A 72,089-nucleotide genomic window follows, 5' to 3' on the forward strand; every position below is an offset into this window, starting at 1 on the left:
GTTATGATAACTTCAACAAAGGAAGGCAGCTAATTGGTCTATAGTTATTAACATCTGATATGTCACCAGATTTGTGTAACAGTCACACACGCAATTTTCAAAATGTCAGGATAAATCCCAGCATCCAAACAACAGTTGAATAGCATAGATATAGGAAAGGCAAGTAGGTTAGCATTGTTTTTATATAATCTTGTAGGAGGAGAATGAATACTGGCTTTTTTGTTTTTCAGTTTTTTTATAATGTTTATCACTTCAAAAAAATAGACTGCAAATAGGTATGAAAATTTAAGTTAATATTTTGAGGTAAACTGTATCGCCTATTGTAGAGAAATGAAGATTAAAAGCATTTGCAATTTATCTAGTTGTCATTAATAGTTTCCTCGTTTCGAATCAGTTTTCTGAGTGAGCTACTCTTTTTTTTTTTTTTCTGTCCGGCCTTAGTGACGAGTTGATTAAGTCCCAAGATTTTTTGGGCATCTCTACGGAGTTGGTCAAAAGTACTCTCTCAAAATAGTTTGTCTTTGCCTTGTGCATTAATGTACATAGCAGATTACAATAGTTGTTGTACCGTTGGCTACTATACTCAGTTTCATTCTTCGATACAGATTATGTTTAATATTAATTGATTTAAGAAGTCCTTTGGAAATCCACTTATTCATCAATCTTTTAACTCAAACATATTCTGCTGACCAGTCTCTAAATTGAATTCTTATTTTATATTAATAATAATAATAATAATAATAATAATAATAATAATAATAATAATAATAATAATAATGTTTATTGGACAAAAACATATTTACATACAAAATATTTCCAAAAAAAGACTCGGTCCAAGCCTATGTGGAGCAGAGCTCTTCGGGCAATAAGACAAATAAAATAATATCATCAATTAAAAAAAAATATAAAAAGTAAATATTGATATAGATAAACTAAATGTACACCTACATATACATAAGTATATACATATGCATACATATACACATACATATACATACACATACGTATATACACACATGTACATATACATATACACATAGATACATATAAATGAGATTTTTAGCCTAAAAACAAATAGAAATGTATATTCATATGATAAAGAAGGGCGGAATAATAAACAGTGCAAATTTTGAATTTAAACATTGATATGGTAGAAATGCTAGAATTACAAATGTATACAAGCCATAAACAATATATGAATTAAGAACATTATAATGTGCATTAATGGTTAGGTCATGAAGAAATGTCTACTAATAAAACTTAGTACACCGATAATAACAGATTAGTATATGATTTTTTAAAAGATCGAATGCTAAGCAATGCCTTAAGATAAGCAGACAGAGTATTATTATTATTATTACTTACTAAGCTACAACCCTAGTTGGAAAAGCAGTATGCTATAAGCCCAGGGGCTCCAACAGGGAAAATAGCTCAGTGCGGAAAGGAAAAAAGGAAAATAAAATATTCTAAGAAGAGTAACAACAATAAATATCTCCTATATAAACTATAAAAACTTTAACAAAACAAGAGGAAGGGAAATAAGATAGGAGAGTGTGCTCGAGTGTACCCTCAAGCAAGAGAACTCTAACCCAAGACAGTGAAAGGCCATGGTACAGAGGCTATGGCACTACCCAAGACTAGAGAACAGTGGTTTGATTTTAATTATTCCATTGTTTAACTCCCTGATAGAGATAAAACTGTTCACATTTCTTTACACGTACGAAGGGAAGAGTTAAGTTATAGAGTCTCTTGTTCCATATTGGTGTGCTGATTGTACCTGAATTATTTTTTTGTCTAATGGATGGATATTTATGCAGCGAAAGTGTTTGAAACATCAAATTCATTAGGTTAGGTTAGGTTAGGTTAGGTTAGGTTAGGTTAGGTCATTAAGGAGAGTTTGTAGGTGTCCTCCAACTTCAGAATCGAGAGAGACAGAGGTGATGTATGAGCTAAATAATCACTGAAAGTTATTATTCTCACCAGTTTTTTATTTTTTTTTATTTTTGCATAATGATTAGCGGTTGTAGGACGTTTCTACTGCAACTCCCCCACGCTGTAATGCAGTAATTTGAATAGAAAAACACTAATTTAATAGATCTATACACAAGTTCATGCCTTACAAATGGGATCATCTGTTAGTTTATGCTGCATTTTAATTTAGTTTTGTTATCCTACCCTACCAGTAGAATACGCATTAATTAATATATATTGTCAATTATAGCCCTTTTATTATTGGGTTATTAATTAATGGATAATTATATTCAATGGTGTTTTAATGTAGGCCTATAGAAAGGGTTTTCAGTGAACGTCTAAATCTTTATTATTATTATTATTATTATTATTATTATTATTATTATTATTAGCTAAGCTATAATTCTAGTTGGAAAAGTAATATGCTTTAAACTCAAGGGCTCCAGCAGGGAAAAAATAGCCCAGTGAGGAAAGTAATAACATTAAAACAGATATTTCGTATGTAAACTAATTTTTTAAGAAGACTTATGTCAGCCTGTTCAACATTTAAAGCATATTGATAATAACGTCATATTTACTGCCCATGGTATTCGAAACAAAAAATATATATTTATTTAAATTTTAGACTTAAAATTTATTGGATTAAATAATGAAAAAGAGAAGATTTAAAGTCTAAAATCCTCATGGAGAATTACTGGAACATCATCGTCTTGAAGCAGGGTTGCCAGCTATGGGGATTTATCCCCTAGATTTGGAGACTTATCCCTACATTTGGGAATTTATCCTTAGGTTTGGGGATTTTGGATGACTAGTGACGATATTATCTACATGTATCTATGAAGAAGAAACAGAGATGAGTAAACCTTTATATTGTTGCAATTAGTTTATTTATAATTACATGAAGTATAACGAGTCATTTCTGTATTAGAAGCAAATATATTTCTGGAAATGGGGATTTTTTATCAAGAGTTTTAGGGAATTTTACATTAGCCCACCTTGGCGCCTGCCTGTCAGTCATTTCCCTCTCTGACATTTGTCAGTCACATTATTTGTGTACTAATCTCTATATTCGTGATTATTAAGAAGAATTCGTGTTTATTAAATGGTACAAACATCACCTATAGGCTGGAGGTTAATAAATGACCGGGACAAAAGAAGTAAAAACTAGGACCGGCTTCCAGTTAGAGTTCCAGGACCGGCTTCCAGTTTGATTACCCGGCACTAAGAGTTTTCGTCATCCTGCCAAGTTTAAATGTAAGTATAGACCATCTCCATAAAACCTAAGTGTAACAGAGATAATCTGGCTAATTACCGGTGAAATTTGTATGAAAATAGCGTAAACTTAGGTCCAGAATATGAATCCAAGATGGCTATCAGATGATAGGAAACCGGCAGCCATCAGTCTACTCGATATTTGAATACCCATTTTAAGATTTTAAGTTTATTTCATTTCACTCTGACGGAGTTTTTAAAAGTGTTTTATTAATTATTGTGCAAATATTAAACTTATCTCTTGAGCCACTAGTTCTGTTATCCCCAGTTTCAACGTCAATGCTATTTAACCGGCATTTTTGGGGGGCTTTTGGAAATTATGCCTAAGGTATTGGTAGGCCTTTAATTTTTAGTTTCGTATTCTTTAAAATTGAAATATGTAGGCCTACTCTGCTGTTAAGTAATTGTGTAATACAGAAATGTAAAGTATAGTACCATGTACAGTATGGGGTTACTTGGCCTATGAATGGCCTTTCTAACTTAATATTTGTAAATTTAAGCAGATAGAAAAGTAAACGCTGGATGAACAATTAGTAATTCGATATATTGTCGATATATTGGTTTAGGATTTTTGAAAATTTGTCGAATATACAGTAATAATTGGCTTATAGTATAGCAGACTGGTGTTGATCAGTAGAAAATGGGTTTGAAGGCTGCTCATGAATGCCAGAGGCAAGGGACGGTGACATTGCCCTATCAAGCAGGACAATGCCCTAGAGACTGACCATATATATGTGCCCAAGCCCCATCCCCACCCAAGCTAGGACCAAGGAGGGCCAGGCAATGGCTGCTGATAACTCAGCGGATAGACCTACAGGCTCCGCCAAACCCCTTGTTCTTAGCTCGCAAGGATGATGAGGTTGCATCGACCAAAGAAACTAAGTTTTAGCAGGACTCTTTAACTCCAGTCAGGCATTCACTAGTCATAGACGTTACCACAATGGCCATCACAACCCTTTTGTTCCGTTTTTGGTGTTATTGTAGTGTATTACAGGGTAATGTAACCTAGGGAAAAAAAACTACGTTTTCTTTTTGAAAAAATTGTTCTTCGAAAATGACACTCGTTCCCGTTGCAAATGAATAGTTTCAGAAATATATATATCTATCCTACGATAATGGGGGACCCCCAGTGGGAACTCGGGTTTTGGGTGGGGAAAACATGCTGGGGAAACTATATATAAACTTAAAACAAGCCTTTCTTCTCTATACATTACCTTTTTGGACGTATAGTAAACGGAGGAAAAGACAAAACAGTATAACTGGATAAACTTTGGAGCCGTCGTTGCAAAGGCTCTGTCTTGTGAAAAAATACAGTAACCAGAGCTGCCAACGTGTGGTGTAGATCAAATGTTAGCGTAACATGCTACCGTTAGCAGTGTTTTTCATTTAATTTTTCTCATCCTACTAGTCGCTCCAGTACGTTCGTTTGTACATAGCAGGTTTAGGTTTCGACCTTCTGCGCATAAACCCTGCCTCCCTGTGCAGAGACTTTTCCTCCACCTATAGGATTTCTTCTTCTCTAATCGTGAAATGTAACTTCGTCTCTACCAGCTCTGTTCAAGTCTAATATTTGATTAGTTATGTAATATCCTCGTATACATGTTTCCTTTGACCCCAGTATTACTTGTTTTATAATCCGATACCTTATAAAATCACCTCATTTTATACACCCGTCAAATGTTTTTTTATTATACATAACATTTTATCTTCATATATTACTTTTATACATTTTGTAATAACCTCTGTCATTCCCAGATTTCACATAAATACTTGCTCTGGACAAGTTTCCCATTCTGTTCGTTCATGTTTACTCTCTAGACTCCGTTGTTTTTCAGTTAACCAATCACGAACCCATACGTATGTATAGTTTGCATTAGGGGGTTAATATTTCCCTACCCCCACCTTCCAACAAACCGTTTTCCATGGAAACCTTTGCCCAAGTCACGTCCTTGTTAGTACAAGTGTAGTCTTTTTGCGTATTTTACAATGGAAGGTTTAGAAAAATGTAACGTCTTCAGAAATCCGTACTAGTAAGTATTTTGGTGTATTCCAATGTTGATAATTTTCTGAAATCACGTAATGTAATATACCAACTTTTACAGTGTTCCAAGTGCAGTACTAATCTAAGGCAAAACTGATAAGACACCACAGACTCAGTCACAATACCCCTGTGACCCCTAAGTTACGTCATCACGGTCATAAAAGCAAATCATTAATTTCTTTAATTTTAATGTGTTAGTTTTACTATATTTTGTTAAGAGTGCGAAGCTCAACATTACCGCTTGCCAGTGCATACGAGTTGATGTTTTATTTTCCTGTGGTCGTAAGAGAGGAAGAAGAACCATTATATTTAACGTTGCTAATGTTATCGTAACATTGCTAACGTTAGCGTGTATAGCTAAACATTACCGCTTGCCAGTACATACGAGCTTGTTTTATTTTCATGCGAGCGAAGCGAGCTAATGGCGGAACAAGAACCATTATATATAATGTTTTCATAACAGTGCTAACGTTATCGTAACGTGAGTGAAGTGATAGGCAATGTAACCTAGGGAAAAAACTACTTTTTCTTTAAGATAAAAATGTCGCTCCGAAAATGACACTCGTTCCCGTCGCAAATAAGTAGTTAATGGGGACCCCCAGTGGGAACTCAAGGTTTTGGGTGGGGAAACGATATATAAACGTAAAACAAACCTCTTCTTCTCGATACATTACCTTCTTGCATGTATAATAAACTGAGGAAAAGACAAAACAGTATAACTGGTTAAACTTTGGAGGTGTCGTTGCAAATGCTATGTCATGAAAAAATACGGTAACCAGAGCTGCCAACGTCTGATCTAGATCAAATGGTAACGTAACATGCTAACGTTAGCAGTGTTTTTCATTTAATTTTTCTCATTCTACTTGACGGTTGTAGTCGCTCCTGTTCGTTCATTTGTACATAGCAGGTTTCGACCTTCTGCGCAAAAACCCCGCCTCCCTGCGCAGAGACTGTTCCTCCACCAATAGGTTTTCTTCTCTAATCGTGAAATGTAACCATTTGCCTCTCCATCAGCTCTGTTCAAGTCTATTACTTGATCCAGTTCAACTATACCATTCCTTTTATGTAATACCCTCGTATACATATTACGATTAACCCCAGTATTACACGTTTTATTTTCCGATACCTTATAAAATCACCGTTTTATATACCCATCGAATATTATTTATCATGCATTCCATTTTATCTTCATATATTACTTTTATATATTTTGTTATTACCTTGTCACTCCCAGATTTCACAAATAATTGCTTTGGACAAGTTTCCTATTCTGGTTCATTCATGTTTACTCTCTAGACTCCGTTGCTTTTCCGTTAACCAATCACGAACCCGTTCGTATGTAAAGTTTGCATTAGAGGGTTAATATTTTCTTACCCCCACCTTCCAACAAACCCTTTTCCGTGGAAACCTTTGCCCAAGTCAGGTCTTTGTTAGTTCAAGTGACGTCATTTTGCGTATTTTACGATCCGTAATAACAGCAACCAGTTGGGCTATTTAAAGTTAGTCGAATTGGTTGTTCTGTTGGTTTGTGGTTGAAATGGTCAAATTCGGTCAAGTCAAGTAGCCGAACTGGGTGTTGTTGTTGCGGTTGAAATGAAGGTGAAAACCGGTTAAATCATGAAAACATAAACATCAAGCTCGTATGTACTGGCAAGCGGTAATGTTGAGCTGCGCACGCTGAAAAAATAGTAAAACTAACAACGATAAAATTAAAAAAATTAATGACTTACTTTTATGGCTGGGATGACGAAGCTTGTGGATCATCAGTGTGTTGTGACTGTGATGACTTAACTTCTATGACTTAGACGTGGAAAGTTGTGGGTCATCTGGGTCTTGTGACTGTGACGTCGGGTGTTGCGGGTCTTGGGGGTCCCCCGGCTGTTGCTGTATTGGAGGTAGAGGAGGGTACAGGCTACTGACAGTAAGAAAGATGTGGTGCTCTGGGTAGTAGTGGATGAAGAAGAACCTGGAAAAATATGGCCTGAAAGTCAGTCTTCATTCCAGGGCTATGGACCCACTCCTTCACTTCTCCGCAGAGCCGTTTTATATTTTGGGTATGGATGGTTGGGTCTTTGGGGTCAACGAAATGTTCCGAGTGGTTTACAGTTTAGTGCTGGTAACCTATTTCAGAAAGAGTGTTGTAGGCTGACCACGTATCGCTAATCATTAACGCTACAGGCTATATATATTGTTGGATTAGAAGAATTAGGGTTGCAGCATCATGTTTAGTAGAGGAGGGGGGGATTATAAGGGATTATAAAAAACCACATTTTACAGTCGCAAGAACATCACCTAACCGAATGTTTCCTACCTAACCTAACCTAACTTAGCCAACCTAACCAAAGGTTCTCCACCTAACCTAACCTAGGAGCCGTATCCTTAGACTGGCGTATTCTTATCTTACCAGTCCCAACGTACTGCATTCACCCCTAAGAAATTTCTTACACACGTTCAATACCCCCAAAGATCTTTGTGGCACTTGACGGTCTCCCATGGTTGTATTTTACTTTTCCAGAATGGGATTCGTCTATTTCAACAACTAAACCGTCACCACCAGTCGCCTCTTGATTATCGAAAAAGTATTCCGTAACCTCCGAACAGAAACTTGGCCAATCGACGCTGGTTTTAGAGGATATATCGATACCCTTCATGAGTTTATCATGATCCCAATGTTTATGTAAGGAATGGTTAACAAATGAAACTATCTTCCATGGGGCGAGGTGACTTTTTTTTCTAAAAATGTACCCTTATAGGCAGTAACTGTATATCTACATCTACATCGCCGTTTCTTCTTTCTCTTAGCGATCTTAGTTTCAGTATTGCAGCAATAGACGTGAATATCTTTCCCGCACGATAGCCACGAACGGCGCTTGGGACACCAAACGCTGGGGTTATTACATTATGAGATTTAAGAAAGTTATCAACATTGGATGACGTATCAAAGAATGCTCCATGAAATTTAGGAAATGCTTTTAAGTACGGAATACTGCAGCCGCTACAAGTTTCTATAACTTCCATCGTAGACTACGCAAAAAGACCTCACTTGACCTAACAAAGACCTGACTTGGTCAAAGGTTTCCTCGGAAGAGGATTTGTTGAGAAGGGTATGGAGAGATCACTTGAAGAGATAAGGGAAGGGGGTTGGGAAATATTAACTCCCCTGTGCAAACTTTCCATACGTATGGGTTCGTGATTGGTTAAGGGAAAAACAACCTAGTCTAGAGAGTAAACATGAATGAGCTAGAATTGGAAACTTGTGCAGAGTAAGTATTTATGTGAAATTTGGGCATGACAAGGTAATAACAAAATGTATAAAGGAATAATAGCAAGATGAAATGGAGTGTGTAATGAATATTTAATGGGAATATAAAATGAGGTGATTTTATAAGAGGAAGAATAATAAAACGTGTAATTCTTAGGTCAAATGTAAAATGTATATGTGGGTATTACATAAAAGGAATGGTGTATTTGTACTGGATCAAGTGAAATACTTGAATAAACCGGGTGAGGTAGAATACTTGAATGTGGCAGGTAAAATGACGTAGTGGGAAAATTGGTAGGGGTTATCATCATCATCATCATCATTTCAGCCTTCAAAAGTCCTTTGTTGGATGTAGGCCTTCCCCAGGTTCCTCCACAGACTTCTATCGCAAGCTATTCTGTGCCACTGTAGCTTATGTTGGTCTAAGTCATCTCGCCAGCGGGTTTTTTGTCTTCCTCGGTTTCTTGTGTATCCTCGGGGTGTCCAGAAGGTTGTTCGTGATGTCCATCGGTTGTCTGTCATCCTGGTAATGTGCCCCGCCCAGTTCCATTTGAGCTTGCTAATGGTTTCAAGGATATCAATTACTTTAGTTTTTTGACGTATCCATTTAGCTGTTTTTCTATCCTTCCATGTTAGATTTAGCATAATTCTCTCATGTGCCCTCTGCATTGTTCGTAATTTAAGGGAAAGCTTTTTTGTTAGATTCCAAGTTTCGGCCCCATAGGTGACAGTGGGGAGGATACACTGATCATAGACTTTCCTTTTTAAGATGATAGGAATCTTCTTATTTTTTAACACTGTACTGGCTCTTCCAAATGCTTGCCAACCGAGGGTTATTCTTCTTTTTATTTCGCTCTCTTTACAGGCGTCATGTAGAGAGATTTGTTGTCCTTGGTAGATGTAGTTGTCCACTTCCTCAATTTGTTGGTTTTCAATTTCAAGTATGTCATCTGCATTTTCAGTATATTTATCGTTCATGACTTTGGTCTTTTGGAAGTAATGTGGAGGCCAATTGATTTGCTTGCTTCATTTAGCTCGGTGAGCATATGTTGAAGCTCTTCTTTGGTGTGAGCAATGATAATGATGTCATCAGCAAATCTTAGGTGACTTAGATATTCTCCATCTATTTTTATTCCTTTTTCTTGCCAGTTGAGTTGTTGGAAAGCTCTCTCCAGGCAGGCAGTAAACAGTTTGGGTGAGCTAGTGTCACCTTGTCTGACACCTCTCTTGAGTTGGAATGGTTCAGAGTCCTTGTGGAGACGAATAAATGATGTTGCATGGTCATAGATGTGACAGAGTACATTAATGTAAACTGAGTCAACTCCCTGTTCTTCCAGCGCTGACATGACCACCTCGGTTTCATCCGAGTCAAATGCTTTGGTGTAATCTACAAGTGCTACTACTAGTGGTATCTTATATTCATTTGCTTTCTCAATGATTTGGTTTACTGTTTGTAGATGGTCAATTGTGGAGTAGCCTCTTCTAAAGCCCGCTTGTTCCCTTGGCTGATTTTCATCAAGCTTTCCTACAATTCGGTTGGTGATCACTTTGGTGAAAATTTTATAAATAACATTAAGGAGGCTGATTAGCCGTTGGTTGTTCATGTCCCTGGGGTCGCCTTTTTTGTAGAGTAGAATAAGGATAGCTTTATTCCACTCTTCTGGCGTTTTGCTCTTCTTCAGACATTCATTGAATAGTCGTGCCAGTCTGACCTGGATTGGCTCATCAGCATCTGCTATTAGGTCTAACGTGATGTTATCTGGTCCCGGTGCTTTCCCTTTCTTCATTTGCTTGACAGCTAGTCTCACCTCGCCTGCTTTGATCTCTGGAAAGTGATGAGATGGGTGTTGATTTGCTCTTTCACGAAGATGGTAACGAGGTCTTTCTGAGGAGTAAAGCTTTTGGTAGTACTCTCTTGCTCGCTTAGCTATTCCATCACGGTTGGTTGTAAGGGATTAGTCGTCTTCTAGCACCCCAGTGAATTGCCGCTTCCCTTGGCCGAGTTTTCTTTTTGCTGTTTTAAACCCTCTGCCTTGTTTGATGACATCTTCAATTATTTTTGTCATCCTATTGCTTAGGTCTTCTCGTTGCTTTTCTGTATAGTTTTGTTTAGTTCTGCTGCTTCAATTTTCTCCCTCACTGTTGATGGGGGCCTTGAGATTTCTCCGTTTTTTCATGAGGTTCTTTGTGTCTTCCGAGAATTTGCTGTTGTCAGAGGGTTTTGTGTCCTGAAACTTCTTTGCTACTTCTTTCAGGGGGATAATAATGTTATTATTCAAGTTTTCAAGATCAGTTTCATTACTGTATTGGTCTTCTAAATTTCCAAGAATCTCGTAGTGCTTTTTTAACTATCTGAAATGTAGATTTGAGAGCTTCAGGTACTTTGATATGTTCTGGTCTTAAGAAGAATAGTTTTTGCCTTTCTTGTTTGGTGTTGATTTGGACTTTGCATCTTACCATCCTGTGATCACTGCCTACATTGACTTGGTTCAGGACATCAACATTTTTAACGATATTATGTTTGTCTACCAGTATGTAGTCTATTTCATTACGTGTTTCATGGTTTGGGCTTCGCCATGTCCATCTCTTGTTTTCACTCATTTGAAAGAATGTGTTCATGATCTTGAAGTTATGTGCTACAGCAAAATTTATCAAGTCATCTCCCCTTTCATTTCTCTCCCCATATCCAAATTTGCCAACGCAATCCTCATTCCCTTTTCCAATTTTAGCATTGAAATCCCCCATTATGATGTTGTAATGGGCTTTGTTGTTATTTAGAGTGGTATATAGGTCATCATAAAAGTTATCCAGTTCCTCTTGGGATGACAATGATGTGGGAGCATATACCTGTATGATAGTTAGTCTGTACCGCTTTGAAATTCTAAGAGTGACACTAGCAACTCTGTCTGATGTGGCTGTGAACTTCTCAATGTTGCTGTGTAAGGTTTGCTTATGAGAAATCCAACACCATTTTGCTTGCTTTCCTTGCCACAGTTGTAAAGCAAGTGTCCGCTTTTAAGCATTTGGATTTTCTCACCTGGTCTTCTCATCTCGGAGATTCCGATAATAATCCCAATTGATGTTCATAATCTCTGTTTCCAGGCTACTCAGAGGTGTATCTCTTCAGAGAGGGTTCTTACATTGTACGTAGCAATGTTAAGCACTGTTTTAGGGTTGGATAGTCACTTATACAGCACACAGTCCCTATCCAAATCAGACTGTGTGGTTGGGCCTTGATTTAAATCCGCTGACCCAACAGGAACGGCCGAATTTTTGTCTGTGGTTGTAACTCATTTGGGGAGATTGTGGGCCATACCCTGCCGCGCTGGCCCATGGCAAGTTGGCAGGGGAAGAAATAGCGAGAAGTAAAGTTTGATAAGGGATTGGACAGTAAATATAGAGGGATGAAAGAATTGAGGGGACAGCATGAGAGAAAAGAATTGACTCCGGGGTTATAAGAGAAGAAATAACCGTATTGGTGGAGGCGGAGTCTATGCGTAGAAGATCGAAAACTGCTATGTACAAATGAACGAACGAGACCGACTACACCCGACCCGTAGAATGTCGACAAATAAATGAAAAATATACCGTTAGTATAGGATATAGTGTAGATAATTAGCGTATTTTTTCATCGGTTAATTATACATTCAAGAAGGTAATGCATAGAGAAGAAAAGGCTTGTTTTACGTTTATATACCGTTTCCCCAGTATGTTTTCTCCACCCAAAACCCCCGAGTTCCCGCTAGGGGTCCCCCATTATCGGCGGATATAAATATATATATATTTCTGAAACTATTAATTTCCGACAGGAATGAGTCATTTTCTAGGAGAACATACTTTTTTCTATAGAAAAAAGTAAGTAGTTTTTCCCCTAGGTTACGGTAACCTGTAATCAACTATAATAAAACCAAATTATGAACTGAAATTGGGTAGTGTAGGTGGTTTAGTAACCGAAGATTTGTCAGCTACAATAGGTGGCCGCTTGGCTAACGTGTGGAGTGTGGCGCTTATCATTTGCCAGTACTGTACAGAGAAGCAAGGAGATGGTAGATAGCGAGTGAGGGGAGTGAGGGGAGCCAGGTTTAAAGGTTGCTCATGAATGGCAGAGGCAAGGCAGGGTGGCACTGCCCCAGAGCCTTGCCAGACAGGTTTGAAAAGGTGGCTCGTGAAGGGCCGAGGCAAGGCAGGGTGGCACTGCCCCAGAGCCGTGCCAGACAGGTTTGAAAAGGTGGCTCGTGAAGGGCCGAGGCAAGGCAGGGTGGCACTGCCCCAGAGCCGTGCCAGACAGGTTTGAAAAGGTGGCTCGTGAAGGGCCGAGGCAAGGCAGGGTGGCACTGCCCCAGAGCCGTGCCAGACAGGTTTGAAAAGGTGGCTCGTGAAGGGCCGAGGCAAGGCAGGGTGGCACTGCCCCAGAGCCGTGCCAGACAGGTTTGAAAAGGTGGCTCGTGAAGGGCCGAGGCAAGGCAGGGTGGCACTGCCCCAGAGCCGTGCCAGACAGGTTTGAAAAGGTGGCTCGTGAAGGGCCGAGGCAAGGCAGGGTGGCACTGCCCCAGAGCCGTGCCAGACAGGTTTGAAAAGGTGGCTCGTGAAGGGCCGAGGCAAGGCAGGGTGGCACTGCCCCAGAGCCGTGCCAGACAGGTTTGAAAAGGTGGCTCGTGAAGGGCCGAGGCAAGGCAGGGTGGCACTGCCCCAGAGCCGTGCCAGACAGGTTTGAAAAGGTGGCTCGTGAAGGGCCGAGGCAAGGCAGGGTGGCACTGCCCCAGAGCCGTGCCAGACAGGTTTGAAAAGGTGGCTCGTGAAGGGCCGAGGCAAGGCAGGGTGGCACTGCCCCAGAGCCGTGCCAGACAGGTTTGAAAAGGTGGCTCGTGAAGGGCCGAGGCAAGGCAGGGTGGCACTGCCCCAGAGCCGTGCCAGACAGGTTTGAAAAGGTGGCTCGTGAAGGGCCGAGGCAAGGCAGGGTGGCACTGCCCCAGAGCCGTGCCAGACAGGTTTGAAAAGGTGGCTCGTGAAGGGCCGAGGCAAGGCAGGGTGGCACTGCCCCAGAGCCGTGCCAGACAGGTTTGAAAAGGTGGCTCGTGAAGGGCCGAGGCAAGGCAGGGTGGCACTGCCCCAGAGCCGTGCCAGACAGGTTTGAAAAGGTGGCTCGTGAAGGGCCGAGGCAAGGCAGGGTGGCACTGCCCCAGAGCCGTGCCAGACAGGTTTGAAAAGGTGGCTCGTGAAGGGCCGAGGCAAGGCAGGGTGGCACTGCCCCAGAGCCGTGCCAGACAGGTTTGAAAAGGTGGCTCGTGAAGGGCCGAGGCAAGGCAGGGTGGCACTGCCCCAGAGCCGTGCCAGACAGGTTTGAAAAGGTGGCTCGTGAAGGGCCGAGGCAAGGCAGGGTGGCACTGCCCCAGAGCCGTGCCAGACAGGTTTGAAAAGGTGGCTCGTGAAGGGCCGAGGCAAGGCAGGGTGGCACTGCCCCAGAGCCGTGCCAGACAGGTTTGAAAAGGTGGCTCGTGAAGGGCCGAGGCAAGGCAGGGTGGCACTGCCCCAGAGCCGTGCCAGACAGGTTTGAAAAGGTGGCTCGTGAAGGGCCGAGGCAAGGCAGGGTGGCACTGCCCCAGAGCCGTGCCAGACAGGTTTGAAAAGGTGGCTCGTGAAGGGCCGAGGCAAGGCAGGGTGGCACTGCCCCAGAGCCGTGCCAGACAGGTTTGAAAAGGTGGCTCGTGAAGGGCCGAGGCAAGGCAGGGTGGCACTGCCCCAGAGCCGTGCCAGACAGGTTTGAAAAGGTGGCTCGTGAAGGGCCGAGGCAAGGCAGGGTGGCACTGCCCCAGAGCCGTGCCAGACAGGTTTGAAAAGGTGGCTCGTGAAGGGCCGAGGCAAGGCAGGGTGGCACTGCCCCAGAGCCGTGCCAGACAGGTTTGAAAAGGTGGCTCGTGAAGGGCCGAGGCAAGGCAGGGTGGCACTGCCCCAGAGCCGTGCCAGACAGGTTTGAAAAGGTGGCTCGTGAAGGGCCGAGGCAAGGCAGGGTGGCACTGCCCCAGAGCCGTGCCAGACAGGTTTGAAAAGGTGGCTCGTGAAGGGCCGAGGCAAGGCAGGGTGGCACTGCCCCAGAGCCGTGCCAGACAGGTTTGAAAAGGTGGCTCGTGAAGGGCCGAGGCAAGGCAGGGTGGCACTGCCCCAGAGCCGTGCCAGACAGGTTTGAAAAGGTGGCTCGTGAAGGGCCGAGGCAAGGCAGGGTGGCACTGCCCCAGAGCCGTGCCAGACAGGTTTGAAAAGGTGGCTCGTGAAGGGCCGAGGCAAGGCAGGGTGGCACTGCCCCAGAGCCGTGCCAGACAGGTTTGAAAAGGTGGCTCGTGAAGGGCCGAGGCAAGGCAGGGTGGCACTGCCCCAGAGCCGTGCCAGACAGGTTTGAAAAGGTGGCTCGTGAAGGGCCGAGGCAAGGCAGGGTGGCACTGCCCCAGAGCCGTGCCAGACAGGTTTGAAAAGGTGGCTCGTGAAGGGCCGAGGCAAGGCAGGGTGGCACTGCCCCAGAGCCGTGCCAGACAGGTTTGAAAAGGTGGCTCGTGAAGGGCCGAGGCAAGGCAGGGTGGCACTGCCCCAGAGCCGTGCCAGACAGGTGTGAAAAGGAGGCTCGTGAAGGGCCGAGGCAAGGCAGGGTGGCACTGCCCCAGAGCCGTGCCAGACAGGTGTGGAAAGGAGGCTCGTGAAGGGCCGAGGCAAGGCAGGGTGGCACTGCCCCAGAGCCGTGCCAGACAGGTGTGGAAAGGAGGCTCGTGAAGGGCCGAGGCAAGGCAGGGTGGCACTGCCCCAGAGCCGTGCCAGACAGGTGTGGAAAGGAGGCTCGTGAAGGGCCGAGGCAAGGCAGGGTGGCACTGCCCCAGAGCCGTGCCAGACAGGTGTGGAAAGGTGGCTCGTGAAGGGCCGAGGCAAGGCAGGGTGGCACTGCCCCAGAGCCGTGCCAGACAGGTGTGGAAAGGTGGCTCGTGAAGGGCCGAGGCAAGGCAGGGTGGCACTGCCCCAGAGCCGTGCCAGACAGGTGTGGAAAGGTGGCTCGTGAAGGGCCGAGGCAAGGCAGGGTGGCACTGCCCCAGAGCCGTGCCAGACAGGTGTGGAAAGGTGGCTCGTGAAGGGCCGAGGCAAGGCAGGGTGGCACTGCCCCAGAGCCGTGCCAGACAGGTGTGGAAAGGTGGCTCGTGAAGGGCCGAGGCAAGGCAGGGTGGCACTGCCCCAGAGCCGTGCCAGACAGGTGTGGAAAGGTGGCTCGTGAAGGGCCGAGGCAAGGCAGGGTGGCACTGCCCCAGAGCCGTGCCAGACAGGTGTGGAAAGGTGGCTCGTGAAGGGCCGAGGCAAGGCAGGGTGGCACTGCCCCAGAGCCGTGCCAGACAGGTGTGGAAAGGTGGCTCGTGAAGGGCCGAGGCAAGGCAGGGTGGCACTGCCCCAGAGCCGTGCCAGACAGGTGTGGAAAGGTGGCTCGTGAAGGGCCGAGGCAAGGCAGGGTGGCACTGCCCCAGAGCCGTGCCAGACAGGTGTGGAAAGGTGGCTCGTGAAGGGCCGAGGCAAGGCAGGGTGGCACTGCCCCAGAGCCGTGCCAGACAGGTGTGGAAAGGTGGCTCGTGAAGGGCCGAGGCAAGGCAGGGTGGCACTGCCCCAGAGCCGTGCCAGACAGGTGTGGAAAGGTGGCTCGTGAAGGGCCGAGGCAAGGCAGGGTGGCACTGCCCCAGAGCCGTGCCAGACAGGTGTGGAAAGGTGGCTCGTGAAGGGCCGAGGCAAGGCAGGGTGGCACTGCCCCAGAGCCGTGCCAGACAGGTGTGGAAAGGTGGCTCGTGAAGGGCCGAGGCAAGGCAGGGTGGCACTGCCCCAGAGCCGTGCCAGACAGGTGTGGAAAGGTGGCTCGTGAAGGGCCGAGGCAAGGCAGGGTGGCACTGCCCCAGAGCCGTGCCAGACAGGTGTGGAAAGGTGGCTCGTGAAGGGCCGAGGCAAGGCAGGGTGGCACTGCCCCAGAGCCGTGCCAGACAGGTGTGGAAAGGTGGCTCGTGAAGGGCCGAGGCAAGGCAGGGTGGCACTGCCCCAGAGCCGTGCCAGACAGGTGTGGAAAGGTGGCTCGTGAAGGGCCGAGGCAAGGCAGGGTGGCACTGCCCCAGAGCCGTGCCAGACAGGTGTGGAAAGGTGGCTCGTGAAGGGCCGAGGCAGGGCAGGGTGGCACTGCCCCAGAGCCGTGCCAGACAGGTGTGAAAAGGTGGCTCGTGAAGGGCCGAGGCAGGGCAGGGTGGCACTGCCCCAGAGCCGTGCCAGACAGGTGTGGAAAGGTGGCTCGTGAAGGGCCGAGGCAGGGCAGGGTGGCACTGCCCCAGAGCCGTGCCAGACAGGTGTGGAAAGGTGGCTCGTGAAGGGCCGAGGCAGGGCAGGGTGGCACTGCCCCAGAGCCGTGCCAGACAGGTGTGGAAAGGTGGCTCGTGAAGGGCCGAGGCAGGGCAGGGTGGCACTGCCCCAGAGCCGTGCCAGACAGGTGTGGAAAGGTGGCTCGTGAAGGGCCGAGGCAGGGCAGGGTGGCACTGCCCCAGAGCCGTGCCAGACAGGTGTGGAAAGGTGGCTCGTGAAGGGCCGAGGCAGGGCAGGGTGGCACTGCCCCAGAGCCGTGCCAGACAGGTGTGGAAAGGTGGCTCGTGAAGGGCCGAGGCAAGGCAGGGTGGCACTGCCCCAGAGCCGTGCCAGACAGGTGTGGAAAGGTGGCTCGTGAAGGGCCGAGGCAAGGCAGGGTGGCACTGCCCCAGAGCCGTGCCAGACAGGTGTGGAAAGGTGGCTCGTGAAGGGCCGAGGCAAGGCAGGGTGGCACTGCCCCAGAGCCGTGCCAGACAGGTGTGGAAAGGTGGCTCGTGAAGGGCCGAGGCAAGGCAGGGTGGCACTGCCCCAGAGCCGTGCCAGACAGGTGTGGAAAGGTGGCTCGTGAAGGGCCGAGGCAAGGCAGGGTGGCACTGCCCCAGAGCCGTGCCAGACAGGTGTGGAAAGGTGGCTCGTGAAGGGCCGAGGCAAGGCAGGGTGGCACTGCCCCAGAGCCGTGCCAGACAGGTGTGGAAAGGTGGCTCGTGAAGGGCCGAGGCAAGGCAGGGTGGCACTGCCCCAGAGCCGTGCCAGACAGGTGTGGAAAGGTGGCTCGTGAAGGGCCGAGGCAGGGCAGGGTGGCACTGCCCCAGAGCCGTGCCAGACAGGTGTGAAAAGGTGGCTCGTGAAGGGCCGAGGCAGGGCAGGGTGGCACTGCCCCAGAGCCGTGCCAGACAGGTGTGAAAAGGTGGCTCGTGAAGGGCCGAGGCAGGGCAGGGTGGCACTGCCCCAGAGCCGTGCCAGACAGGTGTGAAAAGGTGGCTCGTGAAGGGCCGAGGCAGGGCAGGGTGGCACTGCCCCAGAGCCGTGCCAGACAGGTGTGGAAAGGTGGCTCGTGAAGGGCCGAGGCAGGGCAGGGTGGCACTGCCCCAGAGCCGTGCCAGACAGGTGTGGAAAGGTGGCTCGTGAAGGGCCGAGGCAGGGCAGGGTGGCACTGCCCCAGAGCCGTGCCAGACAGGTGTGGAAAGGTGGCTCGTGAAGGGCCGAGGCAGGGCAGGGTGGCACTGCCCCAGAGCCGTGCCAGACAGGTGTGGAAAGGTGGCTCGTGAAGGGCCGAGGCAGGGCAGGGTGGCACTGCCCCAGAGCCGTGCCAGACAGGTGTGGAAAGGTGGCTCGTGAAGGGCCGAGGCAAGGCAGGGTGGCACTGCCCCAGAGCCGTGCCAGACAGGTGTGGAAAGGTGGCTCGTGAAGGGCCGAGGCAAGGCAGGGTGGCACTGCCCCAGAGCCGTGCCAGACAGGTGTGGAAAGGTGGCTCGTGAAGGGCCGAGGCAAGGCAGGGTGGCACTGCCCCAGAGCCGTGCCAGACAGGTGTGGAAAGGTGGCTCGTGAAGGGCCGAGGCAAGGCAGGGTGGCACTGCCCCAGAGCCGTGCCAGACAGGTGTGGAAAGGTGGCTCGTGAAGGGCCGAGGCAAGGCAGGGTGGCACTGCCCCAGAGCCGTGCCAGACAGGTGTGGAAAGGTGGCTCGTGAAGGGCCGAGGCAAGGCAGGGTGGCACTGCCCCAGAGCCGTGCCAGACAGGTGTGGAAAGGTGGCTCGTGAAGGGCCGAGGCAAGGCAGGGTGGCACTGCCCCAGAGCCGTGCCAGACAGGTGTGGAAAGGTGGCTCGTGAAGGGCCGAGGCAAGGCAGGGTGGCACTGCCCCAGAGCCGTGCCAGACAGGTGTGGAAAGGTGGCTCGTGAAGGGCCGAGGCAAGGCAGGGTGGCACTGCCCCAGAGCCGTGCCAGACAGGTGTGGAAAGGTGGCTCGTGAAGGGCCGAGGCAAGGCAGGGTGGCACTGCCCCAGAGCCGTGCCAGACAGGTGTGGAAAGGTGGCTCGTGAAGGGCCGAGGCAAGGCAGGGTGGCACTGCCCCAGAGCCGTGCCAGACAGGTGTGGAAAGGTGGCTCGTGAAGGGCCGAGGCAAGGCAGGGTGGCACTGCCCCAGAGCCGTGCCAGACAGGTGTGGAAAGGTGGCTCGTGAAGGGCCGAGGCAGGGCAGGGTGGCACTGCCCCAGAGCCGTGCCAGACAGGTGTGGAAAGGTGGCTCGTGAAGGGCCGAGGCAGGGCAGGGTGGCACTGCCCCAGAGCCGTGCCAGACAGGTGTGGAAAGGTGGCTCGTGAAGGGCCGAGGCAGGGCAGGGTGGCACTGCCCCAGAGCCGTGCCAGACAGGTGTGAAAAGGTGGCTCGTGAAGGGCCGAGGCAGGGCAGGGTGGCACTGCCCCAGAGCCGTGCCAGACAGGTGTGAAAAGGTGGCTCGTGAAGGGCCGAGGCAGGGCAGGGTGGCACTGCCCCAGAGCCGTGCCAGACAGGTGTGAAAAGGTGGCTCGTGAAGGGCCGAGGCAGGGCAGGGTGGCACTGCCCCAGAGCCGTGCCAGACAGGTGTGAAAAGGTGGCTCGTGAAGGGCCGAGGCAGGGCAGGGTGGCACTGCCCCAGAGCCGTGCCAGACAGGTGTGAAAAGGTGGCTCGTGAAGGGCCGAGGCAGGGCAGGGTGGCACTGCCCCAGAGCCGTGCCAGACAGGTGTGAAAAGGTGGCTCGTGAAGGGCCGAGGCAGGGCAGGGTGGCACTGCCCCAGAGCCGTGCCAGACAGGTGTGAAAAGGTGGCTCGTGAAGGGCCGAGGCAGGGCAGGGTGGCACTGCCCCAGAGCCGTGCCAGACAGGTGTGAAAAGGTGGCTCGTGAAGGGCCGAGGCAGGGCAGGGTGGCACTGCCCCAGAGCCGTGCCAGACAGGTGTGAAAAGGTGGCTCGTGAAGGGCCGAGGCAGGGCAGGGTGGCACTGCCCCAGAGCCGTGCCAGACAGGTGTGAAAAGGTGGCTCGTGAAGGGCCGAGGCAGGGCAGGGTGGCACTGCCCCAGAGCCTTGCCAGACAGGTTTAAAAAGGTGGCTCGTGAAGGGCCGAGGCAGGGGAGGGTGGCACTGCCCCAGAGCCTTGCCAGACAGGTTTAAAAAGGAGGCTCGTGAAGGGCCGAGGCAGGGGAGGGTGGCACTGCCCCAGAGCCTTGCCCGACAGGTTTAAAAAGGAGGCTCGTGAAGGGCCGAGGCAAGGGAGGGTGGCACTGCCCCAGAGCCTTGCCCGACAGGTTTAAAAAGGAGGCTCGTGAAGGGCCGAGGCAAGGGAGGGTGGCACTGCCCCAGAGCCGTGCCCGACAGGTTTGAAAAAGGGAGGCTCGTGAAGGGCCGAGGCAAGGGAGGGTGGCACGGCCCCAGAGCCGTGCCCGACAGGTTTGAAAAAGGGAGGCTCGTGAAGGGCCGAGGCAAGGGAGGGTGGCACGGCCCCAGAGCCGTGCCCGACAGGTTTGAAAAAGGAGGCTCGTGAAGGGCCGAGGCAAGGGAGGGTGGCACGGCCCCAGAGCCGTGCCCGACAGGTTTGAAAAAGGAGGCTCGTGAAGGGCCGAGGCAAGGGAGGGTGGCACGGCCCCAGAGCCGTGCCCGACAGGTTTGAAAAAGGAGGCTCGTGAAGGGCCGAGGCAAGGGAGGGTGGCACGGCCCCAGAGCCGTGCCCGACAGGTTTGAAAAAGGAGGCTCGTGAAGGGCCGAGGCAAGGGAGGGTGGCACGGCCCCAGAGCCGTGCCCGACAGGTTTGAAAAAGGAGGCTCGTGAAGGGCCGAGGCAAGGGAGGGTGGCACGGCCCCAGAGCCGTGCCCGACAGGTTTGAAAAAGGAGGCTCGTGAAGGGCCGAGGCAAGGGAGGGTGGCACGGCCCCAGAGCCGTGCCCGACAGGTTTGAAAAAGGAGGCTCGTGAAGGGCCGAGGCAAGGGAGGGTGGCACGGCCCCAGAGCCGTGCCCGACAGGTTTGAAAAAGGAGGCTCGTGAAGGGCCGAGGCAAGGCAGGGTGGCACGGCCCCAGAGCCGTGCCCGACAGGTTTGAAAAAGGAGGCTCGTGAAGGGCCGAGGCAAGGCAGGGTGGCACGGCCCCAGAGCCGTGCCCGACAGGTTTGAAAAAGGAGGCTCGTGAAGGGCCGAGGCAAGGCAGGGTGGCACGGCCCCAGAGCCGTGCCCGACAGGTTTGAAAAAGGAGGCTCGTGAAGGGCCGAGGCAAGGCAGGGTGGCACGGCCCCAGAGCCGTGCCCGACAGGTTTGAAAAAGGTGGCTCGTGAAGGGCCGAGGCAAGGCAGGGTGGCACGGCCCCAGAGCCGTGCCAGACAGGTTTGAAAAGTGGCACTGCCCCAGAGCCGTGCCAGACAGGTTTGAAAAGGTGGCTCGTGAAGGGCCGAGGCAAGGCAGGGTGGCACTGCCCCAGAGCCGTGCCAGACAGGTTTGAAAAGGTGGCTCGTGAACGGCAGAGGCAAGGGAAGGGGGCATTGCCCTAGAGACTTACTATACCAGGGAGGGCCAGGCAATGGATGCTGATGCCTCAGCAGGTGGACCTGTGGGCTCCCCCAACTATGCTCACAAGGATGGTAAGGTTGCAGCTACTGAAGGAACTAGCGAGTTTGAGCGGGACTTGAACTCCAGTCTAGCGATCACCAGTCAATGACGTTACCAAATAACTCACCCCAACCCTAAAAAGAAAGCAAAGAACTGAATCAATTAGTGTTAAGTGGGTGGACCACTATAAACATATGGTTTTAAGTGTGGGAGATGATGGATACGGTTAGGAAGGATTTCCATTTTCTGTGAGCTGGTCTGGTGGCCGAACAATTTGCACTTACAGATTTTGATTTATTTATAATACTCTATTTACTAACAAAATTTGGATTTACTATGTCCAGGCTAGTTTGGTATTTTCACCCCGCCAACGAAGTTGGACGGAGGTTACGTCTTAATCCCTGTTTGTTACGTCTTAACCCGTTTGTGTGTGTGAGAACAGCTTCCTGGCCACTATTTTAACCTTGTAGTAATGAAACCTGCAGGGATCAACTGTTATGTAGAAAGCCGGAAATGGCTTAAATTCTGGTAGGTCAAGGTTTGGTCAAGCAAAATGTCCAATTTACGTAATTAGCTGTAAGTTTGGTTATCAGTGTCACAGAGGCTTCAAACTTGGTTCATAAAAAGTGTATGAAAATCCACGCCAAATAATACATGTTAAGGTCAAAGGTCTAGGTCAAGATGGAGCAAGGGGTCGAGAAATGAGCTTCCGCAGTGGAGGTCTGCACTCTACTGAGTGCGTAATGTTTATTATTATTAGGTAAGCTACAACCTTAGTTCTGTTTAAATGTTGAGTGAGGCGTAATAACTTGCGTGTCATTCGATTAAGATATGAAGTATATTTCTAGATATAGTTCATTGTTTAATTTTTGGAGACAGGTTTTGAGTTACTGCGCATGCATTGTTCCCCATAAAGCTCATAATCGAGTGATTTGCCCCAGATTATGGTTGGAAATGGTAAAGAAAAAAAAGGAAGCAAGTGGAAACAATATATGGTTTGGTATTTGGCTAGAAATTAAAGTGTCATATATTTACCCAGATTTTTTTTCTCATATAGGTTGTTTTTGGATGAAGTATTGTATATTTCCTCTGGGGGTGTATGTATTATAGCGGCCACCTGTATGTACGATTACGGCTAACCAAATACGGCAGTGGAAGGGGGTTTGCCAGGACGTAACAACCCCCCCCCCATTAGGTAAGTAGGTAACGACATGGCTTGTAGGTTAGGTAAGGGGGGGGGGGGGAATGTAATAGTTGATGTCAAATTTTTAATCCAAATCGGAGAAATTGGCTGCTGATATACAAAGGCTCCTTTTTTTTTTATTATGAGACTTGTCATTAAATTACTTTGAAGCAAATATAGCCATCGGTAATCTATGTGGGCTTAAGGATCAATTTTTAGAGCAGTTATAGATGGTCTGATACGGGTCGACAAAGATACCCCGTTTTATATTGAAGATCAAAGTTTTATGGCCTAACCTAACCTCCCCTTCTTCCCTTAACCTGCGTCTGCATGTCCTTACTGGCCTTGCTATACTGTGTCTACCCTTAGCAAGAGGAGAGTAGCCACTGAACAATAATAAGTGTCCTAGGCCAGCATAGGTGAGTTGGGTTGGGGTTGAAACCCCCTATGAATAAGGTGGAGAGAGTCCTAAGCTGGTTTGGTAGGGAAACGTGTTACAGTACTCACTATTGCTGAGGAAGTAACCGTGAATATTTTCCTAAATTTATTGGGGTTGGGGTTGAAACCCCCTATGAATAAGGTGGAGAGAGTCCTAAGCTGGTTTGGTAGGGAAACGTGTTACAGTACTCACTATTGCTGAGGAAGTAACCGTGAATATTTTCCTAAATTTATTGAAGTAATTATTGTTTAGTAGTCATTGCTGTGATATTTTGAAATTTCATGCGAAATCTAAAACATAGTTGTTCCAACACGGAGTACTTACCTCGAACTACTTTCTTAGGAGTATCTGGGGATCTCATCTCTATCCGACCAAGAATTTTGCATAGTTCCCCCTATCAGAAAGTGTCCTCAATACTGACTTAAAATACACGAGAAAACTCCTAAAATCTCATGTTTCACGAGGAAAACCTAAAAACTCTTTCAAAGATGTCAATTTAATCACATTTTTGGCTTGGATAGTGAAGAAATTAAGCGGTGTTTTCACCTGTGGTGTTCCACCTAATTTGGCCTAGATTACAATTATGGTTTTAGGTGAAATTAGAGAGGTAAAAAAGTGTTTTATAGCTCAAAGCAAATTTAATGAAAGTCTTTTATGTGTATCTTGTACCAAAGGTATTGGGCAAGCAACTTCTCATGTATTTGCCATTGATCACCGGATGCCTTTTATTATTCATCGCCCAAATACAGGAATTAAACATGAGGTTGTCAGGTTACAAATGAGGTGTTCCTATGATGTGTCGGATGTCAGATTTATATACAGTACAGTATATTACATACTGTACTCTATATTGCATACTCTACCTAATGTTTCATGTAACACACTATGTACAAAAACATAAAAGAAAGGGAATGTAAAGAAAGGAAAAAGTTTTTGACAATGTAGACGAGACAACTAGAGCTAACGAAGACGTGGGCAGAGGTAGAAAGTAGAGGTAGTTCTTTTCTTTAGGTTATTTTTGTCACATTCTCAATTGAATGAAATTCTTTTGACAATTGATTGGGGTTTGAATATCGTGCTATGGTTAATTCAGAGGGGTCTGGCCCGAAACCATGTTTCCTATAGCAACCAACGTTGTCTCCACTCAAACATTTAAATCTAGTTTAATAGTGACAGTGTTGTGTTTACCCACTGCTTCAGACAGCACTAGTGATTAACAGTCACTTTTTATTTCGGCTCGGTCGGGTGTAGACGTGTCTCGCTCTCCCGTTAACCTAAACTGTCGGGAATTAATTTCTTTTCGCTTTTTCTTTTTCAGGTGTGCCTACCTGTGAGGTCCAACCATATGCCACTCCGGGCCGTGAAGGACGCCGTTGCAACTCCTTCGTGTCCTCGGAGGAGACAGATTCTCGCAGTCTCTGTCCTTCGAGCCGAGGTCACTCGTGTTCGAATTAATCTCTTTGTTTTGTGTGTCGGGAGTGGTCGCCCTCCCTGTGTGTGAGGTTTGGTAGGCAGAAGTAGTAGTTTAAAAGAGATTTTAGGGGTCAGCCTCGAAGGACAAGAAGTAGAGTACAAGTAGCGCCCTAATAATGCCGGGACAACCTCGTTTGGGGTCTCCTCCCATTGTGTCTACCCTAGAGGGGTAGTGAGGGAGCCCTCCGTGGGAGTCCCTCTCGGATGACGCTGTTTGTCGCCTTCGTCATCAAGTTTGTCAGTCGTCGTCGTGGTGTTCATCGTCATTTGAAGTCAACAGAGACTTCGTCATATATAATTTTCCCTGTAGTATAATTTTTCAGGAAACCTTATAATTAATATTTTTTCCAGGAAACCTTAGAATTGATAATTTTATTACATTTTATTTCAGAACTTATAATCCGGAAAAACTTGTTCTTATTTGTGTTTTAGTTACCATATTTTTTTTTTTATTGAACTTTCTATAGATATAAAGAAATATTTGTTATTTTTTTCTCTTTTCAGATTACCATCTACATGGTTATGCCAGCATCATTGCTGCTTGGAAAGAATATGTTCTCACCATCACTTGACTGGTTGCAGCAGCACCATGTCCTCGGAGGAGACAGATCCTCACAGTCTCTGCCCTTCGTGCCGAGGTCAATCGTGTTCGAAGAAATATCCTTGTATTTTTGTCGGGGAGTGGTCGCCCTCCCAGTGGGTAAGGTTTGGTAAGCGGAAGAAGTTCAAAATGGATTCTCCTTCGAGGTCAGCCTCGGAGGGGAAGAAGTTGAGTACACGAGTAGCGTCCTGGTAACGCCGCGACAATCTCGTCCTGGGTCTCCTCCCATTGTCTCCCCTAGAGAGGCAGTGAGGGAGCCCTTGCCCTTGAGCGGAGGAGTCCTTCTCAGACGACGACGTTTGTCGACTGTGGCCCTCCTTGGCGTTGACGGCTCCTATTCTTCGGCTCTCTCCTAATAGGTTCGCTAATGTACCTATTAGTCTGAACCTTCCTTCACGTCCGACGAAACGTGTTCCTCTACCCCAGAGGTTATCGCTTCTGTCTACTGGAGCTGCTAGAGTGCCCCCCCAGCCACCCCAACCTTACCCGCTCAAGCGGTTAGGCAGTGTTGTCACCTGGCAATCAGTCTTAATGGCTACCTTCCAGGTAAGCTGAAAGATAATTCACATAAATAATTATCTCCGAATTTTTCATTTTCAGTGACCTGTTTGTTTTTAGCTGTAGATTTTTTTTCTGGCAGGTTTTATTATGAACATTGGTTGTCCCGACACAAGATACAAACCTTACACTCCTTAACCTAGCATTGTTATTTCGGTGTAGCTGAAAACTAGTCGAAACTTGAGTTAACCAGAGTGTAACTACCCAGTGTTTACCCACTGCTTCAGCCAGCTCTAGTGACTAACCGTCACTTTTTATTTTGGCTCGGTCGAGTGTAGACGTGTTTCACTCTCCCGTTATCCTAAACTGTCTTGAACTAATTTCTTTTCGCTTTTTCTTTTTCAGGTGTGCCTACATGTGAGGTCCAACCATGCCACTCTGTCCAGGCCGGGAAGGACGGCGTTGCAACTCCTTCATGTCCTCGGAGGAGACGGTTTCTCACAGTCTCTGTCCTTCGTGTCGAGGTCACTCTTGTTCGAATTAATCTCCTTGTAGAGTGTGCCGGGAGTGGTCGCCCTCCCCGTGTGTGAGGTTTGGTAGGCAGAAGTAGTAGTTTAATAGAGATTTTCCATTTTAAGGGTCAGTCTCGAAGGACAAGTACAAGTGGCGCCCTAATAATGCCGGGACAACCTCGTTTTGGGGTGTCCTCCCATTGTGTCTACCCTAGAGGGGTAGTGAGGGATCCCTCCGTGGGAGTCCCTCTCAGACGACGCTGTTTGTGGCCTTCATTATTAAGTTTGTCAGTCGTGGTGGTGGTTGTCATCGTCATTTGATGTCAACAGAGACTTCGTCATATATAATTTTCCCTGTAGTATAATTTTTCAGGAAACCTTATAATTAATATTTTTTCCAGGAAACCTTAGAATTGATAATTTTATTACATTTTATTTCAGAACTTTTAATCCGGAAAAACTTGTTCTTATTTGTGTTTTAGTTACCATATTTTTTTTTTATTGAACTTTCTATAGATATAAAGAAATATTTGTTATTTTTTTCTCTTTTCAGATTACCATCTACATGGTTATGCCAGCATCATTGCTGCTTGGAAAGAATATGTTCTCACCATCACTTAACTGGTTGCAGCAGCACCATGTCCTCGGAGGAGACAGATCCTCACAGTCTCTGCCCTTCGTGCCGAGGTCACTCGTGTTCGAAGAAATATCCTTGTATTTATGTCGGGGAGTGGTCGCCCTGCCAGTGGGTGAGGTTTGGTAAGCGGAAGAAGTTCAAAATGGATTCTCCTCCTTCGAGGTCAGCCTCGGAGGGGAAGAAGTTGAGTACACGAGTAGCGTCCTGGTAACGCCGCGACAATCTCGTCCTGGGTCTCCTCCCATTGTCTCCCCTAGAGAGGCAGTGAGGGAGCCCTTGCCCTTGAGCGGAGGAGTCCTTCTCAGACGACGACTTTCGTCTACTGTGGCCCTCCTTGGCGTTGACGGCTCCTATTCTTCGGCTCTCTCCTAATAGGTTCGCTATTGTACCTATTAGTCTGAACCTTCCTTCACGTCCGACGAAACGTGTTCCTCTACCCCAGAGGTTATCGCCTCTGTCTACTGGAGCTGCTAGAGTGCCCCCCCAGCCACCCCAACCTTACCCGCTCAAGCGGTTAGGCAGTGTTGTCACCTGGCAATCAAAGTCTTAATGGCTACCTTCCAGGTAAGCTGAAAGATAATTCACATAAATAATTATCTCCGAATTTTTCATTTTCAGTGACCTGTTTGTTTTTAGCTGTAGATTTTTTTTCTGGCAGGTTTTATTATGAACATTGGTTGTCCCGACACAAGATACAAACCTTACACTCCTTAACCTAGCATTGTTATTTCGGTGTAGCTGAAAACTAGTCGAAACTTGAGTTAACCAGAGTGTAACTACCCAGTGTTTACCCACTGCTTCAGCCAGCTCTAGTGACTAACCGTCACTTTTTATTTCGGCTCGGTCGAGTGTAGACGTGTCTCACTCTCCCGTTATCCTAAACTGTCTTGAACTAATTTCTTTTCGCTTTTTCTTTTTCAGGTGTGCCTACATGTGAGGTCCAACCATGCCACTCTGTCCAGGCCGTGAAGGACGGCGTTGCAACTCCTTCATGTCCTCGGAGGAGACGGTTTCTCACAGTCTCTGTCCTTCGTGTCGAGGTCACTCGTGTTCGAATTAATCTCTCTGTTTTGTGTGTCGGGAGTGGTCGCCCTCCCTGTGTGTGAGGTTTGGTAGGCAGAATTAGTAGTTTAAAAGAGATTTTAGGGGTCAGCCTCGAAGGACAAGAAGTAGAGTACAAGTAGCGCCCTAATAATGCCGGGACAACCTCGTTTGGGGTCTCCTCCCATTGTGTCTACCCTAGAGGGGCAGTGAGGGAGCCCTCCGTGGGAGTCCCTCTCGGATGACGCTGTTTGTCGCCTTCGTCATCAAGTTTGTCAGTCGTCGTCGTGGTGTTCATCGTCATTAAGTCATCAGAGACTGTCATATATAATTTTCCCTGTAGTATAATTTTTCAGGAAACCTTATAATTAATATTTTTTCAGGAAACCTCAGAATTGATAATTTTGTTACATTTTATTTCAGAACTTTATTTTAATCTGGAAAAACTTGTTCCTATTTGTGTTTTAGTAACTATTTTTTTTTATTGAACTTTCTATAGATATAAAGAAATATTTGTTATTTTTTTCTCTTTTCAGATTACCATCTACATGGTTATGCCAGCATCATTGCTGCTTGGAAAGAATATGTTCTCACCATCACTTGACTGGTTGCAGCAGCACCATGTCCTCGGAGGAGACAGATCCTCACAGTCTCTGCCCTTCGTGCCGAGGTCACTCGTGTTCGAAGGAATATCATTGTAGTGTGTGTCGGGAGTGGTCGCCCTCCCAGTGGGTGAGGTTTGGTAGGCGGAAGAAGTTTAAAATGGATTCTCCCCCTTCGAGGTCAGCCTCGGAGGGGAAGAAGTCGAGTACACGAGTGGCGTCCCGGTAATGCCGGGACAACCTCGTTCGGGGTCTCCTCCCATTGTCGCCCCTAGTGAGGCAGTGAGGGACCCCTCGAGTGGAGGAGTCCTTGGCGTTGACGGCTCCTATTCTTCGGCTCTCTCCTAATAGATTCGCTAATGTACCTATTAGTCTGAACCTTCCTTCGCGTCCGACGAAACGTGTTCCTCTACCCCAGAGATTATCGCCTCTGTCTACTGGAGATGCAGGAGGAAGTTTTTTGATGTTGACGTCATCTTGGAAGCATTCGACGAATTGTGAAGTCATCATTATTGAATTCGTCAAATTCATTATCGTCGCCCTCGTCATTAAGTTTAAGTCATTGCCATCAAAGTCATCAGAGTCTTCGTCATATATAATTTTCCCAGTAGTCTATTTTTTCAGGAAACCTTGAAATTAATATTTTTGTTACATTATTATCTTACAGAAATTTATTTTAATCAGGAAAAATTTAATAATTGTGTTTTAGTTATTTAATTTTTGTTTTTTTACCTGCGGAAATATTTGTTTTTTCTCATTTCAGAATACGATCTACATGGTAATCCAAGCATCATTGAAGAAATTGGATTGTAATAAATGGCAACAGCACGGGGATAGTCTTGCCAATAAAATGAGGGAAGTAACAAATATCATATCACCTTGGAGGTATAACATGATACCCCGAAAATGGGAGGCGACTCTTTGTCGTCTCCGTATTGGTCAAACACGGTCGACACATGAGTTTCTGCGGAAGGGCCAACACCAACCGTATTGCGAGGACTGTTTAGTACCTTTAACAGTGAGGCTTTTGTTGACCGAATGCCCTAATTGTAATAACTTGAGAAATAGATATCTGTTTGAGGCTTGAGGTGAGGATGGCAGGGTCCTCCTTGCCAAGATTCTTGGACATGTGTCCTACTATGTGAGCGGCATTTTTAGATTTATTTCAGAAGCAGGTCTTCTGAAAACTATTTTAACTGTTATAATGACTTAACTTTTATGGTTTTAATTGAATTCTTTTATTTTTCATATATAATAAATGCTATCGGCGTCAATGACCTTTGATGTCAGGATGCCAGAAAACTTTCAATCAATCAATCATGTTCTCGCCTATGGGTAGCAGTGGCAGGTGATGTAACTGCACCATATTGGTTGTCTCTCTGCTTCCCCTCTCACCGGTGTACCTGTTGACATGGAAACGGATACAGTACACGTGTGCTTGGGTCATCAAAAACCAAGCAAAGATGAAAGCGGCTTAAACTGCTTCCCAAAAACCCCATGGATCAGGGAGACGAAGACGTACGTCGGCAATATCCGCCCTACTTGATGCGCATTTACTTGACTGCCCAGCGTTTGTTTAAAATAATATATTTGTCTGTGACGATGACAGACGGAAAGAAAAAAGATTGCCACAGAATAATCCATAGAAAACAAAGTGTATTACTTGAATGGACGGACCCCTCTGAATAGTTTGATGTATGAAAGGCAAACGTTTTGGATTGTAAGATCCGAGTATCCACTTGTTGAGGATTCAGTTTTGTATTGCTTGGTAATTTTTTTTTGAGAATTTGAAATTCTGTAATGGATTTTGACATTTGACATTTATATATGGTGGAGACAGTTGGTTGACATGTGACATCCTGTACTTTTCTTAATGGTGTCTGTTTTTTATAACAATTTTTGTTCATTTCAGGTGTATTTAGACATTGCATGAATATACATACATATACCAAGGCACTTCCCCCAATTTTGGGGGGGTAGCTGACATCAACAAATGAAACAAAAACGAAAAAGGGGACCTCCACTCTACATTCCTCCCAGCCTGACAAGGGACTCAACCGAGTTCAGCTGGTACTGCTAGGGTGCCCACAGCCCACCCTCCCACATTATCCACCGGAGATGAAGCTTCATAATGCTGAAAATATACTACAATAATTGTGTAGGTTGCATTAGGTTTCCTTTTTCAATATTGATGCAAAGTAATGAAGTATAGATCAAGAATTTTAATTTTTCAAAGACTTGCTTTAGTAAGTGGTAAAATAGTGCTTTAATGAGTATAAGGTTGTCTCAAACCAGCAAGCTGTGTTGTACAGTATGTTACTGGGATGTCCGTGTACAACCACTCCAAACTTTGGTGATATTGAATCGTAGAGAAACATTTGGTTCCATTTGTTATTTTTCTGAAAATTTTATAAGTGTTATGAGGTATTTTGGGATTTTCGTCCATTGCAAATATTTTTTAAACTCGTCTTAATTTGATAGGACCAAAGTGTAAAACCTGAAAGTCTTTCAGTTGGTAAAAAGGAAAAGAGAGGAATTTAACCATGAGAATGAAGATAGTCAGACCTTACCACCTGTTGGTTTGTGTATCACAAATTGATAAACTTTCAACTTTGAGCTGCTTAACATTATTTATGCAATAAATTTTGTTAGTTCTACACGAACGCAAACCCTCGTCTTTTCTATAGGTGCATGTATCAGCGAAGCACAAAACTCAAATGTTTGAATTATAGAAAGTTTGAGGTAGTTGCTGATAGGTAACCTGGTAACCCCCATGCCTTTACACTGCCATATCACATAGTAACCACTTTGTCTTCAGCTACCGAATAGTAGGCCTACAGGCATGCTCTCGTTACTAGCAGACTTGGCTTTTTTGCACTTAATATTTTTCATTGCAGATTTGTAGGCATGCCTTCCTGTCCAGGTGTTCTCGGCCATTTGTGTGAACAGAACCTCTGTTGTTCCACATTCTTTGTGTCCCCTTGGGTTGTTGTGGCCAATATGGTAATGTACCTGCCTGGTGATTGCCAGACTGGGGCTTAACTCCCGCTCAAACTTGATAGTTCCTTTGGTCGCTACAACCTCGCCATCCTTGTGAGCTAAGGATGGCGGTTTGGTGGAGCCTATTGTTCATAGCTATGTTGTACAAATTTGAGTCTTTTATGCAAAGAACTCGTTTAATCACTTATTTTACAGATGTATCAAGTTGACGTAATGTTTTTATATATGTAGACACTATTTCATCATTACAGTGTAAGCGTTGCCGTTTTCATTTCTGCTTATTGCGGCATTTTTGGAGGGCGGGGAAATCTTTTCAGTGTGCAGAAGTTTCCTCTGATCAACGGGGTCCAATGTCGAAGATGGTGGTAGTCTCTAACTTACATGAGACACTTTCAGCCAGAAGTGGTTACATCTCAAGAGCCACCGTTTAACTGTGGTTCATCAAGCCCGCATCTGACTCCTTCAAATCCAATCTCTTTAGGGGCAGCCAGATCCTAGGGATTCGGCATGAGGAATCGCCCTTTTTGTCTGGTCTATGGGACCCAGGCAGAAAACGAACCTGAGAAGAGGATTGAAAAATGAGAATCCGCCGAGGAGTCGACCTCCTCGTCCTTTCCCCAGATTTGACGTTCTCTTCAGATGCTGCAAAAGAAAGGTTGACCCCACATGCTGTACGACTCGGCCTCCAGCCTCTGGTCAGAATCTGAGTGGTACTATCATTTAGATCTCCTAGAGATGAGTGCAGCCTTGCAGCAGATACATCAATCCCTGGCGGGTCACTCGGTGGTAATGGCGAACGACGACACCACGATAGCGGCTCATTTAGAACAAATAGGGCGGTGCTTGTTTTTCGCAGCACTTCTTTCTTCTAGCATGGTATGGTAAATGTTCTGAAGAACACTCGGTTTCTCTATCAGCTCAATTATTCCGGACAAGCAGGAATGTGCTCACGGTCTTCTGAGCAGAGCTACTCGGATAGTGGTCCCCGAGTGGTCTTTGTATCATCCAGTGGCCTACAAAGTCCTGACTTTGAGGGGTTCCAGAGAGTGGATCTCTTCGCAACGTCCCTGAATAACTTGTCTCCACTCTACGGTTCACCAGTCCCGGATCCCCAGGCTCTAGGGGTGGATGCATTGGGCAACGGCAGGTAAGCATTGGCGTTTTAGCCATTTTTCCCTGCACTGCTTGATCATCTGCAACCTGGCATTGCCCCTCTCGGCTCCGCTTTGCATCTGTGGGATGGTCCCGTACCTTCTTAGGATGCTGACGGAAGTGCCGAGAAACTCCCTCCACGACACGATTTACTAGACAGCCTCATGTGATCATCTTCCATAGAGCCATAGGCCCCCTACATTCTTCACGCCTGGACACTTTTCAACATCTCCTTACACGGAGAAGCTTTCACAGCAAGTTGTAAAAGGATATTCTGGATACCTCCAGAATTCTCCAATTGCTGGCTAACAGGCTAGCGGACTTCCTTCAGTGGTTGATGTCATGGACAGGGTATCTCACCCCCTCGTTGCTACTTTCCAGCATAACCTTCAAGGGGGAAACTCCCCTCGGTCTCGGCAATGAAAGGCTACTACTCGTCTATGAGCTTCGCCTTCAGGCTGAAAAGAATTAACCTTTCCTCTCTTTGGTATTGTCTCTCAGTCAGAAGTTAGACCTAATCCACGTAGCATGGTTTGTGTCCTTCAGTCCCTAAAGAGTGCCCCCAACAACCCAGGACGCCAAACCGCAGATCTTCACCTATCCTTGAATACAGTTTTCTCGCTCGTTTTGGCTTTGGCTAAGAGAGTTGGCAAATCCTATGGTCCTTCTTCGTGTCATTCACGGTGATGGGTAAGGTAATACTCAACTTTGTTCCTAGAAGCTCGGATCCCACATTCAAACAGTTCAGATTGGGAGTCCTATGTAGCGTGACCAATGATCCAGATCAACGGCTACTGTAATACGCTTGGAAGAACCTGAGGTGCTACCTCAGGAGAACTACAGGAGCTCACCCCTGAGTGTCGGTACTCTTCGTCAGCTCAGAGAAGGTAAAACGAAGGATCACCAAGAGCCTGTTCTCGGCTTGGATTCGCAAGGTCATAGACTGAGCATTGAACTCTGAGCCTTCTCCTTAGATGAGACGACCCACAGCTCATGACGGTAGGGGCATACATATGTCCCTAGCGTTCAAGAAAAACTACTCGTACAGGTTCTAAAAGGGGGTCTGTGGAAGCATCGGACGACCTTCGCCACCCATTACCTTGAAGAAAAGACCCCCAGGAACATGAGTACGTTCTCCCTTGCCCATGTGGTGGCTGGACGACAAATGGTTTAAACACCTCAGGCTCCTTGATGGGCAAGTAGCAGATGGTGTAGTGCCGAGGTTACTACTAAGTCTGGGATGAATGAGAAGAATGACTGGCTCTTTCTTTCATCTTCCCATCTCTGGGGGAACCTACAGTACTTTGCAAGCTGGCCACCTCTATCTATAGGTAAAACCATTTCCCTTGTGTAACCTGGTATAGCGATACTGTAGATCCTTGTGTCCCCATATCCCCTGGCTAAGTGGGATTGGCTAACCTTTATGGTTGGTTCAAAGATTACGATACTTTGCAAGCTGGCCTCCTCTCTCTGCAGGTAAAACCAGAGGTGTATACTCATGTTCTCATGCACCCTGGGGAGGTGGGATTTGGTAACGTTTGTTGGGTTAAAGATCTCTTGATTTTTGAGAAATCTTACCCAGACTAGTCACTCTGCTGGTATCGCACAATCACACAGCTTGATTAGGCTGCTAGAGCGTGCTATTGCACAGAGGTTTTAGCGAAGCGTCGAGGTTTTCCCCCTTATAACCCTTTTACCCCCAAAGGACGTACTGGTACGTTGCGCAAAAGCCACCCCTTTACCCCCATGGACGTACCGGTATGTCCTAGCAAAAAAATGCTATTAAAATTATTTTTTTCATCTTTTTTAAAAAAAATTTGAAAAAATTCAGGCATTTTCCAAGAGAATGAGACCAACCTGACCTCTCTATGACAAAAATTAAGGCTGTTAGAGCAATTTAAAAAAAATATACTGCAAAATGTGCTGGGAAAAAAATAGCCCCCTGGGGGTTAATGGTTGGAAATTTCCAAATAGCCAGGGGGTTAAAGGGTTAAGTGCGTAACACGAAGGGGGGAAAAACCCGGGGTCAGAAGCCAGCCAGTTGGTTAGCACTGTCACCACCTTAGGGGCCGAGTCTTCCTTAATGAAGAGCAAAAGGGTCGGTATTTAGTGTCGGAACAAATAACAAATTTAAAGCAATTTGTACTTTTCGTAACGATACCAACCTTTAGCTCTTAATACAAATTTGGCCTGCCAACACCTATCCCCTGGTAAATTCTGCCTGTAAGTAAAACTGACCATAAAAGACAGGTGTGTGTGTGAACAGGCTAGCCAGTACTACCCTCTCCCCTCCACTAGATAGTGGGGGCCATTACACCTGGCTAAAAGTCTCATGGCTAGTCTTCTCTCTGAAAATATGTTCCCTAATAAAGAACCCACGGTTTGTATCGTTAGGAAAAATACAAATTACTTGAACTTAGTTGTTTCTAAGAAGCATAGGTTTAACATGAAATTCAGATGTCTATCTTAGGTTTTTATCATATTTTTATCTCTTACATGTTATGTATTTTTCCCTCCCGAATTTGTTTGGCTGAGCTCTGTAAGAATCAAGTTTGACTCGTAGGGATGGTTAATCTTTTTTATAATATCATCATTAATTATATGTAATTACCTTACATTTTAATTTGACCAGGCTGAACAGGCTATGGAGATACATCTTCGTTGATATTGCTTAGGAAAAGAATCCTTCCCATATGCATAATGAAGCAGTCTGAGTAGCATAGAAAATTCACTGTTTAGTACTGTAATCCTAAGATGGGGGCTCTCAACTTATGACCCCTCATGAAATTTTACCCATTTTGTTTTTACCCCCCTTTCAGTTATCTCCAAAATTCAACAGCTTCCACGTAAAAATAAAGTTGTTCCAACACGGAGTACTTACCTAGAACGACTTTCTTATGAGTATCTGGTATCTCCTGCCTAACTGACCAAAAATTTTGCGTAGTTTCCCCTATCTCTGTTTTCCCTTGTCGGGTCCCTCCGTGGCAGATGGATACTCGCCCTGAGGCGACCCGGGGTAAGCATGCGAGAGCACGCAGCTAAGTCTGAGTTGCCAGTAAGCATCTGGTCGTGGCGTAGATAACATCTCGCCACTCTCTCTCACATCTCGTCTGACCCGTCATTGTGTTCCAAGTTTTCCCTTTGTGCTTTCCCATCCTTTCCTTGTGTTACTTGTGTTGCTTGTTATTCATGTATTACCTTATTGAATCTCAACTTTTTTCCCCGGGTCCAAGGCCGTTCTGTCTTGCGGGGCTTGGCTGTCTAAGCCCGATGTCGACCCGCACATCTCATCCCACCCACCTGTTGAGGTGTGATGGTGGTTCTCTCTTTAATGCATGCAAATCTGAAAATCAGTCAGACTCCCAGACTTGGCCATTGTCTTTTTTGCCGAACGACTTACTTAATCAAGGTATCTTCGAGCTTCTACAGTCGGTTCTTTCTGATAGAAGTGCCCAGTTTTCGTTCTCTCCTGGAACAAGTTAGTTCATCAGACTGTTCGGCGAGAAGGCAGGTTTTCAAGAGAGTTTTTACCTTGGTGTCAACCTGGCCCTACAGGATCTGCTTCGTTCCCTGAAGATTTCGGGACTGGCTAATCTTAACAGACTCGGTGGCTTTTCATCACCACAGAGACAACTCTAGTTTACTGCAATCAAGTGTTGAAGTAAATATCAAGAAATATCCCTGCTTTTTTATCAGAGACGGTTATTCTTAGGCATGTTTATCATCATCAGCCTGCAGAAGTTTCCTCAGATCAATGGGGTCCAATGTCGAAGATGGTGGTAGTCTCTAACTTATATGAGAGACTTTCAGCCAGAAGTGTTTACATCTCAAGAGCCACCGTTTCACTCTGGTTTATAAAGCCCGCATTGGACTCCTTCAAATCCAATCTCTTTAGGGGCAGCCAGATCCCAGGGATTCAGCATGAGGAATTGCCCTTTTTTTCTAGTCTACGGGACTCAGGCAGGGAACGGACCTGAGAAGAGGATTGACAAAAGAGAATTTCAGCCGAGGAGATTTGACGCTCTCTTCAGATGCTGCCAAAGAAAGGTTGACCCCACATGCTGTACGACTCGGCCTCCAGCCTCTGGTCAGAATCTGAGTGGTACTATGATTTAGATCTCCTAGAGATGAGTGCAGCCTTGCAGCAGATACATCAATCCCTGGTGGGTCACTCGGTGGTAATGGCGAACGACGACACCATGATAGTGGCTCATTTAGAACAAATAGGGCGGTGCTTGTATTTCGCAGCACTTCTCTCTTCTAGCATGGTATGGTAAATGTTCTCAAGGGAACTCTTGTTTCTCTATCAGCTCAATTATTCTGGACAAGCAGGAATGTGCTCAGGGTCTGTTGAGCAGAGCTACTCGGATAGTGATCCCCGAGTGGTGTTTGTATCATCCAGTGGCCTACAAAGTCCTGACTTTGAGGGGTTCCAGAAAGTGGATCTCTTCGCTACATCCCTGAACAACTCTCCTCTACTCAATGGTTCACCAGTCCCGGATCCCCAGGCTTTACGGCTGGATCCATTCAGCAACGGCAGGTCAGCTGGCATTTTAGCCATTTTCCCCATCTTCCGCCGCACTGCCTGATGACGAGGGTGCTTAACAAGGCAAGATCATCAGCAACCTGTCAATGCCCCTCTCGGTTCCGCTTTGCATCTGTGGAATGGTTCCCGTACCTTCTTCGGCTGCTGATGGAGGTGTCGAGACACTTGCCAACATCTTACACGGAGAAGCTTTCACAGCAAGTTGTAAAAGGATATTCTGGATACCTCCAGAATTCTCCAGTTGCTGGCTAACAGGCTAGCGGACTTCCTTCAGTGGTTGATGTCATGAACAAGGTATCTCACCCCCCCATAGCTACTTTCCAGCATAACCTTCAAGGGGGAAACTCCCCTCGGTCTCGGCAATGAAAGGCTACTACTCGTCCTTGAGCTTCGGCTTCAAGCTGAAAAGTATTAACCTTTCCTCTGTGTTGGTATTCTCTCAGTCAGAAGTTGGACCTAATCCACGTAACATGGTTCGTGTCCTTCGGTCCCTAAAGAGTTCCCCCAAGGACCCAGGACGCCAAACAGCAGATCTTCACCTGTCCTTGAAGACAGTTCTCTCGCTCCTCTTGTCTTTGGCCAAGAGAGTTAGCAAATCCTATGGTCCTTCGTCTCAGTCACGGTGATGGGTAAGGTAATACTCAACTTTGTTCCTAGAAGCTCGGATCCCACATTCAAACCATTTAGATTGGGAGTCCTATGTAGCGTGACCAATGATCCAGATCAACAGCTACTGTAATACACTAGGGAGAACCTGAGGTGCTACCTCAGGAGAACTACAGGAGCTCACCCCAGTGTCAGTACTCTTTGTCAGTTCAGGGAAGGTAAACCGAAGGATCACCAAGAGCCCGTTCTCGGCTTGGATTCGCAAGGTCATAAGCGTTGAACGCTGATCCTTCTCCTTAAATGAGATGACCCACAGCTCATGACGTTAGGGGCATAGGTATGGCCATAGCATTCAAGAAAAACTACTGATACAGGTTCTACAAGCGGGTCTGTGGAAGCATCGGACGACTTAAGCTACCCATTACCTTGAAGACAAGACCCCCACGAACATAGGTACATTCTCCCTTGCCCATGTGGTGGCAGGATGACAAAATGGTTTAAACACCCCAGGCTCCTTGATGGGCAAGTAGCAGATGGTGTAGTGCCGAGGTTACTATGGATTAAGTCTGGGATGAATGAGAAGAATGACTGGCTCTTTCTTTCATCTTCCCATCTCTGGGGGAACAGCACCTGCAGTATTTTTAAAGCTGGCCGCCTCTGTCTATAGGTAAAACCATTTCCCTTGTGTAACCTGGTATAGAGATACTGTAGATCCTTGTCCCCATATCCCCTGGCTAAGTGGGATTGGCTAACCTTTATGGTTGGTTCAATGATTACGATACTTTGCAAACTGGCCTCCTCTCTCTGCAGGTAAAACCAGAGGTGTATACTCATGTTCTCATGCACCCTGGGGAGGTGGGATTTGGTAACGTTTATGGTTGGTTCAAAGATCCCTTCATTTTTGAGAGATCTTACCCAGACTAGTCACACTGCTGGTATCGTACAATCACACAGCTTGATTAGGCTGCTAGAGCGTGCTATTGCACAGAGGTTTTAGCGAAGCGTCGAGGTTTTCCTCCTTATAACCCTTTTACCCCAAAGGACGTACTAGTACATTTCACAAATCCACCCCTTTACCCCCATGGACGTACCGGTACGTCCTAGCAAAAAAATGCTATAAAAATTATTTTTTTCATCTTTTTAAAAAAAATTTGAAAAAATTCAGGCATTTTCCAAGAGAATGAGACCAACCTGACCTCTCTATGACAAAAATTAAGGCTGTTAGAGCAATTTAAAAAAAATATATGCAAAATGTGCTGGGAAAAAAATAGCCCCCTGGGGGTTAATGGTTGGAAATTTCCAAATAGCCAGGGGGTTAAAGGGTTAAGTGCGTAACACGAAGGGGGGAAAAACCGTGGGTCAAAAGCCAGCCAGTTGGTTAGCACTGCCACCACCTTAGTCGTGAGTCTTCCTTTATGAAGAGCAAAAGGGTCAGTATTTAGTGTCTGAACAAATAACAAATTTAAAGCAATTTGTATTTCTCGCAACGATACCAACCTTTAGCTCTTGATACAAATTTGGCCTGTCAACACCTATCCCCTGGTAAATTCTGCCTGTAAGCAAAACTGACCATAAAAGACAGGTGTGTGTGTGAACAGGCTAGCCGGTACTACCCTCTCCCCTCCACTAGATAGTGGGGGCCATTACACCTGGCTAAAAGTCTTATGGCTAGTCTTCTCTCTGAAAATATGTTCCCTAATAAAGAACCCACGGTTTGTATCGTTAGGAAAAATACAAATTACTTGAACTTAGTCGTTTCTAAGAAGCATAGGTTTAACAGATGAAATTCAGATGTCTATCATAGGTTTTTATCATATTTTTATCTCTTACATGTTATGTATTTTTCCCTCCCGAATTTGTTTGGCTGAGCTCTGTAAGAATCAAGTTTGACTCGTAGGGATGGTTAATCTTTTTTATAATATCATCATTAATTATATGTAATTACCTTACATTTTAATTTGACCAGGCTGAACAGGCTATGGAGATACATCTTCGTTGATATCGCTTAGGAAAAGAATCCTTCCCATATGCATAATGAAGCAGTCTGAGTAGCATAGAAAATTCACTGTTTAGTACTGTAATCCTAAGATGGGGGCTCTCAACTTATGACCCCTCATGAAATTTTACCCATTTTGTTTTTACCCCCCTTTCAGTTATCTCCAAAATTCAACAGCTTCCACGTAAAAATAAAGTTTGTTCCAACACGGAGTACTTTCCTAGAACTACTTTCTTAGGAGTATCTGGTATCTCCTGCCTAACTGACCAAGAATTTTGCGTAGTTTCCCCTATCTCTGTTTTCCCTTGTCGGGTCCCTCCGTGGCAGATGGATACTCGCCCTGAGGCGACCCGGGGTAAGCATGCGAGAGCACGCAGCTAAGTCTGAGTTGCCAGTAAGCATCTGGTCGTGGCGTAGATAACATCTCGCCACTCTCACATCTCGTCTGACCCGCCATTGTGTTCCAAGTTTTCCCTTTGTGCTTTCCCATCCTTTCCTTGTGTTACTTGTGTTGCTTGTTATTCATGTATTACCTTATTGAATCTGAACGTTTTTTTCCCGGGTCCAAGGCCGTTCTGTCTTGCGGGGCTTGGCTGTCTAAGGCCGATGTCGACCCGCACATCTCATCCCACCCACCTGTTGAGGTGTGGTGGTGGTTCTCTCTTTAATGCATGCAAATCTGAAAATCAGTCAGACTCCCAGACTTGGCCATTGTCTTTTTTGCAGAACGACTTACTTAATTAAGGTATCTTCAAGCTTCTACAGTCGGTTCTTTCTGATAGAAGTGCCCAGTTTTCGTTCTCTCCTGGAACAAGTTAGTTCATCAGACTGTTCGGCGAGAAGGCAGGTTTTCAAGAGAGTTTTTACCTTGGTGTCAACCTGGCCCTACAGGATCTGCTTCGTTCCCTGAAGATTTCGGGACTGGCTAATCTTAACAGACTCGGTGGCTTTTCATCACCACAGAGACAACTCTAGTTTACTGCAATCAAGTGTTGAAGAAAATATCAAGAAATATCCCTGCTTTTTTATCAGAGACGGTTATTCTTAGGCATGTTTATCATCATCAGCCTGCAGAAGTTTCCTCAGATCAATGGGGTCCAATGTCGAAGATGGTGGTAGTCTCTAACTTATATGAGAGACTTTCAGCCAGAAGTGTTTACATCTCAAGAGCCACCGTTTCACTCTGGTTTATAAAGCCCGCATCGGACTCCTTCAAATCCAATCTCTTTAGGGGCAGCCAGATCCCAGGGATTCAGCATGAGGAATTGCCCTTTTTTTCTAGTCTACGGGACTCAGGCAGGGAACGGACCTGAGAAGAGGATTGACAAAAGAGAATCTCCGCCGAGGAGATTTGACGCTCTCTTCAGATGCTGCAAAAGAAAGGTTGACCCCACATGCTGTACGACTCGGCCTCCATCCTCTGGTCAGAATCTGAGTGGTACTATCATTTAGATCTCCTAGAGATGAGTGCAGCCTTGCAGCAGATACATCAATCCCTGGCGGGTCACTCGGTGGTAATGGCGAACGACGACACCACGATAGCGGCTCATTTAGAACAAATAGGGCGGTGCTTGTTTTTCGCAGCACTTCTTTCTTCTAGCATGGTATGGTAAATGTTCTGAAGACAACTCGGTTTCTCTATCAGCTCAATTATTCCGGACAAGCAGGAATGTGCTCACGGTCTTCTGAGCAGAGCTACTCGGATAGTGGTCCCCGAGTGGTCTTTGTATCATCCAGTGGCCTACAAAGTCCTGACTTTGAGGGGTTCCAGAGAGTGGATCTCTTCGCAACGTCCCTGAATAACTCTCCTCCACTCTACGGTTCACCAGTCCCGGATCCCCAGGCTCTAGGGGTGGATGCATTTGGCACTGGCAGGTCAGCATTGGCGTTTTACCCATTTTCCCCCGCACTGCTTGATGACAAGGGTGCTTAAAAAGGCAAAATCATCTGCAACCTGGCAATGCCCTTCTCGGCTCTGCTTTGCATCCGTGGGATAGTCCTGTACCTTGTTAGGATGCTTTGCATCCGTGGGATAGTCCTGTACCTTCTTAGGATGCTGACGGAAGTGCCAAAAACTCCCTCAACGACACAATTTACTCGACAGCCACATGTGATCATCTTCCAGAGCCATAGGCCCCCTACGTTCTTCACGCCTGGACACTTTCCAACATCTCCTTACATGGAGAAGCTTTCACAGCAAGTTGTAAAAGGATATTCTGGATACCTCCAGAATTATCCAATTGCTGGCTAACAGGGTAGCGGACTTCCTTCAGTGGTTGATGTCATGGACAGGGTATCTCGCCCCCTCGTTGCTACTTTCCAGCATAACCTTCAAGGGGGAAACTCCCCTCGGTCTCGGCAATGGAAGGCTGCTACTCGTCCTTGAGCTTCGCCTTCAGGCTGAAAAGAATTACCTTTCCTGTGTTGGTATTCTCTCAGTCAGAAGTTAGACTTAATCCACGTAACATGGTTCGTGTCCTTCGGTCCCTAAAGTTCCCCCAAGGACCCAGGACGCCAAACAGCAGATCTTCACCTATCCTTGAAGACAGTTCTCTCGCTCATTTTGGCTTTGGCTAGGAGAGTTGGCAAATCCTACGGTCCTCCTTCGTCTCATTCACGGCGATGGGTAAGGTAATACTCGACTTCGTTCCTAGAAGCTCGGATCCCACATTCAAACCATTTGGATTGGGAGTCCTATGTAGCGTGACCAATGATCCAGATCAACGGCTACTGTAATACGCTAGGAAGAACCTGAGGTGCTACCTCAGGAGAACTACAGGAGCTTACCCCCGAGTGTCAGTACTCTTCGTCAGTTCAGGGAAGGTCAAACGAAGCATCACCAAGAGCCCTTTCTCAGCGTGGATTCGCAAGGTCATAGACTGAGCGTTGAACCCTGATCCTTCCCCTTAAATGAGATGACCCACAGCTCATGACGTTAGAGGCATACATATGTCCCTAGCGTTCAAGAAAAACTACTCGTACAGGTGCTACAAGCGGGTCTGTGGAAGCATCGGACGACTTTCGCTACCCATTACCTTGAAGACAAGACCCCCACTAACATGGGTACATTCTCCCTTGCCCATGTGGTGGCAGGATGACAAAATGGGTTAAACACCCCAGGCTCCTTGATGGGCAAGTAGCAGATGGTGTAGTGCCAAGGTTACTACTAAGGCTGGGATGAATGAGAAGAATGACTGGCTCTTTCTTTCATCTTCCCATCTCTGGGGGAACAGCACCTGCAGTATTTTTAAAGCTGGCCTCCTCTGTCTATAGGTAAAACCATTTCCCTTGTGTAACCTGGTATAGAGATACTGTAGATCCTTGTCCCCATATCCCCTGGCTAAGTGGGATTGGCTAACCTTTATGGTTGGTTCAAAGATTACGATACTTTGCAAACTGGCCTCCTCTCTCTGCAGGTAAAACCAGAGGTGTATACTCATGTTCTCAATGCCCCCTGGGGAGGTGGGATTTGGTAACGTTTGTTGGTTTAAAGATCTCTTGATTTTTGAGAAATATTACCCAGACTAGTCACTCTGCTGGTATCGCACAATCACACACAGCTTGATTAGGCTGCTAGAGCGTGCTATTGCACAGAGGTTTTAGCGAAGCGTCGAGGTTTTCCCCCTTATAACCCTTTTATCCCCCAAAGGACGTACTGGTACGTTTCGCAAAAGCCACATCTTTACCCCCATGGACGTACCGGTACGTCCTAGCAAAAAAATGCTTTAAAAATGATTTTTTTCATCTTTTTAAATTTTTTTTAAAAAATTCAGGCATTTTCCAAGAGAATGAGACCAACCTGACCTCTCTATGACAAAAATTAAGGCTGTTAAAGCAATTTAAAAAAAATATACTGCAAAATGTGCTGGGAAAAAAATAACCCCCTGGTGGTTAAGGGTTGGAAATTTCCAAATAGCCGGGGGGTTAAAGGGTTAAGTGCGTAACACGAAGGGGGTAAAAACCGTGGGTCAAAAGCCAGCCAGTTGGTTAGCACTGCCACCACCTTAGGGGCGAGTCTTCCTTAATGAAGAGCAGAAGAGTTCGTATTTAGTGTCGGAACAAATAACAAATTGTAAAGTAATTTGTATTTTTCGTAACGAGACCAACCTTTAGCTCTTAATACAAATTTGGCCTGCCAACACCTATCCCTTGGTAAATTCTGCCTGTAAGCAAAACTGACGATAAAAGACAGGTGTGTGTGTGTGTGAGAGGGCAAGCTAGCCGGTACTACCAACTCCCCCCACTAACTAGAAGTGGGGTGTTACACCTGGCTAAAAGTCTTATGGCTAGTCTTTCTCTGAAAGTATTTAACTTAATAAAGAGCTCACGGTTTATTTCGTTAGGAAAAATACAAATTACTTGAACTTGGTCATTTTTAAGAAGTATAGGTTTAACAGATGAAATTCAGATGTCTGTCAGGTTTTTATCATATTTTGATCTCGTACATGTTATGTATTTTTCCCTCCCAAATTTGTTTGGCTGAGCTCTGTAAGAATCAGGGATGGTTAATTTTCATTTTTATATCATTAATTAATGTAATTAACTTCATTTTAAGTTGACCAGGCTGAACAGGCTATGGAGAAACTTCGTTGATATTAGAGAAACGATCTTCCCAATTGCAGAATGAAGCCATCTGAGTAGCATAAAATAACCACTGGTAAGTAATCCTAAGATGGGGCCTCTCAGTTTTTGACCCCTTATGAAATTTTACCCATTTTCTTTTTTACCCCCTTTCAGATTTCTCCAAAATTGAGCAGCTTCCATGTAAAAATGAAGTTTTATATAAATTTTGATTATTAATATTTTAAAATGTAGAGAGAAGACTCAACTTACAAACTTAATGGGGTACAAGAAGCTTTTAGTAGGTTGAATTGTTTGCAAGTCAAATTTTGTTAAATTTGTGACAAAGGTAGGCTTCACCTAACTTGCATGCCTATGATTCTCAGCTGCAAACGTGCGTCAACAAGTGTTGCTTTATATGAAACATTGAATTATATATTTTATTAGTTTGTTCCGTAACTGGAATACAAAGCTACGCTATTTAGGGGTATTATATGAAAGTAATACCCCTTAATAAATAACTAAGGTTTGTATCGTTAGGAAAAATACAAATTATCTATAAATTTGTCATATTTAGTTATTGATATAGTTTATGAGATATATGTTTCCTGTTGGATATTTTTGCATCTCTGAATGAGGACCTGTCTAGTGAGTAATTTGTAACATTCTTTCAGGCCCAGGTTAAGACTCCGTTTCTCCGTGAAGCCACGTTGGGAACCCTAGAGACCTTCAAGGTCTCTGATGAATTGAGGACCGAGTTTTAGGAAGATATTACTCGCACTGGGCCAAAAGTCCTGCATCCATGCAGTGAAGAGCATAGTTACCCGGGATTTATTACCAGCCCTCCACATCAAAGAGTTGTCCCTCGTCATGTGGTTCTTCCTGAAAAACCTTGAGATTTGGGAATGGTAAGTAAGTAAGGGATTGATCTTAAGGTCCCCAGTTGCATTACCAAACCTCATTAGAGTTAGTGTATCTTTCATAAGTTTATGCCCAGGCAGTGCTCTATCTCTGTGTGGTATAAATCCTCCTCGGGGTTTTCCAAGAGAGGCCCACTTCGTCACGGTGAAGAGATTGTCTGGACTATGTAGCTTGAAAATTGCCCAAATAATTTTCAGCAGAATGCTATCAATGCTCGTTCTTTTTCAAATTCATCAAAGCAGCCTTGTTTAGCCTCACAAAGATTTTGGACAAATAGTCAATTTAAGTTTTAGGACATTACCATACCAAACAATTGTTCTTGGATTAGAGTTTTCTTGCTTGAGGTTACACTCAGTCACACTATTTGATCTTGTTATTTTTTTTTTTTTTTTTTCAAAGTTTATAGTTTATATATGAAAGATCTAATTTAATATTATTGTTCTTGAAATATTTTATTTTGTTTATTACTTTGCTTATAGTTTATTTATTTCCTTGTTTCCTTTCATCACTGGGCTATTTTATCCCTGTTGGAGTCTTTGGGGTATACAGCATCCTGCTTTTCCAACTAGACATATAGCTTAGCTTGTAATAGAAATACCATACGCTTTGGAAGTGTCAGTCATGCAGACATACTTTCCTGCCTTTCCAATTATCTTCTTTCTTAATTCTGTTGTGGTTTTCTAAACAATGCCACTACTAAACTTTATAGGAACCATTCTGTATGAATAAACACGGAATTTATTTAATGAAAAAGTTGACGGAACTAAGTTTTGCACTTTTGAATTGGGTGAGACACCTGTTTTTGGACACGCCTCTCTCCTTGGGTAAGTGTGTGAACCCATTAATGTCCTTTCAGTTGGTTAAACCTCAAAATTTTTGTTCAATCTCTGGTACAAACACGTCACTTATCAGACTAATGCACGTCACCTATAGCCGAGTTCAGTGATTGCACCCAACAATTCATGAGTCGTAGTACATGTACTCTTAACCCTTTTACCCCCAATGGACGTACTGGTACGTTTCACAAAACTCCTCCCTTTACCCCCATGGATGTACCGGTACGTCCTTGCAAAAAAACTGCTCTTTAAATTTTTTTTGCATATCTTCGATAACTTTTTGAGAAACTTAAGGCATTTTCCAAAAGAATGAGACCAACCTGACCTCTCTATGACAAAAATTAAGGTTGTTGGAACAATTTAAAAAATATATATTGCAAAATACGTACATACACATACCAAGGCACTTCCCCCAATTTTGGGGGTAGCCGACATCAACAAAGAAACAAAAACAAAAAGGGGACCTCTACTCTCTACATTCCTCCCAGCCTAACAAGGGACTCAACCGAGTTCAGCTGGTACTGCTAGGGTGTCACAGCCCACCCTCCCCCGTTATCCACCACAGATGAAGCTTCATAATGCTGAATCCCCTACTGCTGCTACCTCCGCGGTCATCTAAGGCATCGGAGGCAGCAGCAGGGCCTACCGGAACTGCGTCACAATCGCTCTCCATTCATTCCTATTTCTAGCCAGCTCTCTTGCCTCTCTCACATCTATCCTCCTATCACCCAGAGCTTCCTTCACTCCATCGATCCACCCAAACCTTGGCCTTCCTCTGCAAAATGTGCTTGAAAAAGGAAGCAACTTGAGGTTAAGGGTTGGAAAGTTCCAAATAGCTTGGTGGTAAAAGGGTTAAAAAGGTCATTAATCTTACTGTATAAAACAAATACTTGTATGGTTGAAAATTGTTTGAATATGGAATTGTTTGAGTTCTGGGTAGTTTGATCTCGTGTACTACTGTAGTAGCTGTGTAGATTGCTGATTTGGCCTCCCCAGTTCCAGCACTCTCCTGTGTGTCTCAGATATTACAATCCAGTCTAATCTTTCCACTAAGCATCATGTATGCTTTTAGCTCTCTTCTTAAGAACTCTGTAAATCAGTATCGAAACTTCACAGTCATGTTTAGCCTAACAGCTCTCCCCTAAAGGTTTGGTCCTGAATGAGAAGGGGGTAATCAGATGTGTGTGTTCGAGAGTGGAGTTAGATCTATTGGGTTTCGAGAGGAAGAGAGTAAAAGGTTTTGGAGCCTTTGTAGGGTGACGGCCAGATCCGTTTTCATTCATAGAAAATGGGAATATTATAAAGTGGGGTGGACTGTGGCTGTCATTCTAAAATCGAGTTCGTAGAAAACTGGAATATTCTGAACTGGCCGTCGTTCTAAAAACGATTTTAGCGGGAGAAGCTAACTTAAAAAACCCACCTAACCTATGCTAAAAGCCGTATCCTTACCCAGGGGGGCTTCGCGCCCCCCCCCCCCTTACCTACTACGGGAGCGAGAAGATTCGTGGCCGGAGTAAGAACTCGAGCCACAAATTTTCAGGTAATTTAGGGTTTTCGGCAAAAAACATAAAAGTGTGCATTTAAGCACATTTAAGATCCGTAGACCATTTCCCAACGTTTTTATTCTATACAAGATAACAGTCGGAGCGATAATAAGCAAATTTGGATGCTTGGCCGTAGCGCTACAAACTACCCAAGGTTTTCAATTAATACTCGTGTATGATAGTTGATGACAAATTTAACATACAAACAGGTTCACTTAAAACATCAGATTGACATAGGTTTGTATTAGAGAAAGAACTGAGGGATGTATGCAAAAAACCTTTAAAAGTTGCGATCTGCATTTTATTCTGTTGTTTTTAAATCATAGGTATTATCCATGCAGTTGACCCCTACTATTCCAGTGTTCTGATTTTCTCATTTATCTTTCAGGTGTAAGCTATAGCCAGTGAGATACGACTACAAGCGGACGTTCTGTTATGGCCATACTTCGTAGACATTTATACTGAGCTAATATCTAGGTACAGTAGATACTCATTTTATCTCCTCTATCCATAACTGTACCCCTTTATTTTTATTCATATTGACCTCTTTTCTTGCTTTTCCTCCCCATCTTTCTATCTGACCTACCTTGAAATTTTACCTCGCAGTTTAATACATGTGTTTTTGCCTTATTGCACCCCAGTTTAGAATGGTCCTCTCTCTGCAATGCTGGGCCATGTGGAGAAAAATCATAAGTCCAACCCTAATATTAACAGATAGAATTCTCCCACAGGAATCAATCAAGATCTTAGGTTTTTATTACTTGTCTAAAAAAAGAAATATATTTGAAATTATGAAAAATACTGTTGCAATTGAGTAATGTATGTAAAAAAATTTTATTTGAATAGATACAGTATTCTCACGTTGATACAAAAAATATCAATGTTCATTTAAAAGGGCACACTATTGCTAATTTTTCCTAGACATTCTTTTTTTCTTGCCATCTAAGACAACCTTATAGGTTTTTATGAGAAAAACCTCATTCTAATCAGACATTTTAATAGACAAGATTAATGTTCAAAATAGTACTACCTATTTTATGATCTCTGTGCTATCATATTTTCCTATAATCTTGATAAACTACCCTTTGATATTTGGAAGTTATAGTAAACAATGAGCATGTCAAACAGTTTTCTTTGCAATGGTCTTATAGTATTTGGTCATTCAGTTTTTTGTACTCTTCAATCTATTTAAGTCATTGAATGATATACAGTATGTTGTGTCAGGACTGAAATGTTGTCCACGTGTTGAGCAAGGATGGTGGGGAGGGAGTGGGAAGGGCTTGGCAGGAACCTGTAAAGGGGGAGAAGATCAAGAGGGAAACAGAGAATTAGATGACGAGATAAGGTGAAGGATGAGATGGAGAGAAGAGGTTTTGATGGAAGAGGAGAATGCCTCTGTTAACCCTTTTACCCCCAGGCTATTTGTAACTTTCCAACCCTTAACCCCCAGGTGTTATTTTTTTTCAAGCACACTTTGCAGTATATTTTTTTAAATTGCTCTTAACAGCCTTAATTTTCGTCAGAGAGGGGTCAGGTTGGTCCCATTCTCTTGGAAAATGCTTGAAGTTTCTCCAAAAATTATAAAAAATATGCAAAAAAAAAAATTTAAATAGCAGTTTTTTGCAAGAACGTACCGGTACGTCCAGGGGGTAAAGGGATGAGTTTTGTGAAACGTACCAGTACGTCCTTTTTGGGGGTAAAAGGGTTAAAGTAAGAATAGCACTGGGAAAGAAGAAATGTTAATGGTTTTGTAGTGAAGAGAGGGGGGGGAGGGTTGGGGATAAACTTTGTGGTCTGTTTACTTGAATTGTTAATGTGACAGGATATTAATTTGGTTCACTCAGAGGCAGCCACTCAAGTTTTATCAGCTTGGTAATAAAGCATTTTTACTATTGTCATATGATAAATTTATACTAAATTCTGATAGTTGCAGAAATGAAGGTACAGTAGTGACCTTTTTGATGAATTTTCTTTATATTTCAGGCTGGGAGGAACATAGAGAGGAGACGTCCCCTTTTTGGTTTCATTTCTTAGATGTCGGCTACCCTTCAAAATTGCACTAATTTGCAATGGAAAATAGAATTGATTCAAGTTGCATTTTATCTTCGAGGAGAGTTATGGTTGGTTGACTTGAGGTGGCTATGAGAGGAGCGAGAGTGTTTGGGTTACTGAATGAGAGGAGAACCTCCCTCCACAATAATTCTGGTAAAATATCGTTCTCTTGAATAACATTCTCTATTGCTAACTGTGAATCCCTTAATTTACGTTTTATGAAAACTTGGTCATTGTTTATTTTTTTATACGGATTTAATTTTGATAAACCTATCTAGAGACAAATTTAATACTGGTATCTTTATTACTTGTTCATAAAAACTGCCCATTTGTCTCTAGATTTTAGTTTGTTGATGTCCGCTACCCCCCAAAATTGGGGAAGTGCCTTGTATTTTTGTATGTATTCTCATATCCTGATTTGCTAGTATTCAATGACCCGTAACCTGAGGTACTACTTCATTAAGAAGTTCTTCAGGTTTTAGAGAAAATAATGGTTGAATTTCTTTATGGTATCAAGTCTATTCTATAGATTAAATGTTAAGAAATGACTCAATCAATGTTATATGTATTTGATGTTGAAGGATTGTATGTGAAAGCCAAAGAACTGATCTCTTAGTTTTATATTGTATACATGATTTCAAACTATATTTAGAAAGACACAAATCTATTGTCAAATTAGCGGTAATTAGCAAAAACTTTAATCAAAATAGTAATCGTGTAAATGGGGTTTCAATAAGTAAGTTCTTATATTGCTAGGAAAATTCCAAGTTTCTGGTTTTCAGAAATTCTAAATTCTTGATCCAAAATGTCTTATTCAGAACTTTTAGTATAAATTTATCAAAATTAGTAAATATCTGTTCAAAAATAATTTGTCAAATCTCAGTGTCAAATTCATTACAAATTCTTAGATTAAATTTAACAAAATTACTTAATTCTTGTTCAAAAGTTATCAGATACCATTTTATTTTACCAATTAAGTATGGGCAAAATTTATGGAACACACATGATTGCTTTTTGTTTTTATTCCAAGTATTCAATGTTAACTTGATTTATGGTATTTTTAGGTTGATAATTAAGTTTTATCATTTAACAACATGTATATCAAAACGGATTAATTTTTTATGAACTTCTCCTGATGTTCAAATTGCTTCTCTCTGGAAGCTTAATTTCATCAACCCCTAAAACTTAAAGAATTTCCTGATTTCCTCTCAATAGGCTTTATTCTTTCAGTAAAGTGATGAGACTGGAGCGAACCGATGGCTTGTGCTAGCCACATAGTAGTGTCTTTCAGTTACCATTTCAGATTTTTTGGTTTTGATCATCATATATTATTAGCAGTACCAGCCGAACACGGTCGAGGCTCTTGTCAGGCTGGGAGGAACATAGAGAGGAGAGGTCCCCTTTTCTGTTTCATTTGTTTGATGTTGGCTACCCCCCAAAATTGGGGGGATTACCTTGGTATATGTACAGTATGTATGCATATTATCGTGCCAAAAACAAAAACCAACGGGAGGGCATTTCAATTGCTTCCCTTGAGGTCTTGATCCGAGCAATGAGGGCCCAGTGGGTGCCCTCAATGGATGTGTTCCATTGTTTATATTGTTGCCCCACATGGACATTCAGGGTTGATGGATGATTTCCATCTGTGGTGGTTATCTCTAGGGTTGCACAGTTTCACCCTTGCTCTGTTTAGGGTTACCCAGTCCTTCCTGGTGAGGGTTATTCTGCACTGGATGGCCGTCGATCACTTTCCCGACTTTTGTAGCCTGTGAGCAGCAGCCCGGTTTGGTTATGGCCCATCCACTGTTGCAAAGTTTTTGCGGGATTTCAGTCTTCGCCTTGCTTCCTGATGATAATGGAATGTGTGCCAGGGGTCATTAATTTGTTTCGTCTTTTAATTTTTCGCTAGCGTTTCTCATCAGATATGGGGATGGGATGCTGACCACTATAAAGAATTTAGGGGCCTGTAATAATCAGACATGGCTGATTTAGCTCTGTTTAGAGATGTCTTAATCTGGGTTTAATACTACAGCATAAATTATTCAGGGAAGAGTTTCTGGGTGATCATGATCCGCATACTCTCTTGCTTTCTGTCATGAACAGTACTGCGATTTGAATAATCATTGTGATGATTGTCAAGGCCTCTCGTGGAAAAGTATGTTTCTGTAGTTGCTGACCAAATTGAAATTTTAAGCCGGAAAAGGAAATTTGCTTTTGGTTCAGGGGGAAATCCAGCTCTTTATCTTGTTAGTGATGAACCTCACAGCTCTTAATTTTATTTGCTTCTTTCGTGAAATCTCAGAAGTCCAGCAAGTCTAAAATTAAAGGCAACCATTCTGAAGTAACCTGTTGTGTTTCAGACCCTAACCTGACTTCTAAAGTCAGATGTGGATGTTCTAGTGTTCTATGTAGTAAGGGTTCTGATGGTGTATAGCACATTGCAGATTTGTGATCCTCTCGCAGTTTCTGATTCATTATTTAGTTTTGACCCTTCTAATGCAAAATTCTCGTCTTCTGCAACTGGATTGTGAGGCAGAGACAGAGATCCTAATATCCTTCCACTTGCGTAAGTAAGTGCTTTTAAGCAACCTCATATTTCCTGTCTAGCTGTGTTGGCTTATCGTACGATTCCTTTAGCACCGGATGTATCTTGAAACTTTTGCCATAGCATCTGTTGCATCGTGTTTTTGTACTTTCAGGTGCTTGCAAGCTCAGCCACTAGCTCACCATGTGTTAATCAAATTGGGTAATTGTATATCTAGTAGCTTAACAGATGAAATGAGTCTTTAAAATAAATTCATAGCAATGGAGTAAACAAACAAGAAGACCAGTTTAAAGGTACTGTCTCTGGTCATCCTTCTGAACAAGTAAATGAAAAAAAAAAAAGAAAATAGGCCGGAACAGAATATGAGGTGGTATGTTTCTTACATAAACTCTTAGAAAAAAGTAATCAAATAAGTAACATAAATTAAGACTGCTTCTCCTTCCAAGTCTTCGGAGACTGCTATTTCTAAGATTTATACACTTGATTCTGCATTTTTGTTTCGGATAGAATCTATGAATTAACTATCTTCTATCTTACCGTTATCCCAACGTGAAGGCATTGGTGGTCTGATGCACTCTATAATTTGGCAGAGGTTTTTACGATAGCGTGCCGTTGCAGTCATCAACCACAGTTATTGGCAGTGTCTCTAACCTATAACTAAATAGTCCAACTGAATGGATGGCAGCAGTTCCACATTTATTGGCAGTGGGCCAAACGTTTTGCTACAAAGCAAGACTGCAGGGTAGCAACTGTTCTTTCAGTCGCTTTCTCAGAGACGCAGGATGTGCCGTGGTAGTATTCTTACACCTCTAGCCTAGAATGTTGAAATAACTTGCCATCTCAAGTGCAAAGTTATATTGGTACTTTTAATTCTCATTAGCGTTGAGGATTTCTATACCACAAAGAACTTCCAAATTATTTAAGACAAATCATTAGTTCATTATGCATGTTACATAAGATTTTTCATAACTCTGACCATCCTTTACATTCAAATCTCCCTGGACAATTCTATCCTGTTCGTAATACTAGGCAGGCAGTTAATTCTAATAGCCAGGCCTTCTCCATCACGAGGCTCAATACTACACAGTACTCTAGAAGTTTCATTCCAGCTGTTACCAAGTTGTGGAATGATCTTCCTAATCGGGTGGTTGAATCAGTAGAACTTGAAAAGTTCAAAGTTTGAGCAAATGCTTTTTTGTTGACCAGGCGGACATGAGTCTTTTTGTAGTTTATTTATGACATATTTGTTTTTTATGTTGTTAATAGTTTATATGTGACATGTCTGTTTTGACGTTGTTACTTATTTTAGAATGATTTATTGTTAATTTGTTCTCTTCATTTATTTATTTCCTTATTTCCTTTCCTCACTGGGCTATTTTTCCCTGTTGGAGCCCCTGGGCTTATAGCATCTTGCTTTTCCAACTAGGGTTGTAGCTTGGATAGTAATAATAATAATAATAATAATAATAATAGTAATCATCATAAACCAAAGCTTGTTCTAGATTGATTTAATCCCCGTTCTTGAGCCAATTGTTTATGCCAATAGACGTCTTTAAATTTTCAGTTTGGAAGTTGCCTCTCTAAACAAATGCTGTTTTTGGTTAATAAAGTAGGAAGTATTTTTGAAATGCTCTACTTTTCTGACTTTTAAGTAGGAGTTACTCTTAAGTTTTTTGAAATACTCTACTTTGCAGATGCTTAAGTAGTAGTTACTTCTAAGCTTTCTTGAGAAGCTAAATTTTTAGGTTTGATAATTGATTGTAGGCTTACATGGGTTTCTCACTTAAAAGCGTTAAAAGCAAAGTGTTGAAGCTCTGAATATCTTAAGTATTGTCCCATACATCATGGGGGCAGACCGCAATACTATTTTAAAATTATACAAGGCCTTGATTTTTTCCAAAACTAGTTATGGTTGTGAAATACATTCTTCAGCCACCCCAAGCCGGTTAAAAATATTAGATTCGATACATCATGCAGGTATTAGATTGTCTATGCTGGAGAGTTACCTCTAGACCTTTACCGAATGTCTTCCATTATTCGGTATTAGTTTAGATTGCAAAGACTCCCTAACTCTCTAGCCTTTCAGACTGCAAGCCTTGTAAGACACGCATCATACTTTGAGTTGCACCCAAAATCTCCTCAACCTTATGGCTTTCGGGTGAAACGATTATTAAATAGTCTGGATATAATTAGAAATAAGGTACTTCCATTTAAGGTATCATCAATGCCTCCATGGAAGTTACCAGAGATATCTTTTTGTAAATATTTTATTGGAGATAAGAATTTCAGACCTAGAAGCCAGGTATCTTTTTAATGAACATACTGATGGCTCCAAATCTGATGCTGGCGTTGGATTTGGAGTACATAGTAATGGTTTTAATTGTAGAAGTGCACTTCCTCTGACCGCTTCCATATTTACTGCCGAACTGTATGGCATATTAACCGCTATTTAGAAAATAGCGTTGGAGAAGGAGGGTAATTTTACAATTTTTAATGATGCAAGAAGTGTCCTTCAAGCTATAGAAGTTTTTAATTCTAATAACCCTTTAGTTTTAAAGATTTTAGAATGGCTTTTTATTATTGGACGGAGAGGTATAACAGTTCAATTTTGTTGGGTTTCAGCATATGTAGGTGTGTCTGGGAATGAGAAGGCAGATTCACTGGCTAAGAAGGCTGCATCCGAGTTGCTGCCAAGAAGGTATCCCATTCCCTGTAATGATTTCTTACCTGACATCAAGAAATTGGGTTGCAATAAATGGTAACAGCAATGGGAAAGCCTAGATGGGAATAAAATGCGAGAGGTAACAAATGACATATCTCCTTGGAGGTATAATATGATGCCCCGAAAATGGGAGACATCTCTTTGTCGTCTCCGTATCGGTCACACTTGGTTGACACAAGTTTCTGCTGAAGGGCCAACACCAACCGTATTGTGACGACTGTTTAGTACCTCTAACAGTAAGGCATTTGTTGACCGAATGCCCCAATTATAACAACTTGAGGAATAGATATTTGTTTGAGGCTTGAGGTGAGGGTGGCAGGTTCATCCTTGCCAAGATTCTTGGAAATGATGTGTCCTACCATGCAAGTGGCATTTTTAGATTTATTTCAGAAGCAGGTCTTCTGAAAAATATTTAACTTTTATGACAAACTGAATACTTTTATTTTTTATTTTATTTTATTTTTTATTTTTGTATACATTAATTAAATGTTACCGGCGTCAATGACCTCAGATGTCAGGATGCCTGAAAACTTTAAATCAATCAATCAATCTAAGCTTTCTTGAAATGAAATACTCTACTTTTCTGATTATGAAGTAGGAGTTATTTTTAGTATTATAGGAAGAACATTTTAATTTGGTTTTGGATTATCTGACCTGTTTATATAAAATTGTTTTAAGATAGGACTACTGAGGCTGTACCAACAACCTTTGTATGTTTGGTGATTAAGAGATGAAAATAATTGTCTTTATGCTTGGGACAGTGAGGCGCAGAAATATTTAATATTTCTATTTTTCCCTTATATTGAGTCTTATTTTGTATATAAGTAGTTGCTCGAGTGGGTACCAATACTTGGTGATACTACGAGTCACTTTCTAATGATATCCAAGTCTCCGACTTTTAGTCTGCTTTGACGGTCTTGGAATTGTACCCAAAGGAAATCCTCTTGTATCCGAGGTATATCAGGATTCCACTCTTAGGCATTCCAGAAGAGTTTCTAACTAGACTCCAGATCTTATGAGAGAACAGTTTGGTTGTCCTTCTTTGCAAAGCCCTACCGGAGGAATAGTTTCTCATGTTTGGGATGGCCTTTGTCCCAATCCTGGATTGCTAGCTGTAGTCAAAAGAGTCTACCTGATCCCTCCAGGCTCCAATTCTCCTTTGTCCAAGGAACCAGCCCTATTTCAGAATTATCTAGCAATACAGCATTGGCACAGATTTTGAAACAAGATTATGTAATTTATCTGGGAATTTGCAACGGGTTATACCCAAGACCTCAAAAGATTGAGGGGGTTAAAACAAGTTGTAGATGTCTTGGCCCTCAAAATGATTACAGTTCTCACAAAGTTTGCTATTGAAATTCCCTCTTCTTGGGGGTGATAAAGAGAAAAGACTTGGTGTTTTCAACGGACTCCTAGATGCATATTTTCTCATACTTCCACAATTCATGGAAATATCTTCGTTTCATCAGTGGTTCAAAGATTTACCAATTTTAGTGCAATGTTTCATTCTCGGGCAGACCTTCAAGTGTTCACCATGATGATGGCCTCTCTTTCAGAATGGTTGAGGAATCATTGCCCGAGAGTTCTTTTATACCTAGATGATTGGCTACTTTTTGACAGGTATTGGATGATTGGCCATTATTTTTTTTGGAGTATTGGCCATTCTTTTGCATTTTTGGTATGATTGGCAATTTTTTTTGACAGATTTCTTGGATGATTGTCCATATTTTGACATTTTTTGGACAATTTTCTATTTTTTTTCTTACACTCTTGGATAGTTGGCTATTTTTGAAAAAAACTAATTTGAATGATGAGTAAATTTTTACGTTCTCTTTTTTGTGAAAACATTGAAATTTCGGCTGTTAAGGGATACAGATCCATGCATAATTCCGTACTTGAGTATTTGATATTAGATCTCGTCTTTTCAGGTATTATGGTGTGTGTATTTAGTGCTTTTTAGTATTGCAGGACCTCCAGTAGTCATGTCTAATTTATGGGATTTTTGATGTGTCCGTAGTTTCACAGTATTTAAAGGTTCAACTTTTAACCTTTGAAAAAACTTTTGATTAAAGTTTTCATTGGTAAAACACATCCTGTTAGTGTTGGCTTGAGCTAATTGCTTAAATGAACTCCAAGCAATGCCTTCTATGTAGGGTTTGAGGAACGTAAAATGAAGGTAACTCATTTGCTCTATTTCAGAGCTAAATATTATTTTGGGACTAAGAGTTTGCCACAATTCTTTCAAATTCTCTCTTGGAAAAGTATGAGAGATTATCAGAAAACAGATTTATTGTCCCAGATTATTTGGCAAAATCTTTGAACATTAGAAGTAGTGTTCCTAATTTATTTTTCTGGTATTACAGTAGAATTCCAAATTGTCTTCTCTAAAAATGCTATGTCATTTCTTGTTAAGAGTTTTGACATAAAAATTTCACAAAGAATTTGATCAAAGTCTATATGAAAGTCCTGAAGGTTAGTGTTCCTATTGTAAGGCAGCGACAAATCTTAATTTTTGCAGAAATTTTACTTCAGAAAGGGTTTTGGCAACAGCTTCATTTCATATCAAGTTGGTTTTCCTTTGCTATGCCTTACTGTGAAGATTCCTGGCTTAATCATCATGATTATGGGGCTTTAGGTCCTATATTTCAGTGCTTGCCATAGGGAATGGTTAAATTCTGTTTCTCCTACTGATTATGGTTTAGGTTTGGACTTTACCTCTGAATCAGTCTGTGAGTAGATCATAAGTGAAGGTAATCACTGGTCTGATAACTTCTTGGACTTACTTTACACAAACTTCCCTGGTGTTGTGGCAAGTAAGGTTGGTTCTCCAGTTGGAACGTCTGATTATGCCTTGATTTCGTTAATGATTAGGACTGAGCAGCCAGTCCCTGGTGTGTTGTGTAAGATGTATATAAAATCTCAAGCAGGCTGAGATGGTATTTTGGGTGATTGCATTTGAATTGAACACATTTGTATAGAAGTGTTGAGCCTGTTATTCTTTTGAATGAGAATCTAATCAACGTAATTGATAGGCATATCTCTTCTCTTGTGCTGAAGTACGGAGTTAAAGACAAACTGGTTCAATGATGATTGTAGACGTTCTTATTTGGAAGGGTAACAGATCATATTTGAAATTTAATAACTTCGGCTAAGTACTGTTATGCTTCAACTGAAAAGTAATAAAATTTAATCATAAAAGAAACCCTTTTGGTACATCCCAATAACACAACTGTTTGGCTACCTGTAAATGTACACTCTTTGGTGTAGACGTAATAGTTCCTCCTTTACTTAAACCAGATGGCTCCATCACAAACTGCCCAAACAAAAAGGCAACTCTTTTGGCTGATGTTTGACAGTAATCAGAATAATAAGAAACTGTCTCGTCTTCATTACTGTTTTCCTGAGGCTAACCTAACAAATTTGTTTTCGGTCTCTTGAAATTAAAACCCTCGTGGACTTTGATCATGTAGATGTAGACCTAAGTGGTGTTTTTCCTTTGTTTTTCTAAAAGTCTGCTGATTTCATAGCTCCAATATTGTTATTTTCCGCAAGAGGTGTTTCTTTTTGCACTTCGAGTGCCTTTTGGAAAAACTTCTAAATAGGTTTGCTGAAGGTAATTTTCTGTTCCCTAGTTTACAATTGGCTTTTGCAAAGGCTTGGAGCATGTGATGTTCTTACAATTTCCAATGATATACAAAAATCCCTGTTTTCAGGAAATTTGTATGATTGGCCTTAATTTTAGTGCTGCTTTTGGCCATATTGATCATGAGGCCCTTGTTCTTAAACTAGAACAGCCAGGAGGTGTGTCTTCTTACCATCTTTGTTGAATTTTTAGGTAACACCCTTTGCAATCAAAGGGTGATGAGATTTTTACTCGGTCATGCTAGACTCTGAGATTTTTGTCCCACTTGTTGGCGTTTCTCGGTACTCTGACCGTGCTACAAGCTTCTGAATTTTCTCAAGGCTAGGAAGGCGCAGTTTTTTGGAGTTCCCGTTTGCAAAGGGTGAGCTCACTTATCTTGTGTAGTCGGTTCGCTGACTCTTACTGCCTTTTCTTTTAGCCCCTGGGATTTTTCTTTTGACTTCTCGTATCCAGGCCTAGCCTATCCTTCGACGGCGTGTTCGTTGGTCCATTATGCTATATTCATTCATATGTTCTCATGTTAGCTTAAGGTAGTTCTATCATGTTCCCGTTTGCGAAGGGTGAGTTTTTTCCTGCTGGTGCACTGACAGTTGTGTGCTGCCGTATCCTAGCCTATGAGAATTTTAGATGTAGTAAAGTTTCTCCATGGTGAGTCTTCCTGTTACTACCTTAAATCAATCAATCAATCAATCCTGTTACTGATGCTGAACTTAATTTTATTTATAATGCTGTGTTTTTGCTATTGTTGTGGTGAGGCCTAATCCCTTTGGGGTTATGGTCTTTCAGACCCGTCAGCATACCCCTTTATGTAAGAGCAAGTTATCAGACTGACGGCATTGCCGGTACTTAGGGCTTAGTCGTCTCCAACCTCATTCCTTTTCTTGGGCACACGATCGTGATACATCGCTATTTAAGGCAGTATGGCCTATACCGCCACAACCTTTGCTTATTGCATGATGTTTCTGTGGGAAGTATAGTTGTCTGACTTTGCTGCCATTCTTACCAACACTACCGTTACTGACGGCAGATGAAGCCTCGTATAGGGGATTTTTCTTATGCCTCTGCTTTAGGAAGAGCCTTGGGAGATGGCAATGCTGTTACGTAAGTGTGCAGTTACTAACTGCAATTTTTGTACCATGATGGCAAATTTTTTCTTCGACGGCGAATCCGTTGGGTGACTTCTGGCGTCTTCAACCCTCATTTTCACTAACTTGTGGCCTGGTATCACTGTTTGCCCGATCGTGTGGACAGGGCTTTACGGCTGTGCTGCCACTGGTGACGGCAACACTGACTATCTTTTGGGCAAGGTATTTTCTGCGGAATCCCTTGACCTCTTCCTGACCATCAGAAGACGACCACGGTTTTCTTGCAACTTAGACCATGGTTCACTGCCAGAAGTCTTTCACAGTGCGTTTTCCTCCTCTAGTAGTGACACTGTTTGGACGCCTCGGTGGGAGGTTAGGTGGGTCATAACCCACCCAAGAAAGTGAAAAGCTGTTGGTCTCAGAAATTTTACCAATACCACATCAATATTTTGGAGTCCCTGGCAGTCTTCTCTTCCCTCATGAACTTATACCTGAAGGAGAACATTCATATCCACTTAAACCTCGTTAACAGAGTTATAGTATACTGATTCAACAGACTAGAATTGAGGTCTCCTTAATTTAACCATGTAATGATAACCTTTACGTTGGATCAGCGAGATCAAATCTCTGGCCTTACAGTGGATCTGTTTGCAATGAGCTTCAGCATGATATTTCCCTGCTAAGTAGCACCGAAAGGGGTTCAAGCAGCAGTGGGCATGGACATTAAAGTTCGTCAATGTCCCTGGATGAGAGTCATTGGACGACGATTTACCTGTTTCCACTGTTAAACCTCCTCGTGGAGGTTTTTGACAGGCGTAGATCTTTCAAGGGATGGCGGCTGGTGACTCTTTGGTAGCCAATGTGCAACAGGTTTCCCATTGTCACAGATTTGAATCCCAACTCATGCCGTGACTAACTCGATTCTGTCTAAGGATGGACAGCAGGGGATTGTCTATGCTTCATCATGGCGATCGTTCAATCCTCATATATTTGATTTCACCTTATTCCTGGGAATGGAATTGAAAATTCAACGTGAGGAGTGGGTATTTGTGGAAACTATGAGTCGTCTAGAACCATGACTGTATGAAACGTCATAGACCAGATGGATCAAATATGTCAGACATAAATCCAGGGTTGATTATTATGGATTTTGTGTAACTTTCAAGCTTGCTTTGCATGTTTAAAAGTCTAGCCTCCTTTACGATTTCGTCGTACACTTCGGCCCTCACTAGATCTATATTATATGCCTTTGATGTCGAATTTTACTTGGATCTCTTCAACAAAGTTCTGAAGGTTTGTGCAAGGCTACGGCTGTTGGCTCTACCGAAGCCTATCTCTTGGTCTTTGGACAAAGATTTGCAATTCACTTCGGACATGGCAATCAAAAGGCTACTATTCTGAATCCCACTCAGAAAGTCATCTTCTTAATTACGATGGCTTCCGATGCTCGGGTTAGCGACTTTGTAACGATATCTAGAGACGAGAAATATATTGAATTTGTGGAAAATGGCGAGGTTAATTTATACCCTGGACCCGCTTTTCGGAAAAAAAAATTGAACTTCCCTTTTCACCTTGGGGTCTATGGAAAATAATTCCCCTTCATGGTGATCCTTTCCTTGGTCTAATACACTGTCCAAAAGTGTATTTGCTGAGAGCAGTGCAGTTTAAGGGTAAGTCTTTTGTTTTAAAAGAATACAGTGGGATTTGATTTGTCTCTACAGTAAACCACTTACGAAATAAAATTATTTACTTTCCGTGAAAAGAGGGCCCGGCTTGTAAGATGTTGCTTCTTTCTAGAACTTTTTCCAGTATATGACTTGAGGGACTGCAGACATATACTGGTTGGAAGTCCACTTAGGTTTTCTTCAGGCATTAAATGAAGCAATTGGAGGAGACGCATCATAATGTGGTGGTTGAGGGGGTGTTATCTACTCCGCGGCAACGACGTAGCCCACAATGCATCCTAGGGCACTCCTTCAGCTTGTTATTAGCAATGAGGAAACAAAAGTATTTGCTTCAGGGAAAAAGGGAAAATGCACTTCATCATTTCCTTTAAAGGTTCCCAGGTTTAGAGATTAATACTTGTTTCGTCACTTAGGTGGGGAGCAATTTTTTGGTTCAAGGTCTTTTATGCAAAGCCTCCCACCGAGTATAGATAATTCTCTGGTACATTTCCATCAGGACGACCTGGCTCGTGCCCAAAAAAGGGATTTTGACGTAGGAAAAATCTATTTTCGGGTGAGATAGCCATGTCGTCCTGATGGGCCGCCCGTTACTTCTTTTTTCTCCCACCCCTTTGTTTGTTGGAGGCTTCTATTTCACAGTAGCTCAGCTGCGACGTGGAATGAAGTGGCAGGGTCGTATGGGAGCACCGAAAGGAGATATATGTAACGGCACCTCACTTATCCTTCCCCTTAGAGGATTAGTGGGGGAAAGGTCTATTTGGGGTGCAGATATTTATAGTTATCTTAGGATACGTCCCTGATTATACAAGATATTTTCGGATAGTCGCTACGGGAGTTGGAACCCCGTGATACCCGACAGTAATTCTCTTATAATATCAATCGCAGAAATATTATCCAGTAGAAAGTTGCTGAAGGGAACTTCCATCAGGACGACATGGCTCGAGCCCAAAAATAGATTTTTCCTACGTCAAAATCCCTTTTAAAGTGTTTTTTCCTTGATTACAAATTTACTTTTGAGAAACACATTTGGTCTGTTTCTTTGTCAGTTGTACAAAAACTAGTCTTATTGAGAAAGTCTTTCAGATTTTCGGTGATCAATCTATTCTGAAGAAGTGTTTTAAATCTTTCATTCTGCCTTGTTTTGAGTTTTTTTCTTCCGTCTGGTCTTCAGCTGCTGAAGTTCATCTTGATTTGTTGGACATAGACTTTCTGTCTATTGAATTTTTTATTCCTGCACTAGATATTAATCTCTGACATTGTCATTCAGTCACCATAGTTCTTTATGCATGTCGCATAAGACTTTTCTTAATTTTGACCATCCTTTGCTTTCATGTCTTCCTAGACTACAATCCTGTACGCAATACTAGGTATGCCGTTAATTCTAACGCACATACCGACATCATAAGGCTATGTTGAACAGGCTGACACAAGTGTCTCCATAGTTTATATATGACGCATTTATTTCAACAAAGTTACTGATCTTCAAGATATTCTATCTTTATTCATTACTTTTCATAGTTAATTTCATTATTTCCATTCCTCACTGGGCTATTTTCCCTTGTTGGAGCCCTTGGGCTTATGTTATCCTGCCTTTTCAGCTTAGCTAGTAATATTTTTTGGTCTGGTTGATTTGTATTTTTCTTCAGAATTCTGGATTTGGTTATATGGTTTTGAGGTATATAGATATATTATTAGGTAATTGTTTCTATTATTTAGAGCGGTAAATTACCTCTGTTTTCTTTTGTGGAAGTCGGCAATACATGTGAGTTTTTTTGGGCAGATTTTCATATACAGGTTGACCATTGTATATTTCCACTACCCTCCCTACTGCCTTAGGTCAAGATTTCGCACAGTTGTGACGTCTTGACTGAAAGACAGACGGCGGCTTGCACAAGCCATAGGTTATTATTATAAACCGCTAGATGTCTTATTATTTTACTAATGGCATAAGTCTATTGAAAGGAAATAAATCAGGAATTTGTTTTAGTTTGAGAAATGTTGATGAAATTGAGCTTCCATGGAGAAGCAATTTGAACACCAGGTGAATATAGAAATAAATTTTATTCATTTTTTGTTTCAAGAGACCAATTTACCATCAATCTATACCATACAGGAACTTTAAATTGTTAAATGTATGAGATGGTGTGAATTTTACCTTACAATTAGGTACCATTTTGAATGATCTGTTTAAAATATTGTCATTGAAAGTCATGAATCATTAAAGATATAAAGAATGATAGACTGCAGTCTTTGCTTTGAGCAGATAGAATATTTTCACAGATAAAAATTGATGAAATTATAATTTTTTCCTTTTCTTAAAAAAGTTACTTGATTAAAAATGTTTTAAAATTAATTAAATTACCATGGTTTTCTGTTCAAAGTTATTTGTAAAATTGTTTATACTATTTTGTTGATCAGTTTAAAATATTGTCATTGAAAGTCATGAATCATTAAGGATATAAAAATTGATAGACTGCAGTCTTTACTTTGAGCAAAGATAGAATATTTTTTTTTTATAGATAAAAATTAATGAAATAATTTTTTCTTTTTCAAAATTATTTGATTAAAAATGTTTGAAATGTAATTAGATTACCATGTTTTTCTGTTCAAAGTTATTTGTAAAATTGTTTATACTATTTTGTTGATCAGTTTAAAGTATTGTCATTGAAAGTCATGAATCATTAAGGATATAAAAATTGATAGACTGCAGTCTTTACTTTGAGCATAGATAGAACGTTTTTTTTTTTATAGATAAAAATTGATGAAATCATTTTTTCTTTTTCAAAATTATTTGATTAAAAAATTTTAAATTTAATTAGATTACCATGGTTTTCTGTTCAAAGTTATTTGTAAAATTTTTTATACTATTTTGTTGATCAGTTTAAAATTTTGTCATTGAAAGTCATGAATCATTGAGGATATAAAAATTGATAGACTGCAGTCTTTACTTTGAGCAAAGATAGAATATTTTTTTTTATAGATAAAAATTAATGAAATAATTTTTTCCTTTTCAAAATGATTTGATTAAAAATGTTTAAAATTTAATTAAATTACCATGTTTTTCTGTTCAAAGTTATTTGTGAAATTGTTTATACTATTTTGTTGATCAGTTTAAAGCATTGTCATTGAAAGTCATGAATCATTAAGGATATAAAAATTGATAGACTGCAGTCTTTACTTTGAGCAAAGATAGAACATTTTTTATTAATTATATTACCATGATTTTCTGTGCAAAGTTATTTGTAAAATTGTTTATACTATTTTGTTGATCAGTTTAAAATAGTCATTGAAAGTCATGAATCATTAAGGATATAAAAATTGATAGACTGCAGTCTTTACTTTGAGCAAAGATAGAACATTTTTTATTAATTAGATTACCATGATTTTCTGTGCAAAGTTATTAGTAAAATTGTTTATACTATTTTGTTGATCAGTTTAAAATAGTCATTGAAAGTCATGAATCATTAAGGATATAAAAATTGATAGACTGCAGTCTTTGCTTTGAGCAAAGATAGAACATTTTTTATTAATTATATTACCATGATTTTCTGTGCAAAGTTATTTGTAAAATTGTTTATACTATTTTGTTGATCAGTTTAAAATAGTCATTGAAAGTCATGAATCATTAAGGATATAAAAATTGATAGACTGCAGTCTTTACTTTGAGCAAAGATAGAACATTTTTTATTAATTAGATTACCATGATTTTCTGTGCAAAGTTATTTGTAAAATTGTTTATACTATTTTGTTGATCAGTTTAAAATAGTCATTGAAAGTCATGAATCATTAAGGATATAAAAATTGATAGACTGCAGTCATTACTTTGAGCAAAGATAGAACATTTTTTTTTATAAATAAAAATTGATGAAATAATTTTTTCTTTTTAAAATGATTTTATTAAAAATGTTTAAAATTTAATTAAATTACCATGTTTTTCTGTTCAATATTATTTGTAAAATTGTTTATACTATTTTGTTGATCAGTTTGAAATATTGTCATTGTAAGTCATGAATCATTAAGGATATAAAAATTGATAGACTGCAGTCTTTACTTTGAACAAAGATAGAACATTTTTTTTATAGATAAAAATTAATGAAAATTTTTTCTTTTTCAAAATGATTTGATTACAATTTTTAAAAATTTAATTAGATTACCATGTTTTTCTGTTGAAAGTTATTTGTAAAATTGTTTATACTATTTTGTTGATCAGTTTAAAATATTGTCATTGAAAGTCATGAATCATTAAGGATATAAAAATTGATAGACTGCAGTCTTTACTTTGAGCAAAGATAGAACATTTTTTATTAATTAGATTACCATGATTTTCTGTGCAAAGTTATTTGTAAAATTGTTTATACTATTTTGTTGATCAGTTTAAAATAGTCATTGAAAGTCATGAATCATTAAGGATATAAAAATTGATAGACTGCAGTCTTTACTTTGAGCAAAGATAGAAAAATTTTTTATAGATAAAAATTGATTAAATAATTTTTTCTTTTTCAAAATGATTTGATTAAAAATGTTTGAAATTCAATTAAATTACCATGTTTTTCTGTTCAAAGTTTTGTATAAATGTTTAAACTTTTTTGTTACTTAGTATTTTGTAAAGTCTTTTATTTAAATGTTTTTTGAGAGCCGAGTGTTTGAAGTATAGAAAATCTTAGTTTTGAAAACTTGTGCTTCCTTGTGGAGTACTGTAGTGATTAACTTTTGATGTTCTAGATTTAAGTTTGAAGAATACAGTACAGTATAATCAATCAAACTTGGTGAATAACTGGTATAGACGCTGGAGTTAATTTCTCCGGTGTCTATACCAGTTATTCACCAAGTGTGATTGATTATACAGTACTGTGTTCTTCATACTTAAATCTAGAACATCAAAAGTTAATCACTACAGTACTCCACAAGGAAGCACAAGTTTTCAAAACTTGAGATTTTCTATGTTTCACACACTCGGCTCTAAAAAACACTTAACTTTACAAAATACCAAAACTTGAACTTGTGGTGATATTTGTTTGAAAACATTCTTAGGACTTATTTTTGTTTTCCATTACAACTTTATATTGTATATTTTTAAAAAAAATACTAGACTTTATTTTACTGTAATATACCATGCAAAAAAACTTGTATAAAGATATTTTAGAATATAATAAAAAACAGAACTTAACAACAAACTTTTATTTTCCATAAAATTACTAAGGTAAAAAATATAATATTACAAAGGTAAAAAACATTCCAAAGTAAAAAAAATAAAAAATAAATTTTTTTTTTTTTCCGAGCACATTAGTGTACCCCCCCAAATAAGGGGCTGACCTCTAGAACAGCATTTTTCTAGCTCTATGAAGCTCTGCCTGCTACCCCGATCACCGTAAAGCCTATGTAGAAGTTGAACGGTCCCTGAATCTCTCCTGTGAAGAGTGAGGTGACATCATATCTTGGAATGTTGATTTGAAATGCTAAGTGACTGCAGTTTGCTTACTGTAAGTAGCCTGTCACTGGGACACCTCCCAGTTGGTTAACATAGCTGAAATATGTATTTTGAAAAAGCCTGATAATAAGTCAAGGAATATCATAACTTTAAACTCTGCTGTAGACATTTTGAAACTTACTGATAGAGTAAAATATTTAGCTATAATTCTAAAAGGTGTTGAGATATATCACAGAACCAGAGATGCCTTTGGACATTGGACTTGAGAAAATTCCTGAGTTGTAACAACCAATAATTTGCTTTTTAAAGTTCCATTTTACAAAGCAAATTTCCTTTGTAAACTCATGACTTTTAATTGAAGCAATAAATGGAGTTGAGACTTTTAAATTCTTTCAATGACCTAAGAACATATTTGACTAGTTTCATAAACCATTTGAAGAATGCTACCAATCAGACTATAAATCCTGCTTAACATTATAACTGATATGAATAGTAATACCATGAAGGTACTTGGGTAATGTTACTGTGGAGTTGAAATATATATCCTTTTCATGAGACGTTTTTAAACAGCAATTCACTTTTCGTTGTGTACCCCAATCCAATGATACCGTGCATAGCCTTGATGCTAAGTCCAGTATAGGAAAAAATAGAATGTACAGAGAGCGGAAGAATTAGCCGTAACTCTTCAACACTTTCTTGAAAGCAATACCACTTCAATAAGCAAAATATATTCAACCACATAAATGCATAATTGTCAAAGTAGGAATGCATCTTAATAATACTTTTAATTTCAAGCAAATGTTTCCCTGGATTCAAGATTATTTTGATTATAAGGAAAATATTTCTCTATTTTCATGCAGATATCTCTTTAATATGACCTGAACAGGAACAGTTTTAGCTCAATTTAACTTGTGAAGTTAAGCAGTATTGATTAAAATGATTAATTCAGTAGATAACCTGAAGAATATATAATTGAATCGGTTAACATAACAAAGTCACTTTGTTTAAGCAAAAAACCCTGAATGTGAATGAATTATCATTAATATTCAGGCATTTATAGTTTACTTTAGTGTCCCAAGTCACCACTGAGAACCGGAGTCCTCATTTCAAGTACAGTCTATTATATTTGGATGGTAGAAACTCCCTAGAAAGCAGTAAGACCAAATACACAACTAAGGTAAATTCGTGCGATGGTTCTCAAATGCGCAAAAGACTTCGGAAAAGGGGATGACATCAAATGCAGGGTACTGCCCTGACACCCCAGCTTCACCCCAGCCGGTTATGTGCCAGATCGGACTGAGGTCGCATTCCCCTGCACCGACGAGTTAGCACAGGCAGCGCACCCTTCAAGAGGGGAACTGAAAGACGTGGTATTGGTATCAAGGTAATCTTAAATACCAAAACGCAGCTGTCAGTAACTCCCTTGGAGGGTAACTACCTGACCTTTACATTAAATTAAAATTTATGTACATGGTAAAGTAATTTCCTGCATATTCTGTATACCAAAAGATAAAAAGACAGTTGAAATGTGCCCTTTCGTATTGCTGTCTTTTGAGCAAATGGCCGTCTTAATTGCCAGGTTGTCCTTAATTTACGATATAGTACTGACTGCCATTTTCATTCTAAGGTACCGTACTGTATTTCACTAAACTCAATTCTGTCTCAACCGACTCCTGATGCGACAACAGATTCAAAAGAAGCATCTGATGCAAAATTGAGCCAAAAATTTCTTAAAGACCCATCATGCTGCAATAAACTTGTAGACAAAATATTCCCACCACAGGGAAAACACCAAAAAACTGATTCAGCCGAAATAACCAAAGATGGATTCCTTTTTAACCTGTACATTATAAGAAAGTGTTCACAGCAACTTCCTTTTCAAGCAAACTTAAGAGAAAATATAGCTACTCTCAATTCCCTTCAAGAAGCTGCCGTTATATTCATATAAAGCTGAGAATATAATACAAAAACCTTTCTTAAGATGAGGTTAAATGTACCTGGATAATTCAATCTCATTCCATGCCAACAAACCTTAGGCAAATGATAATAAAACTCATATTCCTAAAGGAATATTGTACCAGTGTGATTCCTCACTTAACACACATGAAAGTTCAACTACCTTGGAATTACTGTGTCACCATAAAGGAACACACCAAACAGATCAAAGCTATGAGGAGAACCTCATGCAAATCACTGATAAAACACACATTGAGTTTACCACTTGCTAATAAGCTAGAGACCCATGGTAATCAACTTCAACATGAGTATACTACTTGCTAATAAGCTAGAGACCCATGGTAATCAACTTCAACATGAGTATACCACTTGCTAATAAGCTAGAGACCCATGGTAATCAACTTCAACATGAGTATACCACTTGCTAATAAGCTAGAGACCCATGGTAATCAACTTCAACATGAGTATACCACTTGCTAATAAGCTAGAGACCCATGGTAATCAACTTCAACATGAGTATACCACTTGCTAATAAGCTAGAGACCCATGGTAATCAACTTCAACATGAGTATACCACTTGCTAATAAGCTAGAGACCCGTGGCAATCTACTTCAACACGAGTTTACCACACGCTAATAAGCTTGAGACTAGTGGCAATCTACTTCAACATGAGTTTACCACTCGCTAATAAGTTTGAGACCAGTGGCAATCTACTTCAACTTGAGTTTACCACTCATTAATAAGCTTGAGACCAGTGGCAATCAACTTCAACACAACTTTACCACTCTCAAATAAACTTGAGATACGTGGCAATCAACTTCAACAACACAAGTTTACCAATTGCTAATAAGCTTGAGACCCATGGCAATCAACTCCAACATGAATTTACTACTCGCTAATAAGCTTGAGACATGTGACAATCAACTTGAAGACCGAAACATTTCCAAAACTTGTGAATAGTTTTCTAATCTAGAAAGATTGCACAGAAATGTGCGAAAGTTACTCAACTGAAAACTCACGCACTCTAAGAAAATCTGTGTCCACAAGAATAGCTCCACACGGCAATAAACTATATTTACTCCCAAGAAACAAGAAGAGTTTTCCCTTCAAAGAAATAAAGACCATGCAAGACTTTTATCAATAGGAAATTAGTAACCAACACTTCCTACAGATTTCTGCACGATCCTCTGCCTTTGGTTTGCTTTTCTTTCTTTCTTACAGGCAACAGACCTACAGTTTCTCAATTGAAGAGATATAAGTCATTACAAGGATAATGATGAAACTATTTGTCTACCAACAGGATAAAAAAACAGTTCAAATTGAGCCAAATGGAGCAATTTCAGGTCTCAAAAACTCAGCTGAAGACAGCAAACAACAACACATTTTCTGGATTTAGACAGTCGACACCAGAGCAGAAAATAAAAGGGCTGTACGCTGGACTTTCGACACGAAAGGAATTCCAAGTGGAGACTGGCATTCATGTCAACCCACACAGGAGATTACACCATCCGAGCACTAATCCAGTAATTAGAAGACAGCATATTGTAAAGTTAAAAACAGAAGGCAAAATCCTTCAACATCATCCAATTACTAAGGACATTCCCAGCAAGTTGTTAGCAATAACAAACTTGCTTGCAACAAAGATTTTGGTACTTGGAAACAATGAACAGCTTATAGTATTTAACTCATTGCTTCTTCCAGAGGTCTATTGACACTGCTGTGATCCAAAACATACAACACTGCAACAGGGAAAGTGTCCTACACTAGCTTACACTCTTCAACACCTAAACAGGATTGGAGATAAATATTTGCTTCATGTTTTCGATGATTAGCAAGAAGACAAATTCATTTTCACTTGATCTTTGTAAAATACAAAACTTAAACTGGAACTTGCTGTTATAATCTCTGGTCATTAGATTGTATGACAGAGATGGTGATTTCAATAAATTTTGTCCAAAAAGGACAAAGTTAGAAAGTTCAAACTGCCCAGGGAGAAATTACCTCAGCAGATAAAATACGAACTGCTAAAAGATATTAAAATCCATCATAAGTTCTAGCAGAATACGCTCACTTACAAAGTAAATGTAGAATTCAAAATCCAAAACAATAGCAAACGACATTCGTACAAAGTGCAGTAAAAACGTCGATGTAAATTCCTTGGTCAAATACTGTACGGGTCAAAACACAGGTAATCTTGATTTTGAAAATAACTAATGGCACCAACAAAAACAAGAAAAGTTGATGGCACTAGACCGATTTCCTTACACAAGAAGGAGGGAAAATCTAATGATATCCTCAGTAAGTAACATGAAATACAGCAGACATGAGATAGTGAGGCAAAAAATCTAAGTCTGCCTGAGCACAGAATTAAGCAAAGACCATAGCTACAGAACTCAAGAGAAATATGCATTGGGTTTTACAACAGAGTTCGGGACTTCAATAAATTTCCCTCCAAAAATGACAAAAATTACCGAGTACAAACTGCTCAAAGGGAAATTATCTTCCATATAAAAATGCCAGCTATAGAAAAAAAATACTAGCAAAACTACATTTATTTTCAAAGCAAATTCATAATTGAAAATCCAAATCAGAGTCAAAAGACATTCGTGAAATAAGTACAGTAGAAACGTCGATGGAAATTCCTTGATCAAATACTGTACCGATCAAAGCACAAGTAATCTAAGTTCTGAAAATGGCTAATGTCACCAACAAACACAAGAAAAGCTGATGGCATTACAGCAATTCCATTAGACAATAGGATGGTAAACCTAATGTATCCACATTAAAAAACATGAATAAGTACAGAAAACACGAGGCAGTGCGACAAAATATCAGCGGCTGCCTTATGCATACAAATCACCTATGACCGAAGCTACAGATCTCAAAAGAAATTTGGATAAAGACTCATTGTATCAACAGCTGTTCATATTAATACATGTATAATTTTGAAAAGGCACAATGGAATTAAGTTCACCTTGTATGAGTAAGGGAACTTCCATACAACGATCACATTAGGATAAAATTTACAAGAAATAATGAAAATGACTTAGGCCTCTTATTCAATAGCCAAAGATAAAAGTCTACGACTCAGGGTCAAGCTGATAGGGATTTACGAAACCACAAATCAGATGAAAGGAAGATTATTGGAAATTATTCTCTAGTAAAAAATACTGAAAATACAGTAATCAAATGCATTTGAGGTATAGTTATATTTGAGTTGCACAGAAACCAGTGTTCTTATGTCAGAATATCGAACAAAACAGATACTGACTTTCCTTCATTCAATGGGAAAAACTGCATTCTGAACACTGACAGAATTAAAACACTTAGATAAGGGCAAAAGAGACTCTAAAG

At 42.3% G+C, this 72,089-nt stretch overlaps 1 long non-coding RNA gene across 2 annotated transcripts; it reads left to right on the forward strand.

The window, feature by feature from the left end:
- Positions 1-2,978: 2,978 nt before the first annotated feature.
- LOC137636775 (uncharacterized) lies at positions 2,979-50,113 on the forward strand. 2 transcript variants are annotated; one of them, XR_011043215.1, is made up of 6 exons: positions 23,013-23,074; positions 30,371-30,616; positions 44,314-44,415; positions 44,993-45,226; positions 48,008-48,096; positions 49,603-50,113. It is a non-coding gene; the product is annotated as an uncharacterized lncRNA (long non-coding RNA). The 2 variants fall into 2 exon arrangements; XR_011043216.1 differs by lacking the exons at positions 23,013-23,074; positions 30,371-30,616 and adding an exon at positions 2,979-3,225.
- Positions 50,114-72,089: the final 21,976 nt, after the last annotated feature.

This window comes from Palaemon carinicauda, unplaced genomic scaffold (genome assembly GCF_036898095.1).
Source record: "Palaemon carinicauda isolate YSFRI2023 unplaced genomic scaffold, ASM3689809v2 scaffold386, whole genome shotgun sequence".
Taxonomy (NCBI): domain Eukaryota; kingdom Metazoa; phylum Arthropoda; class Malacostraca; order Decapoda; family Palaemonidae; genus Palaemon; species Palaemon carinicauda.